Source organism: Ptychodera flava, chromosome 10 (assembly GCF_041260155.1).
Source record: "Ptychodera flava strain L36383 chromosome 10, AS_Pfla_20210202, whole genome shotgun sequence".
In the NCBI taxonomy this organism is placed as follows: domain Eukaryota; kingdom Metazoa; phylum Hemichordata; class Enteropneusta; family Ptychoderidae; genus Ptychodera; species Ptychodera flava.
Genome location: NC_091937.1, coordinates 33034586 through 33099879, shown reverse-complemented (window position 1 = coordinate 33099879; position 65294 = coordinate 33034586). Strand labels below are relative to the sequence as shown.

The 65294-nt window shown below is 37.7% G+C and overlaps 2 protein-coding genes and 1 long non-coding RNA gene across 3 annotated transcripts; all 3 read right to left on the bottom strand.

The window, feature by feature from the left end:
• Positions 1 to 6244: 6244 nt before the first annotated feature.
• LOC139142581 (uncharacterized) lies at positions 6245 to 12664 on the bottom strand. Its single transcript, XR_011554422.1, has 4 exons — positions 12399 to 12664; positions 11206 to 11324; positions 7791 to 8060; positions 6245 to 6524 (listed from the first exon to the last, which is right to left on the bottom strand). It is a non-coding gene; the product is annotated as an uncharacterized lncRNA (long non-coding RNA).
• A 2766-nt stretch (positions 12665 to 15430) lies between these two features.
• On the bottom strand, positions 15431 to 30676 carry LOC139142558 (uncharacterized). Its single transcript, XM_070712528.1, has 12 exons — positions 30484 to 30676; positions 27399 to 27668; positions 26038 to 26288; positions 23223 to 23356; positions 22370 to 22516; positions 21942 to 22076; positions 20100 to 21405; positions 19475 to 19597; positions 18310 to 18465; positions 17721 to 17984; positions 17094 to 17227; positions 15431 to 16621 (listed from the first exon to the last, which is right to left on the bottom strand). The coding sequence occupies exons 3-12, from the start codon at positions 26102 to 26104 to the stop codon at positions 16577 to 16579; spliced, it is 2511 nt and encodes an 836-aa protein (XP_070568629.1). The 5' UTR covers positions 26105 to 26288; positions 27399 to 27668; positions 30484 to 30676; the 3' UTR covers positions 15431 to 16576.
• A 5887-nt stretch (positions 30677 to 36563) lies between these two features.
• LOC139142570 (uncharacterized) lies at positions 36564 to 54716 on the bottom strand. The gene is made up of 9 exons (XM_070712551.1): positions 54568 to 54716; positions 53625 to 53745; positions 49741 to 50008; positions 48482 to 48765; positions 46860 to 48139; positions 46279 to 46413; positions 42964 to 44271; positions 40749 to 40874; positions 36564 to 39911 (listed from the first exon to the last, which is right to left on the bottom strand). The coding sequence occupies exons 5-7, from the start codon at positions 46872 to 46874 to the stop codon at positions 43648 to 43650; spliced, it is 774 nt and encodes a 257-aa protein (XP_070568652.1). The 5' UTR covers positions 46875 to 48139; positions 48482 to 48765; positions 49741 to 50008; positions 53625 to 53745; positions 54568 to 54716; the 3' UTR covers positions 36564 to 39911; positions 40749 to 40874; positions 42964 to 43647.
• Positions 54717 to 65294: the final 10578 nt, after the last annotated feature.

The following is a 65294-nucleotide window of genomic DNA, read 5'->3' as shown; positions in this document are numbered from 1 at the left end:
GTTTCTGAGCCTCTTTGTAATTGCCCTTATCTTGATAAAAGCGACCAAGCTGATGTAACGCTATAAAAAACCAAATAATCAGAAAAGTTTAAATGTAATATCCTAAGGCTCATTTCCCTACAACTTTCATTCCCGTTATTTACCACTAATCTTCTTCCATGTTTTGTGTGAATCCTCTGACATAATTTTTTTATCTCTACATCCCTTATTACATCCCAAATTACTTTAAAAAGCCTTTCACGCCTTTTTCTTTGTCTTCGTCCTCTAGTAGATGAAGGTGGTCTTTGTAATAGTTGTACGAACAACAAGTAATACGTCTATATGGACAAATTGTAAATTGCAATTAGTATGAAAGGCATTTTTCAACTTACCGTTCGCTGTTGCATAATGATAGTTTTTACTTTTTTCACACACCTCCTTCAACTGTTTGAGATTGTCCTGCAAAAAATTCTCGATTTTTTTGCTCTCTTGTGCGTCCTCCATATATCTTGTATTGTTTTGCTTCACTCTTCCGAGTTTTTGCTTCGCTGCATGATAAAATAGACTCTTTGTAAAAATCATGCACTCCCCTTGAAAGCACACGTGTAGTAGTACTTGTTCACATTATGTATTTGGTGGTTGGAAGAGTGACCCTAAATCTCACTAAACGCCGACTATACGTTTTCTGAACACTTACGTTTCGCATTTTTTAGGAATTTATTGGCTGTTGTGATCAAAGTAATATGTTTAAAAAATGTCACAAAAGTCAGTATCATTTAAACTTTTAAAGTGAACGTAAAATATTAGCGTATTTTTAAACATCATAATTTGTTGTTGTTTGCACGCATAATGTCTTTTCATACTGAGCAAAGGACCCTCTGTCCGTCTCTCAGAGTGGAAGCTTGCCATGTACGGTATCCCCCTTTCCAATAGCTCATGGTCCACATGAGAAATCAAGCATTACACGATATGTGTGTGACCGGAAAGTATTTGTCAAAGTTTTCTGTATTTCTTATCCAGCGTAAGAAGTGCGTCTCGCTGTCGGCAACTTAATACGCCCAAAAAACCTCGAACAGTTTGTAAGTTGGATACTGTTTGAGTTTAGCTGACTCTTGAACAAACATTGATTGTAAGGTTTTCCAAAAGTGTTCCATCGTTCTTACTGGTCAAAAAGGAATGTTGTTATTTGCGAGTTTGAAGAGATGTCCATCTTTCTATGGATTTTGCATAGGAAGGCGGAGGAAATTCATTCTATCAGTATAAATGGAATTGACAAGTTATCTGAAAGTAGATAAACACAATTTTGAAAGGTAAAAAAGTCTTCAGTGGTGATATCAAATGAAAAGGATGGTTACATAAGTTGTACTTATAAGGGTGCCATGTCTTACCCATTAGCATGTGTATGCTACCTTCCTTCTGATCTTCCTCCAACAACTTAATGCTTTGTTGGAAACACTTATCTGCTTTATCAAGCAATTTCAGGTCAAAATAAGCCCGGCCAAGGTAGCAAAGATCTGAAGACAAAACGTGATAAATAACAAATTTAAACATTTGAACCTATCTACCTACCTACCTACCTACCTACCGATCTACCTATGCACGCATGCATGCAGATATCAGGTTGGTAGGCAGGCAGGAAGACACGTATGAATATATGTATGCCTTTATGTTTGTTATTACTATCTTATATCTCATTAATTCGATGTAGACGAGTTGTTTTCGACGCAGATATCTTTGTTCACTAAGAGCGTACCGAATGAGGAAAAAAACAGTCGCTGTCTACCTTATGTTTCTGATACATTTTTACATACTTTAGCAAATTCGGTTTTATTGACTGGTTCTCTTAGTCCACTAAGATGTTTCATCACTTTACAAAGCAGTTTTGCATCTTCTGCCCGTCCCAATCGCAGTAGATAGTTGCTGGCAACTCGGAAGAGAGGTGATGTGTTCTTTAGGCCGCCTATTTCATCCTCCTTCAGTGTTCTTATCTTTTGGCAGACCGCATGTGTGTGCAATGCAATGGTAGAATGTCGCTCGTGAACAGCTGTACTTGCACTACCCATGACCAGTACGTCTTTCGGGAAGAGATTTTCGAGTATAGTTACGGCATTATTTAGGGACTGTATCTTTTCTTTCAAGTTGAGAAAATGAACGAACATCACTTGTTGAAGGAGAGGGTGAATCGTTTGTTCTGAGTTCTTGTTAACTTTCGAAGAAGCTGTTGTTGAGTTGCCGACAATCGTCGTGAAAGAATATTCAGTGAGCTTGACAAATAATTCATTCATTCTCCTGCATTTGTGCTTCTCATGGGACATGGAGAGAGTTCGTGAAGAGTTCAGATAGTTTTTCAAAGGGCCTTCATTAAAGTGCTCGGCTCCGTCAGCCAACAGGGCTACACTAATGCGTGTAGCAAGGCATGAGCAGAGGTGAAGAAACTCTTTGACATGTTCCTTTTTCGTGAGTGATTCGTAGTTCATCTTCCAAGTAGTTACTACATTTTCTCTGCTAAGTACTGCCATCTTTGCAAACTCCGAGTAAGGAGTTGCATTTATAGCATTTTGAAGTTCTTGAGCGTCTTCGGGCGACATCCTGTTATTCATCTCTTTCCGATGTACAGCTGATAAATCTTTCAGCATCGTTATGTTCGTGCCGACTATATCGCGAAGGATTTTAACATTTTCCGGTTTTAAGTCGTAGCTCTTAGCCAACACACCAATGGATCACTTCTGATGGAATGTATTACTTCTGCTTGATGATGCAAATAAGTGCGTTTGTAGTCTTTGAATTTAAGGTTGTGTTGACAGACATATTTACTCGCTGTTTAAGCGCTAATGGCAAGCCATGAAGGCCCTTCTCGCCGCACAGCCACATTAGCGCACTGTGTTCTTTACGGTCAACTGATTTCAGTCTTTTCAATTCTCTTTCAGCCTCCTCGTATGACACCAACTTTCCGCGAGTTGACCGTGTTTGACGCAGGAGATATATCGCAGAATCTTCCTCCGAAAAATGCTGGACATGTGTCATGGTGGGTTTGAATTGGTCCATCCATCCCCTCTCAGCTCTTGATGTAATGAGGATGTGTCCTTCGTTTAGGTCTTCTATATGTATCAAAAGCTGCAGAATGAGTTATATCATGTCATAATAATGATTACTGAAAACTCCTGCGGAACTTCTAACACGTGTACCCAGAAAAGGATAAAATAATTTTGTAACTTGTATCTCAAAAGTTGACGGGTTTGCTGAAGTGGTGTAAATTGATTAGTCTGACGAAAAGAATTACGTTTGTCACAATGTCACAATATCATAGTTTGTCAATATGCGCAGTGTTGTCGTAAAACCACACGGTATTAGTAGTCGCGCCAGCGGCTTACTGACTACGCATGCGCAGATTCATAATATACTAGTATACTATGCGAGTAACCGGAAGTGCACCCAACTTTCATGGACGCCGCCATGTTGTTGTTTTTTGAGTGCTCGTAAATAAACAAATGCGAAACGTGCAAAGTGTTATTTTATAACACGCCATTAATATGTATATCTCTATTATAAGCCAGCAAGTATTATTATCCACCATGTCATTGATATAAAATATCGTTACTATCACGCCTAAAAATAAAAAAGAGAGGAAAAAGTGGTGCATGTAAACAAGGACATACGCAAAGAATGGTGGGACTGAATTTTGGAAAATTTCCCTCTTTGTCTATAACTAGCTAAAAATTTAGTTTTCAGACTGAACGCTATAGTTTCATCTTGCAAGTGGAAGTAGGGCAGTGCAGTTTCTGTTGCAACGATAATGATGGCACGATAGTACCTTGTTAAACACAATAGGTAGTTAACAAGGTAAAATTGCCAATTTTTGTGTCCAACCCTGCAGGGTATTGTATCATAAGCTTTTTTCATCAGAGGGTAAACTGGGCATAGTTGTCGCAAGAACGTATATAGCAAGTAACAATTAATTCTACTTTATCATTTTCTATTACTAGTTATGAATCAATACAAGTAACATCTAAATCTAATAACCCCTGGCACAACACCAAGGGCTGAGCCCTATATAATATTAGAAAGGATAGTTGAGGGCACAGCAATGCTTGCAAATTTAATACTTTTTGGTATTTAATTACAAATTGTAGTGCCTTTGATCTCTAGAATGGATGACCAGAATATCGAACCAAAAGACGAAGCTATGAAAATCAAAAATCGACATAGCTACTAACTAATTATGTATGGGAAATGCTGCCGAAGGATGTTAAATTTAACTTGATTTGGACGAGCTCAAAGGGTTCTGACATACAACTTAAGCCTTGAAAATATTGGTTTATTGGTCGAGACACATTTCGAACTAATGCATGGCATGAATCTGGGTTGCAGAAACTACTTTTACATCCGCACCCACGTCATCATCCCCAGCTACAGCCTCTTGAAGGAAAATGAAAAAGGATATTGCTCCTCCTATATTAATTTTTCATGATGAGCGACACCGAGCTGCTGCTATGTGTAGGTAAACTGGAACGATTACCATTACCTGTTGAATTATATCAGGGTCATCTGCGTCATCGATCACAAGGAGCCAGTCTTTCTTCTCGCGCAGCCTCTGAAATACGGACCTTCGTATAGCAGTGGGGCTTCTGTCCTCCTGTCTTACGTCGCTTTTCATTTTCTGAAATCGAGTTTGATACTTTGAATTCGCAGTTGTCGTAAGGACTACGCGCTTTCCCTGGGATAAAATCGGTGTGCTATAAACGCGGTTCATATTCATGATACGATAAATGGGATTAATACTCTGCAAAGATGAGACTATTGGTCTAAAATTCCGCATTTCTTTTTTCACGACGAATAACCATTGCTTTATTTTAGGAGACAATTTGATTCATGTCAACCTGGCACTGACCTTACCGTTTCAACATTCAGAAGTTGCAAGAATATGTGAAGTCAGTCATTTCAGTAGATAAATTACTTGTCTCTGAATAAACAAACAAGAACTGGAAGAGGCAATCAATCTATAATTGCCGTTTCTTACAGTTATTTCCTATGCACTATTCAGCATTCAGTATTGTTACGAGATATCAAGAAGACATATTCTCTTGTAAATTTAAACGAATACCTACCTTCAGAATTTGCATAAATCCATAATCAAGACAGCTATTTGATTTACCATCTAAATTATATACACCTCCCTTATATCGTTTCCAGTTGTTCCAAACGTATGACACATAATTTCAGTCTTTCCGCAGCCACCCAAAACCGTTATAGTACCTGAAAAAGGTGTTTGTAAAACCAACAAAAATGCAGACTGATTGATCATGAAGTATTTAATATGCATACCAAATCAGGTGAAGACTAATTTAATATATACGCAAAGAAGAGTACTTTATTACCAATTAAAAGTTGCACATTCTGTCTTCTGGATATAGAAAATGATATAAGCAAATATACATCGTAGAAATACAAATCCTGTAAACTTGGCAATTTATCGGTTTCGAGCAAACCAGAGTAACGAAATTGAAGTGTAGTGTTTTTGTATAGCAAAAATTCTAGATCGACCACTATAACTTTCATATCTTTTTTGACTTGGCATATACCTATAGTAGTTAAATATCGCCCTCATCATTATCAAGTATTCGCAAAGAGGCTGCAAGACATCCAAATTGATTTGTTTGATAGGTAGATAGACCACTAGTTGACTCTAAGTTCACACACCCACAGAAAAATATAAATGTTTGTTACTCTTCCTGCCATCATTTAAGTATAATTCTACACAATTTCAGTTTACCTCAATAAAGACCTTCCGTTTAGTTTCAGCGGCATTACGATGCTTTGCGAGATGTTTAGATATGTTCTTGAGGCACCGTTTATGAGCTTTGCCGGTGAAAAGACTCGAAGGTCTACGCAAACTCGGTGGGACATCTGAGAAATAAAACATGGGAGAAACATATTATTCATGTTAAGGAGCTACTATACCAAAGGTAATCGGAACTTTGACCTCACACATTTTTGCATTAAAAGAGATGAAGATATAACTTTGGATCTTCACCAGTGAGTGGAAATCTCATCAGTGTCTTCGGATATTTGAAAGTGTACGGGACGAGAAATCAAAGGTTAAGATGCAATTCCGTGAGATGTGTATTAAACAGCATTTCGGAAACTGAAAATTCTGTGGTCGATATTTGTGTACTTGTTCTACTCATAACATATTCCATTCAAAGGAAAGTTATAATACGTTAGATATCGATTACCCCTCCCCAAACTTCAAAACAAGCTCACCTGTATTTGAGAAACGATAAAGCAGGAAATAGATGATCAATACTGTGCCATAAAGGGCAGGCAAATATTTCCACTCCATATCCATTGTGAGCTGAACTGCTACCGCGCAGACAAGCACAGCACCGCCACAGATGAATTTTGAAACCGCCCAGCCATTCTGAGAAGATGTACAAGAGTCAAGGTCAGATTCTGTCATAGACGTTGTGTGGAGACTTTTCTGTCTCGTGGTTGTGGTTTTGGCATTTTGCTGTTTTGTCGTCGAGGTGTTCGACATTCCGTATTTTCTGTGAATGACGGAAATTGTGAAATCATAAGCAAGATGGAATATTGCGTTGTTTGCGCAAATCAACTTAGTCTTTCCATATTCCCCTGTGTACAGGTTCGGTAATAACTTATGAATTTCTTGTTCACTGTCAGATAAGATTTTCTTTAAATGACCAGATTTGAACTGAAAATGCTCACGTCTTCCATTATATATTGCAGTTATGTGTAAATTTGACCTTTGCCACATGTTTGCAACTTCATCGAAAGTATTATGATCAACATAATGAACAATATTCACAACAGGTTAATTCTAAAAGGTCATGAAGAATACAAATATGTAATTAGCTGAAATAAAAATACTAAATTTCTTTGAACTTTCCTAATTAGGGATATATATCTGAGTTGACTCTATTAAAATTGACGAATCTTGGTAGTTTATTGGAAATACTATGATTTAACATTCTCGTAAGTCATTAAGCATTTTCACTTCAGCCAATTCCTACTTTGCATATTTAATGAACTCTCTTAATTTGGGATATATCTGAATTGATTTGACTACGGTTGACGAAACTTGCTACAAATATTGAAGACACAATGATACAACATTCTTGAAAGTCATTAAGCATTTTTGCGTCAACCAATTTATAATTTGCTTATTTGATTAACTTTACTATTCAGGGATGTATCTCTGATCATGAATTGACTTGACCAAAGTTGACTTGACTTGATACATTAAAGGTACTATAACACAATATTAATGGTAGTCATTAAACATTTTGTTTCAGACATTCCTTATTGGCATATTTAATGAATTTTCCTGATTAGGTATATAAATTGGGATTGATTTTAGCAAATTTGGCAAATATGCTATTGATGATACCAGGTTGAAACAATGTAAAAAGTCATTTTGCCTTTTTATATCAGCTAATTTACAATTTGCATATCTAATGAGCTTTCACAGTTTGGCACATATAGGTTGAAGGGCTTGGCCAAAGTTAATTACACTTGCTATATAAAGTGGTGAAAACAATGACAGCTGTGCGAAGAATGAAGTACTTTTAACTTATTGCACATTTGTATACTTAACGACCTTTAGAATTAATCTGTGGTTAATATTGTATATGATGTTGATCATCATAAATGTATGAATGAAGTTGCAAACATGCGGCAAAAGTTTAACGTTACATACAATTGCAATAGATAATGAAAACACGCGAACATTTTCAGTTCATATCTGGTTATTATATTGAAGATGGTATTGGCCTATTTACGGATAGATTACGCACCTGTAAAAATATCGTCAGCTTCACAGTTCAATCCCAAGGAACGCAAAGCGTCCGCAAATGATTCATCCGTAGACTTGTCTCCCTCGATCCATTTCTTCAGAATCCTATGACGAATTTCGTCCGGGTTGTTTCCTTCTTCAGAGTAGATATCATCAATATCGTTATCCTTGATCTTCATTTTCGGGCAAAGCGTTTGATTCTTTTGTTTGGCACATTCTTAAGGTGCCTCCTCATACTTGGTAAACTTTGCATCGTCTAAATCGATGGATTCTGGGTATGAAAGCAATGCACGTACAAGAATTGATTATGTCTATCGCTGTTATTTTGATATTTAATTAAAAATAGTGACAAGTCCCAAAAAGGATCTTGACGTATTTTAATCTTTTTAACATTTTTGGCTTGTCATGTCTCGTTCTGTGTTTGGGCGACGTTATGTGTGTCCGTTACTATATCTTTCTTACACTCACTCGTAAATCTAAATGTCTATGGCTTTAGTTAATGAATGACGCAATACTTATACCATAGGTAACGTTGAGGGTGTGGTGTTACCGTGTAACGATCATTATCAATCGTATATTAACGACACCTTTCTATCATTGTATGACCCCAACTTACGGAGCATTTCCACAGAAACAAAGGCTTTCACTCCCGTTTACACTGAATTTTTAAATTCCACAACTTCTAAGGATGGTGACAAAACGTTTCTGAACTGGCATAGCAATTCAATCACGTCAAAATAACTTGAACAATCAACATCATCGTCATCATAGTGAAGTGAGGACACTTTTTTTCAGAAAAGACCAAGTTAATTGTTTATCAATCTGACTATAAAAATCCGTTATTGACGTTGAGCTCGGACTATTCATGGAGCTTTAGCTCCATGGACTATTCGAACTCGTTAAATATGACATTCGTACTTAAGGTTTGGTGCGCCTTTTATTTCTCACCAATAGATTTCAATTAAAATTTCTGGAAGTACCAGGAACCCCATATAGAATAATATTGTCAAAAAAAATTAGGGTGTCACCATGACAAGTTTTGAGATATCCAATCATTAAAATTTATGATTTTCATATTTATGTATAGAAAAACAATGGACTGAATAATTAAGAAATAAACATGGCAGAATTTAGTATTTCCCGCCAATAGATTTTGATGAAACTTCCTCAATCGAGGGATAAGTGACCAAAAAGTATATCAATAGAAAAAAAAATGGGGGTAACCACCTTAGTTGTTTAGATATACCCAAAAGTTATAAAACCCGGAGACTTTGTTGTTGAAGGGCGCCCTCTGGAGGCAAAGATGAGAGATTATGTTTCATAATTTATGGCAATATTTACATCATGATATACTCTTAAATTGTGAAATTCTTGACAACTTACAACGATAAAATATGTGATATAACAAGTAAATGCATCAATGAAGCCTTTAGGCCTAAATCAATTTTACTTCAGCTTTTGAATGTTACTCTACCGTGACAATCATGCATACAATGTTTTTTTTTTCTATCAGTGCTGTGAAATTGCTGTAAAATTATTTGGACTGAATAATGACGAGATGTAGGTATCACTTTGCTTGAATATGTCGAACGGAAACATGATTAAATACAATGGAACATTAGTAATAGTGAGGGTGTTTCCTATCTTGAACTCAAAAACTCCTAGACAACATTGTAAGACTGAATTACCATCAGTGTATAGGTGAATGAATGAAATTTTATTCATTTTGAAAACTAAACTACTAGACAAGTCTATAATATGTAAGAAAAAGCTCTCTTTATTCAAATACACTGTTATCATATTAAGTACCACTGAAGTGATCAAACGATGAATCAATATTTTTTTTTGCTGGGCCATGGCCATTGACTGTTGCTAGTAGCACGACGTTTTGGCTGGGCCATGGCCATTGACTGTGGCTAGTAGCACGCGACGTCGTAGTTGTATTCGCGGTACATGTTTACATTTTTCAAATGGATTAGAATTAAATAATGTTTCTTGAATACACGAAACAGGTCAGCTTTGAGGCATATAGAATTTCCTAAATTCACTTACATTATTTGGGAATCAATATTATTAGTGGGATTTTAGATTTGGCATCAAATTTGTTCATGTTTATCATAACATACATATGCTAAATCTCAAACTGTAATAAACGATGTTGTGCTGCCACTGACAAGAAACAAAGTACCTGTACGCCATTGAATTCGTAACAAAAAAGAAACATGAACGGGATAAAGTTCATTATGTACCTTGTTCAATTCTTCCAATTTTTTTAGCTTGACTTCGCCTATTATATTATTGATTTCCCGGTAACAAATTTTCCCTGCCGCCGCGGACGCGGACTGTTGCATAACGCTGCCATTTTGACTGGCTTCTATAGTGCGCAGAATACGTTGCGCACTAGAAAGGGCGCACCAAACCTTAAAGTTCAACATACATTGACAGAGCCATAATTGATGTTAAAAATAAAATTTAAGCTTGCTAAGACTTCGAACATACTGACTGTAGTTAGATAAAGACTGAATAATAACTTTACACTGATCATATGCATGATACCAGTGTCGTGTTTACATTGCAGTAAATTATTAATAACCTAGTGTGCAAATTGGACGTCGACCTTTTGTAACCTCTACAAGATCTATCAACTTGAATTTGAATGGGGCGTATCCGGAACCACCTCCACGTACTACGTTGAAGCCTTGTTAAAAATTTAACTCGGTTTCAATGTTCGAAGCATAAATATACGATATACATGATTCCCATATACTAGTACCGGCATACGCAGATGAATTCATTGCCCAGCTGGAGCTAAAACCAACACCTACGTCCATAGTCTGCTCACACGTGTTGGAGGCCTAAATGCTGTGATGTTACTGTAATAATCGTGCTCCCTAGAATGACGGCGCTGTTTGAACTGTCTGAGTCCGATGATATATTACCGATGATAATAATGCCGGCTAACTAACGCATTTTAGTCTACGTAATATATATGCACAATGCCGGTTCGCAGTTCATTGTGTAAATACATTTAAGTAGCATACATATCGCTATGGTATCACTACCCTTATGGCCCCATATACGTGTACGTCTCATTCAAAGGTGGAATTAATTGTATAGAGGATCCGTTTACGATTAGGTATAGTACAACCCCTGGTAACATATGGTAATTTCTTCGTTAGGTCTGTCCACAGAGCCGACATATACGTCGATCAACCAGTGTCCTATCGTTGCCACAGTGAATTTGGCGAAGGGATTCCAAAGGGAAACTTTGTAATGTGCATTGACTTCTCCCTCGTTAAAAGGGAATGAAATAGTCCGTACGCCTCTTATTTGTTAAGTTTCATTTCCACATTATTGGATATTTAACAATGATCTCTCGCTATGAAATGACTGAGATAAATTTATCCTATACTCACCTTTTGTCGAGTCATCTTCTATCGACTCTGTCTGATTTTGAGTCGTTGAGTTGGAAGTGGTTTTGTGCGAGTCTACTCTATCGACTGTTGCTGGACTTTTATAGCCATGTTGTTTCAGTCTACAAAGCGAAAGAGGCAAGTCTGAAGAGATGTATGCCCGTTCGATGTATGAAATTTGCATACAGATAACCATCACATTCTACAGTAGTTGTCAACGTAGGTGGGTTGTACCATGGAGGTAGTACCACCTCCATGGTTGTAAGTAGCAGCACATGAGTGTCAAAAGACTGAATTCACCAGCTATGTAACTCCTCTCTCTTATACTAGCAGTCGTTATTTTGACAACGTTAACACAAATTGGTCAATATTTCCAAATGAAAATTATACTCTCCAATTACTGGTCCCCAAAAGGTCACATGGTATGGCGTGGATGATAAAGATATCCGCATGGCTGGCGAATGTTTTTGCGTTTGGCGTTACGTACCATCCTTCACATAAGCAAATGTTTGGCAATGCGACAATCTGACAACGGCATTGTGATTTGAACTTTTTACAAGAACGCAACAAAATTATATAAAAAAACTACAAAGCGGAACTATAATTCAGAGGTGAGGTGTAAACATCAAGAGAGCTATGAATATTTTTTGTGACCCCGTTTCTGTGCGTTCTCGTGGGCCAGAGCTCTTTCAGCTCAACGAACTTCCGCAAAAATCAAGCGCCATACTATGGCTGACACGGCCGTAAAGAGGCCAAGGGTTTACGACAATGTTTATGTGGTGCGGAAAACGACCCCAAACAAGCTGTGCTTACGTTGCTATGACTACTGCTACTACTACCAACGTTTGACATATATGTAATGCCGTCACTATTCAACAGTGCCGTTGCTCTGCAGTCAATACATTAAAACGCAAAAATATATATGTGCGATTCACAATCAAGTTAGTCTAACCCGGTTACAGTTGAAAGAGTAATTTTTAAGTATGAAATTCCTTCAACAGAAATTGAAATGTAGCGATAAAGGTGGAGTTCGAGGCCAATTTATGAGGTCATTTCAGGATAACAGGAAGCCTGAGGTAACTAGCGCTTAAGTTAGTGAGTATTGTTCCTCGGCTATGTCGAACAATAGGGCCTACAATAGAAGTAAAACAAGCGAACAAAAAATACCACGATTTGTACATTAAACCTGCACTGACCTTGCCTGTTGTTAGCTCCTGTCGATGCCGTTCGATTTATCGCTGGACTGGAAGCTTAGCGGATGTCTTGATTGTGTCTGCATTGTCGACCATTGTCGACCTTTTACGTGAAATTTGGTAGCCATGGTACATGTTCAGACACGAATACAGAGCTTATCAGTTCAAAGGATACAATTTGCATAATTATGGTCATGAATTCTAAAGCAGCGAGCGCGTCAGGGTGCAGTGAGTCTGCGCCTTACACCGAAACGAGGTAGAACCTATGCAGCATGCTGCCTTTGCCCAAGCACGGTTCCTCGTAGCTGTGATATAGCAGCTGTCGTTGCTGTGGCTTAGCGCCCCTCCAAAAATGCCCTGGAAAATTACAATTTTTTCATGGAAAATCCTGGAAAATTGATCTGATAAAGATTGTTTAGCAATAAATGTTGTCACCATAGCGAAGCAAGAACGTGTTGTGTAAGAATAGTTGACACTTCTGTAAAATGATATTTTTCACAACAAATACTTCTGGAAAATTGCCTACAATATTCCCCAAAAGTCATGGAAATCACTCCACTTACCATAATTTGTCTCAAACGTGTACACCATGATTGACCGTAGATCGGAAATCCCCGAATATTCAAGAAATTAACTATTGGCGTGACTTGTGTAAGTTTGAAATACAGATTGTGGGTTTGAAGTGGTGCCCTGGAGTGTCGTATCGTGTAAAGTATAGCACAGAGCAACGCTACTAACTAAACGATTTTATTTACAATCAAATTGAAATTTTTGAGAACGGCAAGGCAATTTGTTTGAATTATCTATCATTTCTGACAATAAGCGATGGCCCGGCAGTGTACCATGCACATTCTTCTCCTGCCCTGTACTGACCATGATCAGCTTGGGTGCATGCGTACGCTACACCTTGACGCCCAAGGGTAGTGCAACGCACGGCGGCCTGCTAAAATTCGAATTTTGATAAATCGGAAAGTTTTTTCGTGAGAAGAAATCAGGTCATTGCCTTGGAAAACAGTTTAAATCCACGTAACAACCTTTCTATTGTTCCTTAGTACGCATCAAAAACACGAGATAGTAGAGCAAAGCTTGACCTTGCGACCGCTTCTTAGGAAAACGTCATTATTTACGGCCCGGGGGTCGAAGGAATCCGAGGGGGAGGGTCACTCAAAAAATGGAAAGCTACAAGGTGGGGGGGGGGGGTGCTCAAAATGTAGAGAGAAAGAAGGGGGGTACTCAATTTTTCGTGCAAAATGAATTGAAAGACATCTTAGATTGTACCATTACACATATCGATTTCTAAAAAATTTCGATGCGAGACAGGGACACCCCCTATCGTGCTCTCCACTTTGGGTGTTCTAACAGTTTTACTTAGTTAAAATACAAACAGAAAAACTCACGGATAGCACCAGACTGGACCATTGCACACATCAATTTCTCAAAATTTCCCATGCAAAAGAAGGACAACCTCCTCTGACACTTTCGTCCTCAGCCTCTTGTGAGTTCTCCCCCTGTACTTTCAAATTCTGCCCTGTCAGATATCTTAGTGAAATCCTGTCATAATACCCATCCAAAGTAAACGATATAGGCCTATATGGTTGGATACCGGTTATAGAGTAAGCTTTTATATCTTTTTGTTGCGACTTTGAATTTCATTTTATTGTTTTCATCTTTTTTCAACCGTCATGAGATAACCGATGATAATCTAGCAGGGTACACCAGGATTTGAAAGGTCTTTACTATTGCTGTATTTTTGTAAATTTTACAAATACATGTATTAGTATCATACTTTCTATGTGGAGGTGGGGATCAGTCAAAATTTCTATAAAATTCATCAGATTGGCGGGGGGGGGGGGTACTCGAAATTTCCGAGTTTTCCGATGAAATTCGTCCAACCCCATGCGATAAATAATGACAGCCCCCTTACTGTTTAATCTGCCATTTTGAATGGAGTTTTTGAGGGTGGGCAGGAGCAGCAGATTTCCTTCACTGCTTTGAGTTACCTGATATCCATTATTTAAAACCTACTGCTAGCATTGTACCCAGGACGTGTCATTGACAATGACCTCTTTATAGTTTTTCATAGCAGGCTCTCCACCGTAACATCATTGACGAGGATTGTCCATTGCCATTTTCAACATATCGTATCGAGTTAATAACAAGTTGATAATATTATATAGGGCTCAGCCCTTGGTGTCGCGCCAGTGGTTAAGATTGGCAATGTTATTTGTATTGATTCATGATAAAATAGAATTAATTGTTACTTCATATATACGTTTGTATGACAACTATGCCAGTTTCCCCTGATGAAAGCAGTTCACGTACATACACGGTACATACACAACGTCAAACCTGCAGCAGTGCAGGTATAGATTTTCTGTAACGTGTAAAAATTTTGGACAAAATTGTCAATTTTTACAATGATAACAGCCTATTACGTTAAACAAGTGACGTATTACGCAATCATTATCATTGCAATGGTAACCGCACTGCCGACGTTCCACTTGCAAGCTGAAAACTATGGCGTTCCGTCTAAAATCTGGCAATTTTTGAATATAATTATTGACACAGGGGGCGCTTTTCTAAAATTCAATCCCAGCATTCTTTGCGTATGCCCCCATTCATATGCACGACAGTTTTCTCCCATTATCTATATTAACGATATTTTGTATCAGCGACAAGGTGCATAATAACATTTACTGGCTAAAAAAAGAGGTATATTTTATAAATGGCATGTTAGATAATTGTTATTTGTTTCGTATTTGTTTATTTACGAGTACTCAAAAAAAACAAAACATGGCGGTGCCCATGAAAGAAGGGTACACTTCCGGTTGCTCGCATAGTATATTATGAATATGCGCATGCGTAGTCAGTAAGCCGCTGGCGCGACTATTAAAATTAATAACACATATTTTCGCTCTTCCTCTTCACAGACTTCTACGAGAATGATCGCTGAGAAATTGTATTCACTGAATATGAAATAAAAATACAGAACATCCACTAATATGAAAAATAATAAAGTAACAACAGCATACAACACTCTAAATACCATTTTCTCTGATTTATTTTGTAAAAAATGCCTTGAGGATTTTTAAAATATTACAGAAAAATGATTACCATGTATATTTTCACCTTTTTCTCTTGACAGATTTCTGCTTGGGTGATTACTGACATAGCTTATTCAGTCAACACAAGTTACAGAATTGACACAAAGTGTTATAAAGTAACTACAACATGACTACGATTATCTGTGCTTTTTTAGTAAAATAGTATCAAAACCTTTGAAAAGATTTGTTAACCTAACATAAAAACCAAACTGTAGAGTCCCCATTGTTACTGATTTACCATAATCAGTGAATATTTGTCGAAATTACATGACACATGAATTCACAACATTAATGTGAGAAAGTACAATTATTTGTAAGTTATTTGTGTCTAAAATTATTTTAGAATCTATTGAGCATGAGCCAATTCCAAACGATTGTCTGAGAATGTCTGTGGTGTCAGCTAGTGTCGAAAGATTAGTAGAGAATTGTTTTACATTAGCTGTTGTCTAAAGAGCACCAGTAAGTTATCTGGAACAAGTCAGTGTCTGACGATAACCTGAGAAATGTGACACCAGTCAGTGTTCTTAAAGTTCAGTGTCTCAGAATTAGCAGGCCAGTATCTCAATAAAAGTCGAGAATATTTTACTGTCAGGAAACAGTATCATGAGGAACGTAACAAATCGAACAATTTCAAACATTGCAAACACGGTTGTAAGTGCAGCAGGAAAGAGATTTTAAGCAGCGTAAACATCCCCAGCAACACTAACAGATGCCCCTTCAAGTTTACCTCACAGTATTGTTTACGATTGATTATCACTACATACAGATACACGCTCCTTACACTGTCAAACTACCCAACTTAATTTTTTCTATAAAAATCGGTGTTTACTTCATTGATCATAGTCTATACTTGTGTGGACAACCTAAGTTTGACTTTGATTGTTCTTACAGATTTGATTTTGCTTTTCAAAATATACACTTTGAATATTTAGGTTTAGCAGTGACCGACTATTTCATTTCTCTTGTATCTTGCTATTCACTAATATATCCTGGTTTTCATCATTCACTAATATATCCTGGTTTTCATCATTTCTGATACCAGAATGAAATATAAGTAGGGTGATTTTTCCGTGATTGTTAGTCATTCGGGACTATGCAGCCATAGTTTCTCAGGACGCAACACTGTAAACGTAAATAGAGAAAGTTAAAGTTAAATTTGTCACTTCCGGACGTGAGTGTAGCAGTGCGAGAGATCATTGTTCGGAGGCATCAAAAACAAATCAACAAAAAATATCTGATATTATGATATCACAATTTAGTGAGGCTAAGTGAGTCTTAGCTATTTCGCTGTAAATTAAGAATATTTTTGAAACCAATGTCATCTTGAGATCTATCGAAATAAACCGTTCTATTTTGTAAAAGATTCGTCTTGCTGTCAAACTGTGCGACATCCTGGAAGTTTATACTTTGTAGAAAGTTTTATTTGAATTCATGACATGTAAGAGAGAAATTCGTTCTGCATGAAGACTATATTTTTCACATATATATGTATTCATCTTCATGTTTACTGTAATCGCTTTAAACGACAACACAACATGCATACTCTTGTAGGTTAATTGTCAAAAACAAAGATCGTTTCGCAATGTCTCCCTACCTTTGCCATGTCACATTCATTCTGGTATTGTTCGAAGTCTTTTTGGTAGCTGTCTAACACGAGGAGATCCTGATGGGATTTCATTTCAGTCGTATCTCCACGCATCCGATAGAATACTGCCAAGTAATACAAACCTGCGAACGAAGGACACGATGATGTATTCGGCATTACCAGTGTTCGGTAAAAGCTGTGTTGGACTAGGATGGAAAATGTGTTTAAACAATATCAGACATCAACTCCCAAAATATCACACAAACATCGCAAAATGAATTAGTTAATTGCCAACTACGCCTAAGCAAACATGACTGACGGACTGACTGTCTGACTGTCTGTCTGTCTGTCTGTCTGTCTGTCTGTCTGTCTGTATGTATGTATGTATGTATGTATGTATGTATGTATGTGTGTGTGTGTGTATATATATATACACAAAGGCACGTACGTATGTACGTACGCATGCATGCACGAATGTATTCATATATATACACACACACACACATATATATATATATATATATATATATATATATATATATATATATATATATATATATATATATATATATATATATATATAAAACGGTGTGACGGACGGGCATACTTGCACGTATTTGAATTAGTTTTATTTACCTAATTGGTAGGATTCATTTTTGGTAGACATGAATTTCCTCTTGATCTCCAGAGAATCGATGAGCAGCTTTTCAACCTCCTTATTGTTGCATTCGCCCTTCAGTATTTGATTACGAGCAAGATTAATCATTCCAATGGCGATATTTTCTTCATCGTCATATCGTTCTGCATACCTTTTTCTGATCTCCAGTGCTTCTTCTAGGTGTCTGTGGGACTGTTCATAGTTGCGCGTGTCTTGGTAGAATCGACCAAGCTGGTGATAGGCTGAACATACACAGAAAATGTTATAAATTACTATTTTTTACAACGCTTTTAATACTTTACTCAAGTGAAGTCCCATTATGCATATGTACCTTACTTTACATGTACGTATAAGATTTTTCGACTTCCTAATTGGTTTTTATTTCGCTATACTCTCGTTTCCTGAGTTTCCTTCTTTTCACTTTATTCAACTTTCCATATTCTGTTTATTCACTTCATACTCGTGCTTTTTAGTATAATCTTGACGCTTATATCGGATGTTCAATTGGCAAGAAGCATATTAAGAGACTTAACGTTGATTTTAATTATAAGGACTGTATGTCATTACCGTTTGCCAATGCATAATGATAGTCTTCCTGATTTTCGCACAGCTTCTTCAGCTCCACAAGATTTTCCTGCAAAAATGTTTCGATTTTCTTGCTCTCTTCATCGTCTTCCATGTATTTTATGTTATTCTGCTTGACTCTTGCAAGTTTCTGCTTCGCTGTATTGGATAATGGACATGCGTAATGACATGCGTGTACTACTTTATGGCATATATGGCAAGTGTACTAGTTTTTCTCAGTCAATGTAATAGGCAATTAAGGAGGAACAATGCAACTGCCAGCGCATCTGATCGGGCTCACTGATGTTTACCGGGGGCTCATGTCACGCTATCCTAACATGCGATTCTGTCGAGAACGTTCGCTTGCCTAGGACATTGGGCAATTAAGGTAAGAAACGTAACATGTTACCAAACCATTATAACTACCATTCAAGGGTACCTGATGGATCAGTGTTCACTACTGTTTGTAACATAAGTGCCAATAATTACCCCATACTATGTCAAAGGCACAAGCATAAATTTAATAATCTGTCTTTATAAACAAATGGTGCTAGGCTCTTTAGCTGCATAGGTCTTCTTCAATCGCTTTAAAATGTTATTCAGTTTTTGAACGTCGTTTCACGATTCTTGTTGAGCTAAGTGTTATGGCTTGCAGAATCAAAAAAGTGATATCTACATCTTAGAATTTTTATATCCGATTAACAAACTGACGTGGATCTTTGGACTGGACGCTAAAGCTTATGGTTGTTATGTGGCTTCTTCGAATCAGGACTTGCAATCCAGATTGCAACATTGGAAATACTCGTTAATTAAGTGTGCGTTCTACGTCAATGTACCATTGGCTTTCTTGGTGAATAATTTGTGATTTCATTTTACGTCGTGAGATACCTCAATACAGCTCAATAAAAATCCACCTAATGTATAGAAGAAAAGTTCAGGAGAAGCGGTAATGCATTGGCGAACATAACTTCGGTGTGACATTCTATGGAAATGGTATGAAAATAGTAGGTGAGTCAATAGTCGGACAATTATAGGCACCTTCGATAAAAGATGATTGGTCAATGCAGGATTAACAGCAACGTTCAACGTTAATGAATTTTCCCACACGGTTATGATATGCCTTGAAGATAATTTACTTTGCTATCGGTATGTATTGAATATATCATACCCATAAGAATATGTATGCCAGCTCTGTTTTCTTCCACCATAAATTTCAAGCTTTCCTCGTAAGAGATCTCTGCTTCGTCGAACAATTTTAAGTTAAAATATGCTCTGCCAAGGTAAGCTAGATCTGAAGTTAAGATAATAAAATATATGACAAAAGTTCGATTGGGCAAGTTTTTAAAAGCGTGTGCAATGTAAAGGTATATCAGAGGCAACAGATATATCCATATCAGAAAATTGCTTTGTTTTATGACAGGTTCCCCATTGAAATGTAGAGTGGATTTTAAAATAGAAGCTAGTGAGAAAAATCACACAACTACATCAAGTGTCTCTACACTGCAAATTTTGGGGCTTGAAAAAGTGAGCCATGTAGGATTCATTTTACAAGCCCTAAAATTTTGCAGTGTAGAGACACTCAGATATAGTTGTGTGATTTTTCTTATATATAATCAGATACATGTATACTAACACCATGTAATTGAAACCTATACGCTGATAGATAGACACAAATATGTACGTACGTATGTGTGTCTGTTTATCTGTCTGTGTGTATGTGTATGTGTGTGTTTTCTTTGTAGACTTTCTCAAAATCATGTCAGTATTTGATGAAGTTGAAAAAAGATCAATACCTTTTGCCAACTCAGTTTGATTGTTCGGCTTTCTTAGTCTACTCAGGTCTGTCATCACTTTACACAGAATCTTAGCATCTTCTGCTCGCCCTAGTCGTAGCAGGTAGTTGCTGACAGCTCGAAAAAGGGGTGATATATTCACGAGACCATCAATTTCGTCTTTCTTCAAAGTCCTTATCTGTTGACATACAGCGAGTGTGTGCAGGGTAATCACGGAATGGCGGTCGTAAACGGTTGCACTAGCGCTTCCAGTGACCTCTCTATGCTTCGGGAAGAGATTTTTGAGCATGCGTATAGCGTTATTCAGCGACTCTATCTTCTCTTCTCGACTGAGAAAATGTACAAACATAACTTGTTGGAGAAGATGGTGAATTGTGTGCTTGGAATACCGATTGTCAGTTGAGGTTGAGTTTCCTGACCGGCCGACAATCGTGGTGAAAGAGTGTTCTGTCATCTTGAGAAATAAATCATTAATTCTCCTGTGCGCTTCGGCTTCAGGAGACGAAGAAATCGTACCTATCGATGTGAGATGATTTTGTAGGGGACCTTGATTGAGGTGCTCGACGCCATCAATTAACAGGGCAACGCTGATATGTGTGCCGAGGCATGCGCAGAGATGTAGAAACTGTTTTACATGTTCCTCTTTAGCAAGAGATTCATAGTTCATCTTCCAGGTGGTAACCACATTTTTTCGGCTAAGTACATTCATTTGCACGAATTCAACGTAAGGAGTTTCCTTGATGGCCTTTTGCAGCATTGTGAAATCTTCAGATGGTATTGTTTTGCTGATTTCTTGCCATTGCTCTCTTGACAGATCTGGGAGATTGGTTGTGTTTTTCCCGGCCACCTGTTGCACGCTCTTAGCGTATTCTGCTTTCAAGCCGTGACCTTTGAACCAACACAGCAATGGATCGCCTCTATCCCAAGATTGAATGACATGAGGTTGATTTTCTATGTAAGCTCTTTTATAGACGTTGAATGTTATGGAATGTTGACAGACATATTTACTCGCTTGTTTAAGTGCCAGTGGCAATCCATGCAGACCTTCTTCACCGCCGAGCCACATGAGAGCTTCGTATTCGCTTTGATCCTCTGATTTCAGCCTTTTCAATTGTTGAGTAGCCTCTTCGAATGACATCAGCTTCCCTTCGTCCGACATTTTGTGACGCAGCAGATAAATTGCCGAATCTTCATTTGAAAAGAGAGGCACGGGTGTCATTGTAGGTTTTACTTCGTCAAGCCATCCTCTCTCGGCTCTTGATGTGATGACAATGTGGCCATCCAGATCATACATGTTAATCAACAGCTGCAAAATAATGTTCATCCCGGCTCAATACTGAGTATTATATATTAGTAAAGACCAGGATTTATCTAAAGCACACCATTAATTGTTTGGTTTAAAATGAGATGATAAATTTATTTTCTGTAAGGTCTAGTGATAATTTAACTCGTGTTAATATATTGACGTCTTCAGGTTTGCACAAATGACCTATTGTGATTCAGCTAAAGACACATTTTATTGATACGACTGATTTAAGTAAAGTAATTGTGCCAAATAGAGAGTAGCGATTCATCGTGGTTGCTTAAATGTTGACAAAGGGATTAGTGATAGAACATTTTCATTTTAAGACCCTTTGTGATTCATATTTTACTAATTTCCAAGACATTGCAAAGCGAGAAGCAAAATTTCTGCTCTTTCTTGAACCTGAAATTACGCCTAGGTAATTACTTCAGCTCCGATCCACCCTCCATTCTTTTCTTGCATTTCTTACAATAACGTGTAAAGGCCTAAATATCTGAAATAAAGAATACATTCTAGGGAAACGAGACTATTAGAATCACCTGTTGAATTAGGTCGGGATCGTCTGCGTCATCGATCACCAGGAGCCAGTCTTTCTTTTCTCGCAGTTTGTTAAATACAGTCCATCGGATTAAAGTAGGATTTTTTTCCTCCTCAAGTACCTCAAGTCGCATTTTCTGAAAAACAATTTAAATATCTGTTACTCTTTATCGTGACAGTTAGCGAGGTGTATCACGAGAATACTTTATTTTCGATACACGGTAAAGACATTGTATACTGTAAATATTAAACAAGTGCTCTAACATTTCTTATAGATCTGTAATTACTTTACATTAGAAGTTTACATTAGCGTTCCAATCAAGTTCATCATTTGATTAGTTACGAATATAATGTTTCAACAAAAAAGGAAATCAGGCATTTGTATGATAGTTTCATGAAGTCTCGTGGTTTTAGGACAATGAAAACTTACCTTGAGAATTTGCATGAATCCATAATCAAGACAGCTGTTCGATTTACCGTCTAGAAAATACACACCTCCTTTGTATCTTTTCCAGTTCTCCCAAACATACGAACACATAATTTCAGTCTTTCCGCACCCACCTAAACCATGGAGTACCTACATTAAAGCGTTGGTAAAATGGAAGTTATTATTTCAAAGTTATTGTGAGAGTATGTGAACACGAAGTACCCGTTGAACAGGTGGCGATCAACAAATAGCCCGGCCTTACTCTTCAAAGCGATTTTCACTTTGCAATTATACACCAGCCGTTGAAACAAAAAGCCAGGAAACATTGCATATTGTTTGGTTAGAATCTGCTGCTCTGCCACTCCGGTAATAGGTTAACCTACAGCTAAGAGCCTTCGGACCTTTCTGACCTCACAATATTATGCAAAACGAAAGCAATCATTTCTTATGAAAATATCCTCTGCACACCTATTTCGAAATGTTACCATCCGGATACGTCTCTGGTACTATTCTGTTCCAAATGTTCTAAGGTGCAATGAAGCAAAAGATTTCCATCAATAGCCATCAAGAGATTCAACCTCTGAAATATCGCTATTTTATTATAGGGTTATTCACAAAATACGGCCCTGTATGGACGAGGGCTCAGTGAGTGACGTATTGGACGAGTCGAAGGCGAGTCCAAACTCCCATAGGTTACGGCAGTAGGTTTATAATAATACTTTGTACAGGTTCACTGTCTTTATGAGACTTTAATTCTTTATTGTGCCACATTTGTGTTTTTATGTTGTATTCTTAATTCCATGAGCTCTATAATAATTAATCTTTGAGACAATTAACTTTGGATTGCCTTCATTACCTCTACAAAAACTTTCCTTTGAGCTGCTGTTGTTTTCCGATGGTTGTTGAAATGTTGAGAAATTGCCTTGAGGCACTCTGTATGTTCTTTGCCGGTAAAAAAACTGGACGGTTTACGCACACTTGGTGGGGCATCTAAAAAGGTAAACAAGAAACACATAAATTATTGTTCATGAAGGATATAAACGTTTTCCCCGGTCTACTGGCCAAAAATGTTTCTTTTCAGCGAGTTAGTTTATTCCACAGATAAGTTAACATTTGACACAGAACAGTAAATACGGAATTACGGGGCAATCTTTGATTGAAACGTTAAAATCCATCTCATTTGCATCTACCTTTAGCAATCAAAATTCCGTAAAGAGACTTAGCAGACCATAGGGACAAGTTCTCAAGTGCAAATTATCAAGGTCACAGGCCCTGTAGATTTTGAAGATTTTCGAAATATTTTTTTCAGGATTTTCTATTGCAGCTGAGCAATGGGCATATGTCACTATGGCCTGTATAAGAGATTAAGGAGACTGATATGGTCTGGTATCATTTGAACAATGACCAGTATGGGACCAAGTTGCATATGTAAATTTCGGTGTAGCCCCTGACCTTCGCCCCCTGACATCAACCTGTATCTTTTTTATGCACACATCTAATTCTGGTCAGGCCCATAGAGCTAGAGGTCATATTTTTGGTACACAGACACAGACACAGGGATAAGTATGGGAGCAAGGTTTTTTTACAGAAGATCTCGTGACCAGAATTACCTTGGACCTCGATTTCACAAATAGGCCAATAATTTAGTAACCACAAGTGCTCCATTCGGGAGGATGAGGTAACCTATAGTGCCACACTCTGCATCTCATTAATTATGCAATTACGACCATACTTAATTCAAGGCTGGCCAATGCTAGAGCTACTAGACCTGATATTTCGTACACAGGGAAAGTTTTTTTGACAAAATGTCTCCTTACCAGATGACCGTTGACCTCAATTTCACAAATAGGCCTATAAATCAGTGATCACAAGTGCTGCACCCTTCATATCTGGTAGGGTAGGGGACCTTATATCGCCACATTCTGTACCTCATCAATTATTCACACATATAAAGGGAGGGGAGGGGGGTCGTCGGAACTCTGCTTAAAAGTTGCCAGTGACCCCTACGACCGATGTAAACACTGTATCTGGGTACCTTGGCGATTGATGAAAGTTAAAACATGTTTATTAACTCTGACTATCGTAAAATGTTACTACTGCAGCTATGTTGACGTTATGAATCTAGATATCATTCATAAAATACATTGTCTGTAAACAAGAAAGTCGTACATGCGCAGTTCAGATGACCCTCCCTTTAATTTGGCTAACAAGTAGTGCTAGAGGTATGACTTTATGTACACAGGGATATTGGAGAAAAGTTTTTTGACAAAATGTCACATGACCAGAATAACCTTTGACCTCAATTCCGCAAATAGGTTTATAAATCAGCTACCAAAAGTGCTATACCCTTCCTTTTTGTAGGATGGGGCCTTATGGTGCCATATCGTGTACCTCTTTAATTACGCACATTTCTAATTCTGGGCTTGCTAATAGAGCTAGAGGTCAGATTTTAGGTACATAGGGATATGTTTCGGAGTTAATTTTTTGACAAATATATCATGTCACCAGGAAGACATTTGACCTCGATTTAACAAATATACCAATAAATCAGTAAATTCAAGTGCCACGGCCTCATCTTTTCGGGAATGAGTCTTCAAACAGTGTTTCATCCCGGACATCATGAATTACAGCATGCTAATTTATTTCAAATTGTTTTTATGACTTTCTATGACCTTTATCCTACTTCAGTGTGACTCAGCAATACGTAGATAGGAAATGTCATTTTTGTCCCTTTAGCCAATGTATGAAAGTGCTTCGGGCCCGTGAAGTTGCTTCTGGCTTTCACCTTTCTTGTTTTTAAAAGAGAGTGATTAAAAGAATGCTTGAGGAAAGTTTGAGCAGGAGTTTAATTCTTTCATTTTGAAATTTTGTATATCAATCGAAGGATTACTGTGCCACTTTTCACTATCATTGGTTCAGAATTGAGAAATTTGAACGAGCGAAAATTGTGCAGTCTGTTCGGTACAATAAACAACATTGTTTTCTATGGGAAATCGAGCTGATGCGCCTCATAGTAAAATATAAAAATACATCTGAAAAAAACCTGTTGGTATAACTTTTCATTTCGCTGGGTTTCTTTTACAATGTTTGATATTACACATCTCATGAAGGTTAATTAAAACTCTATTGTTTTATTTTTTGAGTTTCCTCTTATTTTTATGAAATGACGAGTTAACGATCGTTTGGCTGTTGGCTGTGTTTTCACCTATTTTTGCATATGACTATTATCGCTGAGGTATTTCGGAATTCTTCCGTGAAATTCTTGCCAAAATACTTATAATGGAAAGGGAAGCATATAAGAGAAATGGAAATGTAACTCTTTCATCAATATTTAGCTGTGCAGCAAGGAAATTCGGCGAAATTTTCAACATGACGTGGACGGTGAATTGACTCTCTGTGTACACGTACTCGACGTATGTGTGGCGAAAAGTTGGGACGCTATTATTGTACAAAATCGGGTGCCTTTGGGCCGTAGTGTATTGAGACACTACAGATGACGTTAGTTAAATGTGCACATTTGGCCGTAGCCTAAGTGAAAGTTGATGTAACATTGTGTAAGGTGTTTCTAGTAAATGGATAAAGTTTATAAAATAACTGAGAAAAGTCCACCAGCGTTTGATGTGAACTATTTACAGAGATAGCCAGCTCATGGCCATATTAGGAGAACTTACCTATGTTATTAGAGGAATAATAATAAGTGCAAGCAGCAAATGCCGCTATCGCGCCGAGGGAGAACATACATGCGGACCTTCCATCCAAGTATTTCAGGCTACAGCAATTGCAAGGCAGATGACTGCTGCTATTAAAAATAACGTTGGAAGAGCCAAGCCAGTCTGGTAAGACGTTCCCGTATCACGTTCTGATGCTGATCCCAATGAGAAGAATTTACTTCGTTGATGTTGTGGCAAAGAACATGTACTTTCTGTAAAAGATGGTTTACTAAATTTTATAGTGCATCCGTTAGAATTTAACTGAAAACTGTAGACGGTGCCACTGAACTGATCGTGTTCCTTTATTAGAATGATAACGCAGGTAAAAAAAAAAATTAAAATTAGACCTATTTCACAAATGAGGTCCAAGTAGTTTCTGACTGAAAGTGGAATCATAGAAATGATGGAAGACATGTACAACAACACATGCGCTGCAGGTTAGTATTATCACAGTGACGTCAAATCAGCGGCCTTCGGTGCCTACTGCACTTTTAGGAAAGATGTGTAACATCCCTAAAATGTAGGGCCAATGTCCTTGTAGCTACTATAGACATGGATGGTACATGTACAGAGGACGTAAATAGCATAGTACAGATATAGTAAGCGCAGAGGTCCTTATGCCGGCCGGCCGGCCGACCGACCGACCTCCCGGTCGGTCGGTCGGTCGGTCGGTCGGTCGGTCGGTCGGTCGGTCAACCAACCAACCAACCAACCAACCAATCAATCAATCAATCAATCAATCAATCAATCAATCAATCAATCAATCAATCAATCAATCAATCAGTCAATCAATCAATCAATCAATCAATCAATCAATCAATCAATGACCTGGCAGCCGTGTACGTTTTGATTTGATACAAAGATTGGTACTAACACAAATATAGTATTCACAGTAAGGTGTTTCTTGCCATATTGCATTCTTGTGGATCAAAATTTCTTATCAGTGTTTGTTTCCTCCATGAAATGTTTGTTAGACTATAGTCTATAGTGGCTAACAACGTAACTCCGTATATTGCATATTTTGCAATTGATTTTCAAATCTTTTGCAAAAGAGAACTTTTTAACGATCTTGTGATTTCGAAAATTAGTAATGTCACTTTCTGTACTTGTCACCACTCAATTTAAACATCGAAACTTCATAATTTACAATGTAAAACAGATAGCTTTCTGGCGATTTTTGCTATGGCCCAAATGTTCTCTTTTGAGATTGCAAGAGACCGGTTGAAACTGTCTTTGAACAATCAGGGAGCAAAAGTTACTGAGCTCATATCGAGATGTTTATAACGTCTGGATGATGACCCTGTTTCATAAAATCCACTCACCTTTGAAAATGTCTGCAACACTGTTCAGTCGCTCAGCACGCAAAGCGCGTACAAATACCTTTTCCGTTGCTTCGTCACCTTCTCCCTCAATCCATTTCTTTACAATGCTGTGCCTAATTTCATTCACATATTTTTCTTCATGATATATATCCTCGATATCTCTATGAGTGATCTTCAACTGTCTGGCAAATGATTTGATCTTTTCAGGGGGAACGTGCTGCATGGCCTCCTCGTACTTCGTCGGCACAGTTTCATCCACTTTAATCGATTCTGTCCATGAAATATAAACACAAAATACATGACAGCCTTGCAGCAAACCTGTCTTCTGCGATGAGATTGCAAAGAAGAAATATAAAAACAGTTTTTCTATTGGGATTTCTTGTATGAAAACACTAAATTAATTGCATCTTGAAATATACTCCAGCTTCTATTTCTCGTTTTAAATATCGATGAATGATTTTCAAATAGCATAATGGAGCGTCCAGGAAACATAAAGTGGCCAGACATTCTGTTAATAATTGATAAGGTTTACATTCACACAAAATAGAAAACAGGGGCTTTGTTTGATTTGCTACAGATGTGCGTAGTTTAACCAAGAGACCAAAGGACCCTTCGCCTAGTAATTGTTGCAGTAAGAGCTACGTACTGAAACAATCATCCTATGGATGAACTCGACTTGTGCGCCATATTTTGCGGTTGACAAAAAGTTTTAAAAGACAGCCTGACGTTAAAAAATCAAAACAAGCTAAACAAAACAAAACAAAAAGTACAAAATGAGAACAAAAAGCAAGAAACTCCGTGCGTAAACCAACCGGATCCCTTGAAGAACGGTATTGCTATACTTATTACCATGTATAGAACCAAACCCAAACGCATTGTCAGGCCTTAAGGCCAACGGGCGTATCGTCATAAATTGGGCAATATAACTCTTAAAATTATTATTTTGCGGGATTTTATATACTTCCTATGGGCAGCTCAGGGATTGTGTACCTAGGGGAATATAGACTGTGCACAAACATACGATAACACTAAAACGTAAGCTGATACCGGTTCACCATGACCTCTTTGTAAATTAAACCACAAATAAAATTTGCAGCCACTGTGGTTCTGATTACATAAAGAAGCTGTTGTTTTTAATTTTATCGCAGCCTTTCTAAGTTGGGGGCTGTGAAAGTAGAACGAGTTTCAATTATGCCGGTATGCACTTTTGACACAAGTCGCACAGGCACGATATTGTATTGTTTTCAACACTTATGAGGTTCCCGGATATCAATGGTGGGTCTTGTATAACTGAAATAATTTCACGAAAATATTGGTCCTGGAGGATGGACTGTGACACTGTCTGGGGAATGTATACAAACAAGGAAAGCATGTAATGTGGATAAAGTCTCCCTAAACAAAATATTAGAGTTTATCTGTTCTCACCATATAGTGCCAGAAAGTGCCAGTACCAGAAAGAAATGTCAGATATCGTAGATCAAGTGTGAATCACAATAAAGATCGTTTTGTTCTTATCAAAAATGACTAAATGTTAACTTAACTATCAGCATACTATCCTAATGATGTATAAATGTGCAGTTTTATGGAAACATTTCACCACGGTCAACCTTAACCAACCTTGCTGATAAATTCCACATATGCGGAATCTCAAGGACAAATATATCCTCGTTTCGTTCACACATAACCATGCACACTTTATTTCACTTTCGTTTTCTTATTCTTTTAAATCTGCGAATTGCCTGTTAACCTACGTGACTTCTTTAAACAGCGACTCCTCAAAACAGACGCATTAGAACCATACAACATTCCATTTAAAAGCTGATGGAAACCCCAACTGTCATTTGTATAGATTAGTCATGGCGGTCTTTAATTTGTAAATACACACTTTGCATGGCACCCATCCCTAAAACTGTTAAGTCTAGATAGATTAAACTCACTATTATGGGGTTCACATCTAGGCCCAGGGCCGGCCAGAACTAATCCGGCAGAATGTGAGAAGATAAGCTAATCTTTTGTCCGCGTTCACATTACGTTCAACGCTGTCCTAGCCTAGATCATTTGGTAGCGTCTAGCCGACCGTTGACCTTATACAGGTCAAAATACATTCATCAGATACATTCCAGTTCCTACATAGAAAATCATGTCATCCAAAATCAACCTTCAAGGGCCTAATCAAAGGCGAAACATTAAGGTACATGTTAAAAATTAAGGTTTTCGCCTGTAATGCAAGCCCTGAACAGATAACACCAATTCAAAGTACCCGCCTGCGATATCGTTGCTAAGGGAACCATTAGACAACTCTAATTTCCAGATATTTCTGAACGCACTATGCGGCATTGCTAAATCACTAATTAGACTTGCTACAAGTCTGTGGGCATACTAGATATCAAAACAGAATAAACTGAAGGACTAAACTTCAGCAGACATTGCACTATAGTAGGCTGTTGTATGGATCGTCGGGTGAACGCCTCGGCCCACAGAGAAAAGCCAGGCGACTGGGCCAGTCCACTCCACTATGTGAGCCAGTCATTTTAATAAACACTGTAGGGCAACCGTAACATTTGAGCATCGGAAAGTTTGATTTGTATTTAAACGTCAGGATTGTGTCAATTATGGGGTCCTGTTTGACAAGTGTTTTACAGAGCGACCGTATTGAGACCCACTTCCGTACGCAGAGAATCGATTGTCCGTACACGTAAAAACACCGTGCCAACTGAGCTTAGGTTCTACCTATTGGACATGGGTTATAAATATTTTAAACGCTTGCAGTTGCCAACGAGGTATACGCAGGTTATGTTAGCCAACCCTCCACGCGACTGTTTTGAAAAGCGCATGATGTGGACTACTGTTGAGTAAAATGCGTTCACTACTACGGTCGAGTTTTCCCCTGAAGTCGCCATGCAAGGCACGTCAAAGGAGTCCTCAGTATGATGCCCCAAGTTGGATCTTAACCTTAGGGACAGTGTAGAATTCTCTACATTGAATAAAAGGTTACTGAATAAACAGATTTCCCTTCCTCTTTGTTGAATGAATGTTGCACATTTTTTCTCCTCATAATGATCCTGATAAAGCATCTTATACTCACCTTGCATATTGTCGTAATCTTTCAACGATTTTTCATTGGTAGCTGCTTTTGAAGCGCTGCTGGTCGAGTCCGTTCGGACGACTCTTGAGGGACTTTTAATAGCCATGGTAAATCAGGCGACAGGCGAGAGACACAGATCTCAATATGGCCGCTCCGTGTCCTTCAATTACCACAGAATTCCTATTAGTTGTCGATGTAACTAACATGGCATCGCCCGAGAGTGCGCACTGGCTGAAGAGAGGCAAGCCACAACACGCCGATGCTTTATGTAAGTAAGCCTTTATTGAAATCGTATCCCAGTTGGGATCTTGATCATAAAGTACAATAAAGGTTTTGCAAAAACAACAATGAAAGAGTATATATAATATATATATAAATATAAATATCTATACATGAGGTCAACATATTAAAGGTTCATAAATAGTTTACTTTGCCTTTTTCATTTTGTCTTGTCTAAGTTTAAAACATGTATGTATGTATTTTCCCAATTCACATAGTGATGCTTTATCTGTCCTTGAAAAGATGCTTACAAGGTCTTGTGTGCCTCTGAATGCGTTTTTACAAAGTTTAGTTTACTGAAAAAATCATGTCTAATGTCTGTGTATCCTTTGCAATGAAAAAGAAAATGTATCTCATCTTCTACTTGTTTGTTTTGGCAAATTGGCATGCTCTGTCTATGACATCAAGGTTTCTATATCTACCTGTTTCTATGTGTAGTATGTGTGCACTAATGCGTAACTTGCACAGGGCTGATCTGTGATCTGGGTTTTTTATAACATGAAGGTAGCTTTCGAGAGCTTTTTCAACTCTCTGTATGTGCGAAGTTTATTTTTATGGTGCCCTTGTCTGGTATCATCATGAATCAATTCAAATGCACATTTTTCAAATAGCTGTTTAACTTTTACATTGAAATTAGTTTTAAAGTGTTTGTCATTTTCCATCTTTACATTCATGGCATCTCCAATATTTACGAGCAGCAACGATTGTTTAATTCCTGACACCCAATTATCTGTATGTGCATTGTCCAGTTGACAACCCAGATCATAAGCCTCACGAGTCAGTGTTGTATCAGATTTCTTACTTATTTTTAACCAATATTTGACCATTTGTGTTATGCTTGAAACAATTAGAGGATATCTACCCAGTTCCATTAGACATGCTATGTTGGATGCTTTGTTATTCACTTTAAGTATGTGCTTGCAAAATTTAATGTGCAACTTTTCAATTGTGTTTGTTAAGTTTGTGAGTATGGTTTTTGCATTTGTGCATATGTCTGCAGTCCATACTTCTGTACAGTATAGCAGAATAGGTTTTATCATGGCATCAAACATTTGTAAATGGACCTTAATTGGAATATTTAACTCTGCAAAGAGTAACTGTCTCAATTTAAAACATGCCTTCATAGCTCTGTTTTTCAAATCAATTTGTGCTCTGTTTAGTTTTCCTGTAATATTTAACTTTATGCCAAGGTAAGTGTATGTTGACACATTTTCCAACTCATTACCATGTATAGTAAATTTAAATTTGTTGAAAATTTTCCCCGATTTGTTGAAAACCATGATTTTTGATTTGAGAATGTTTATGCCTAAATGCCATTTTTCACAATAATGCCCTATTGAATTTATAGCATTCTGTAGCCCCGTAGGTGTCTCAGATAGTAGAAGTAAGTCATCTGCATAAAGTAGACATGATAAAGTACTCCGTAATAAAGTTGGTGGGTCATTGCTGACACAATTAAGCGAATCTTTTATGTCATTAATGTATAGGTTAAAAAGCAGTGGGCTTAAGCCGTCACCTTGCCTTATTCCTCTCTCAATGGGAAACTGTTCAGTGAGTCCCTCTTTCACCCTAATGCAACCCTTCGAATTTAAATAAATTGACTTAATGATGTTATAAAATTTCCCTGTGATACCATACTTTATTAATTTGTGTAGAAGCCCCACATGCCAAATTGAATCAAAGGCTTTCTGAAAGTCTATGAAACAGCCAAAAATATATTTCCCCTTACTCAGATACTTTGTAAGTAATTGTTTTAAAACAAATATAGATCACATGTACTAAACTCTGGCATAAAGCCAATTTGTTCCCTAATTATAAGGTTTTCATTTTTAATATGAGTAATTAGTCTTTGTTTTAGAACTGAAGTAAAAAGTTTACTAATTGTACTTAGCAATGTTATCCCTAACATTTATGTGTTTATGTGTTTCGCGACATATTGTATGACGGTTGGGATGAGTGGTTAATACTATTTGATTACAGAAATCCTACTTGGAAGGTGAACTTTTGACTTTATACTGGTTATATATACATGTAACGAGCCAGGTCATTTGCGACTTGAAAAACCAACGCTCCGTGTAATGTAGCTCTACGAGTATGTCGGGAGCATAGTCGCCTGTCTTCTCTATTCCGCTCCGCACATGCGCACATTCACAGACGTATCTATCATATGCACAGACGGGTGAATGCATATACACACGTCTGTGGGACGCGTAGGCGCAGAGCGGAGAACAGTTGCCAGCGATTGAAGTATTAACGGCGGCCTGACTCTAGACATCATGCACGTAGAGGCACCGTCACTTGTGGTTCGATAGACGACTTTTACCATAGCACAGCGGCCATCGCTGTGTATCGATCCACAGGCAACTGTGCGTAGAGCAAAGTGTTGTAACCTCCACAAATGTAATATCAACCACAATTGTAATAAAATGCACCCATAAATGTAATATCACCCATAAATGTAACAAAAATCAACCACAAATATAATAAAAACACCAACCACAAATGTAATAAATGGTAACCATAAATGTAATAAAAAAACACCATAAATGTAATACTTATCAACCATAAATGTAATAAATCTATTTGTCGTTGCAATTGAGGAATTAGCCCTTAAATATTGATCTATGTAATAAGGAAAGCAACTCCACACATTATTCATTTCTTTATTGGTTGCGTTTAGTGTGTTTTGCATATTTGAAAGTGTATTTTACGTTTCTCTGTTTTGTGTACAGAACTGATTGGCCATGGCTAGACGTTAGCTGTAATGCGAATGTCAGTGCAGTCTCTACTCCAGAGTGGGGAAGACTGTATAACACTACGATCCTTTAACGCCGCTTTTTCGAAAATTGCCGTACTTTCTTAATCAATTGCCTCAAATTCGTCTTCAGTGGATAAATTGTGTGGAATAATCGATAGATTGTCTGTATTCCTATGTTGTCCCACTTGAAGTTTGTTCCTTCACTGGGGATGCCAGGATGTCTAATTTTGTTCTACTGTGTTCAAGGTATTGTTCGTATTGTTTTTACTTGATGAAATATATATGTTCTCGTCAACATGTTTTGTGTCGTAAGTTCCTGTTATAAGGTTTTATATTTCTCTGTTATTTGTTCTGAGTCATCTGTCATAAACTTTGTGTGGTATCAGTGGTTGGCGAGTTATTTTGACGCTTCCTTATTATGCAAATTATCAGTGTCTAGAACTGCTGTTCCACTTCCATTATCTAATGGTTTGATCAGTACTTCGCCGTTTTCTAATAGCGTTCTCAAAGTATTCTATTCTGTGTTCGGAAAGGAAACCCAGTTTCAGGAAAGTATGCAATAACATTACACTAGTCTTATTAAAGTTATTATTTACTCAGGGCATTGATAAACAAATGATCACATATGCAGGTTCAAGTTTATTACATTTATGGTTTATTTTTCTTACATTTATGGTTAATTTGTTTATTACATTTGTGGTTGCGGGTTGTTACATTAATGGTTGACTATTTTGTTACAATTGTGGTTGATATTACATTTGTGGAGATTATTACATTTGTGGAGGTTACAAGTGTTACGAAGGTACGCCCATACAACCAAACGTAAAATAACTCTTTGGGTCTTGAAGTTAGCTTACGTCACTGCCTTGTATTGCGTACCGCCCCCTTTGCCAAGATAAAAGGCAAGCAAGTTACGTCAAACGGTTCTACTTTACGGACAAATCATCATAATTGTAATAATTACAATAATTTCAATATACTGTCCACTTTGTGTACAATGTGAGTTTCACTCATACTTCCATCGATAAAGAAGTAATATTCTGTTCAGGAAATTCGTTCAAATATTGAGTGTGTGATGTTAAGCAGTCAGGCATAACGTTGTAGCATGGTTTCCTGAGATTTAGGTTATTTATTACAACGCAGGAACTTCTCCGAATAAATGTAAAATTTGTAGATCGTGTAATCCGTTTCGAGGAGGATGCCGTGACCCGAGTAACCGTGAAATCCCTTTCAAGGTTTGCGGCTGATTTCATGCCGTGGACTTTGGCCTTTATCAGTGTATCTCTAATGTTTGCATTTCTTTTGTAAGCAATGATCAGTTGGTTGGGGAATAAATTTGTTGATGTTTCGTCCTTTCTGTATGTTCCAAGTTTCCACACAGTGCTTATAGTCTATATTTTGTTGTGAACACTAGTGAGTGATTTGTCAATTCGTTTGCTCGCTGGTGTTCTAGTTGCTAACTTCATTGATGATGTGATGAATAGCTTTCCTGTAATATCTCACGTATGCACAGTGTTGTGTTATAAATATTCATACGCCCTAATGCATATTCATGATAACGTTTGACGCCCATGCCTTAACCTACTTGCGTAAAAAAGAAAAGCAGATGAACTTATGCTTGCAGATTAAACAGACATAACTTCACCATCAAATTATCCCAAATTAGTTCCAATCGTGTTAGAAGTAATATATTTATTATGTTATTAAGATGATTTGCTTGTTCATCAGGAAAGTTTTCAAACACTGAATACAAGATTCATAAAAAATAGAATTAAAGCACGGCTCGTTATGTACCATTTAGAAGGAAAAGAACCTTTGTATGTGAAAGCAACATTGAACGAATATTAAAGGGAGAAAAGACATCTGATGAAATACGTTGTCGCATGGAACTGAAGATGGACCTGTAGATATTAAAATGCTAATTGCCGGAAACAGAGAGATAGAAATTTTACAAAAATAGCTTTTGCGAGCACGTCGGATGCAAACAGTGCTGATTTGTCTATTGTCCATCCAATTTTATGATCAATTTTTACTTTCTTTTCGTTCCCTTTCCCATTGGCAAGCTTGCAAAATGTTATCGCATGTATACCAAGTTCATTGTGTTTCTGTAACTTAACTTGACGTGACTGTGTTCTGCTCCAGTAAACCAAAGAAAGTGCAAGGGTTTTTCTTTTAGTGAAGAATATTCCGCGAAATTACCTACTGCAAAACTATAAATGGAGCCTGGTGTTTGGAAGCGTTGAGGTGGAGACAATACAACATTTTGCTTTTGCTTATCTTGACTTTTCTTCGGATTTTAACCGGTTCGTTGTAACACTAGGTGCAGTCATGGTAATACCGAGTGAGTCGTTGAGAACTGCATTATTTACAATGGCCTGTTAATGCAACAGTTGTAACCGTACTTACAGATAATTTATACATCCCTGACTTCGTACGAGGCCAGCTTTAACTTGGTAGTGATCAGAAGTTGTGTTCTTTATATCGCCACAACAGACAAGGTAACAGTGACGTTTGACTTCAGTGAATAGAAATGATACTTTTAATAATATTTGTAAAGTCATTACACGTAGAACAACTTGTTGTCATGTAGACATCTATAATTTTCGAGTATTTTCAATTCTTGCACGCCTGGATAACTATAAAAATATAAGTTCAGAATAATACGAATAAGATTTACTCCAAGTCTGTGGGCACATTAAATATCAAAATAGAAGATATCAATGGACTAAACTTCAGTGGACTGTCGCACTTGTGATAGGTTGTTGCGTAGATCCTGGGGTGAACGCCTTGCCAGCCAGTAACTCAGCTGTCATATAAAGCCAGGCGACTTTGGGCCAGTGTAGATATACGAAAGTCAAAAATATGCCACCTTGGTCACTTTGCATGTTAAAGATAAAGACTATAACTATCGACTGTGAAAAGGGAAATGTTGTCATTCGGCACCAACTAAATGCTGCTATTTCCTGAGGACATGCACAAATTGTATGTTAAGAGAAAAAAGAAAGCAATATAGATACATTATGCTAATTTGACAAACAATTATAAAAAACAAACATTTATTCCTTTATTGGGGTATTAATCATTAGATGTCGGTGAATGATAGGAATGCTGACATACAACCATACAACGTTGTTATAATATTCCATAATAGAACATATTTTTATGATTTCGTTAGGCATCATACCTGTCCCCCAATTTCCGAGCCTTTTAAGAGCCGAACTCTAAGTGAATGTTTGTTTACTATGGGGCACAGTGGTAACGATTTTTTGAGGAATTTTTGCTTTACACACCTTTCCTACATTTGAACCCACCGAAGGAGAATCGGTCGACCCTTTTATAATTATACTTTACAGCAAGAAAAATAAAGAATAAGTACAACATTGCTTTTAAACAGAAAATTTTATCAACCATTCTGTGAAAAGGATATTTAAGATATAACAATGCAATTCTAGAAACAACAGGTTTTGCTTTTCAAATTTACATGTAAGACTTAAAATATTACTTTCACAAAGCAAAATATTCTGAAAAGTGAAAGGCAAAGCAGAGGCAAAGCAAAGCTAAGCAACAATATCATGGCTTAGTGTTTGATATTTGACCATCACTTTAGCTAGAATTTACACAATTGATTATCAATTTATATCGTCCAAGGATCAGAAGCCAGCACTAACTCGTTAAAGTCTGAATGCCTTGTCACAGTCACGCATTTAAATTATAAAAAATGATAACACTTGTTATAGATAGAATAAGAAAAATTAAAAATACAAAGAAAACGTAAAATAATAATATTACAACAGAGAAAAATTTTGTCGATGATTAAGGCTCCCAGGTAAGTCATGTCGGTGGTTCAAAATTTTACTCGGGGAATTTGTATCAGAAACTTGGTTATAAAACAGAACATTAAAATCCTAGTGGTATAAGATGTTACTGCGCCATAAAAAGTAAGAGTCTCTGTCAACTGAAAATAGAACATTCAAACCCTCGTGATTCTGAGATGTTACTGCTCTGTCAATAATAAGTAACTTGCCAGGGTAAGTATAACATTAAGTTCAACGGATCCTGCACCAACTCGTAAACTTACTATAGCTACTTCCTAAATTTGCAGTCTTGAAATATTATAAGGGTCATCATTTGTCGTATGTGATCGCTCTTTTAATTGTATAGGCATATATGCCACTTTGGCCTTCAAAGATACCAATAGGTGAATTTAATTCATTTATTTATTCATTTATTCATTCTGACATCCAACAGGCGTAGTCCAATAACTGGATGCAAAAGAGAAAAATTAAAACATGAAAAATACAAATTACAAACATGCAGAAACTAATTAAAAAAGACACTAAACAAGTAACAACAGAGACTGACAAACATCAAAAGCTCTTGGTAGTAAAATGACTATCAGCAAGAGATAATAAAGCAGATGACGCTTGGGTTTTAAAAGCACTAAGACTTGTAAACAAATCAATATCAAAACGATAGACACTATTTAAAAGTGACATTGCCCGAGATGGATATCAACTAACTGAGGCTTGGGAAACAAAGAGATTGTTTGGTACAAGTGTATTAATGTTACCTTCAATGTGTAAAATACATTGACTTTATGTTGCATTTCGGGGCACCTAATTCGAAACTATACTTCAAAGATTGGTCATCTTGATATTGTGATCATTTCGCCTAAATGACAATTTTCTTTTGAAACGAGTTCTGGAGCTGCCATTGCAAAATGCATGTAATACCATATTTTGTGGCAAACGTCACCTGATCTGAAAGGCATCGATATAGATGAAATGTTTGAATTGTCATTAAGTTCGGTGCGGAATATTAGATGTATGGATTATTAGTTTTGAACTTTCTCTTCTGTATTTGGTTTATTTAAGTAACTGTGCACAAGATCGATCAACGGTTTTTTGTCTATTACTTCTATGATTTTGATCAGTAACTCGGGCTTCTTCATTGATATTAGTCCCTTCTGCTCAAGAGCGATAAATATTTCGAATGCGGTTTTCATTTTCTTGGCCTCATCGGTTGAGATTTGGTGATCCGCTAGTAGGCAAAGGATTTTAGTGACATCTTCGTCAGTCACGTTTTTCCGAAAGTTTCAAATAGAGTATACGTAAGGGATTCAACTCTAAAATAAAGTAAAAAAAATGACCGTGTTTCCATGATATCAGTGTGTACTGTAACATTTTCACTACAAACAAATGTGTACTGCACTTATTCAAATATAAAAGCGACAAAGTACTTGCCTTATGTCAATGACAATTGCTTAGCGGTGTATGTATTTAGTGTTGTTGTCTTACACATTTCTGTTGATTTCATTCATTATGATCCTGGCAAAACTTAACCCTACCTTGCATCATTGTGCTCCAATGCTAGTATTTTTCGTTTCTTGACCTGTTCTTGCTATATGCTGACGTTCTGAAAAATGAGTACCTGATAACACAGATATTCTATTGTCTTTCGATTTCACATTTGTTTAAATTCCCCAATCATCTATAAATATAATTATGAATAATGACATGTACATGTATGTTGCAGCAGAAAAAGGCTAGCTTTGCCGATGTGATCAGTGAGCCATGGCAATTTCATTTACAAATAAATAAAATTCTTCTCTGGCAAAGTTCTAGCCTGGGGAGTGATTTGCATGATTTATAAAGTTATACTTCCTTGCGTTGTAGGAAGGACTCCATGATTTACAACCAAGAAAATGATGCCTATACTGACAACATACAGACAGACAAAAGTGTTGGGGGTCAAGGTCAACAACTTAGTCGAAGTCACATGACCCGACCTTTTCTTCAGCTACTCCATAGTCAGAGCTATTTCTGTCACTAAACGACAAATCATACATGTTTAGATTTTTGTGAGACAAAAGAAATGAATGCGCCAAAATGGTTCCAGATATTGTTTAATCATTACTAACATTAGAACAATTGGATGACACATAGAAAATGCAGATACAGAGAAAGACAGTGACTGACAGACAGACAGATACACAAAGACAGAAGACATTTAGACATATGGAAATCTTCTTTGCTGAAGATCACTGTTCTGTTTTATATAGATGGCAAGATTATTCATCCACGAACCTGTAAAGTTCATAATTGACCGTGACAGTTTGACAGACAGTGTGTGTAAAAGAGAGAGTTATTTCCAGAGAGAGAAGGAGAGAGAGACAGACACACAGAGAGAGAGACAGAGAGACAGAGAGACAGAAAGAGAATAAGACAGAGAGAGAAATTTTTCAACTTACCGTACGCTGTTGCATGATGATCATTTTCATGTTTTTCACGTGGTGCCAAGTCAGCCAATTGTCTGTGATAGTCCTGCAAAATGTTCTCGATGTTTTTGCTCGCTTCTGCATCTTTCATATACCTTGGATTGTTTTGCTCCCCTGCACGATATAATGGGAATATTGTAGTAATAATGCACTACCCTTTGAATTACACAGATAGGACTCCTTTTCATTAGGTAATTGATGATTAAAAGGTAAATCTCGCTAAATGTCAACCAGGATTTGCGGAACATTTACGGTTAGCAATTGCTGGGAATTTATTGTTTGTTATGATGAAAATAATGTGTTCAAGAGATGTTAAAGACGATACCATTTACACTTTTAAGTGGATGGTAAAATATTACCGTATTTATTAAAATCATACTTTATGGTTGCTTTCACGCATGATTGTTTATTAAATTATGCAAAGTATCCTCTCCCCTGTCTCGGAGGGGACGCGCTAGATGTGTCTAAGTAAGGTATCCGCACCTTTGTAATAGCTCTTGGTTCACTTGAGGAATCACACGTTATACAAAATGTGCGTGACCTACCATCGGAAAGTATATATCAAACTTTTCTTTCGTATCCTGGGTTAGAAGCTTGTCTAGCTTTTGGTATTTTAATGTGTTCCAAAACCCCAAAAGTTTGTTAGTTTGATACTGTTTGCGTTTGTTGAACAAACGTTGATTTTAAGGTTCCCCGTATCCCTCAGTTCGTGCTGGCAGGAGAGATTGTTAATATTTACGAGTTTGAAGATTGATCAGTCTTTCTATGAATTGTACATGAAGTAGCACTTCTGCCGTCAAACCCAGGATATTTATTCTATCAGTCAAAATAGAATTGACAGGTTATCTGAAAGAAGACAAACGCTATTTCGAACTGTAAAAGTGTTCTGAGGTGATGTCAAATGTTAAGGATAGCAACATCATTTCTACTAATGTGGGGGCCATGTCTTACCCATTAACATGCCTTTCCTATATTCCTTCTGAATTTCCTCCAGCAATTCAATGCTTTCTTCGAAACACTTTTTTCCTTTATCAAACGAATTCAAGTCTAAATAAACCCGGCCAAGGTAGTTTAGATCTGAAAATAATACATGATAAATAACTCATTTAAACATAAATGCATACAATCATATACACATTTACCCACATCAATCCATCCATCCATGCATCCATCTATTCATCCATCCATCCATCCATCCATCCATTCATCCATCCGTCCAATTCGTGCCTGCCAAAATATATGTATTTCGAATAGACATATCAACTTACAGGTTTCTTGCTAAACTGTCATTTTCCTTCATATGAAACATGTCAAAACGACACGCTCTTACAAACTTACAACATGCCATTCGTTTTTTGCCGTACACAATATTCATTTATCCCGTTTTAAGTTGATGAATACGCATATCATTTGGTCCAGACACGTGATTTAAGTTAAGTTGAAATGTGTATCGGTATTTCAGTTTAAAGTGTCGACCAAATAAAACTTAGTGTGACCAGGGAAATGATGGCAACGACTGTGAAAGTCGTAGCTCTCTCACAAGATTACATTTGATTTGTCATAACATGAAGGCTTCTTATATTTTGCCCAAGTAATACCACGGATGCCATGCGTTGGGTCCCCTTTTCCCCCTCCCCCAACTCTGAACGTACATTGACCATTTTGTAATCGTCCTTGCATGCGTATGTAGTACGGTACCGAGGAAACGGCATCGTGCCCGATGAAGGCAGATGACTCGGACATGTAGTAGAGATGCGAAAGGCATGCACAAGTGATAGTAGCAAATTTCATTTTGACGATACGCTACTTTTTCCACATATCTGTCATCATCTGAATGTAATGTTGTTAACATGTGTACAGTGCATCTACGGAGGGTTTCCGATATGAAAATGATGATGATAACATTAGGGAGCGTTCAGTTATTACGGCCGGGGGCGGTTTGGAAATTCTTTCTGCGCATCAGTCAAAATAAGTGATCCCTACCAATTGCACCAAAAAATGATGACCCCCCTTTTGAGATGACAAAAAGTTTATGGAAACCCCCACCCAATTGCTTGATTAAAGTTGCACACACAAACACCTCTGAAGGGGCGATAGAACCCAAAAAAGATTCTCAGATTTTTACAAATGACCACTAAGAAACTAACAATGCGTTTAAATCTCCCTTTCTGACTTGCTATAATTTTGAAATCACCCCACAAAGGGATTGATCAAAAATTACAGGAAGTCGCAAATTTTGTTGCGCAAGCATTTTTCAAAGGTCATGAAATTTTACGCATGCCTTTTTGGGGAGATTCATTACTTTTTATCCAACTATTAGAAGGCAAAGTGTGGCAGATACAGCGCTTCATCCTAAAATATCAAATCTTAATACGTGGGAGTTTATTTGGCAAACTTAACATTTTCCTATAAAAAACGATCTATATCTGTACATTTACATATGTTTTATGATTTATGTAAATGTACTTTGCTTTGCAGTGGCAGGTAAAAAGTGCGTGTGTGTAATTGATAATGTTAATCTACTATACATGGTAGTCTATGAGAAAACTATGTAATACTTTTTCAATACAAACTAGCAATATCTATGCATTTATAGATTTTTGATGATTGACACAATGATTTGAATGGGGTGTTACAACTCGTATGGTTACAAAAATTTTGATTTTCGAATTTCAATTAAATGTTTCTCAACTATACATGCAAGTCTGTGAATAAAACTGTAAATAAATCTTTTCCAATGAAATCTTGCTATACTTGTGCATATATAAATGCTGGATATTTAACATAATTGTACTCGATTAGAATAGGATGGTAAAAACAAGTGCATATTATGTGTGCAAGAAATTTGATTTGGAATTTCACTGAAATGTTGATTCGCTATGCATTTACACTAGATATGTATTTATCTATGTATCTATGCATCAAACTATGTATGTATCTATGCATATATATATATGCATGTATCTATGTATGTATCTATGTATGTTTGAATGCATGTATGTTATTATTACTATCATTTATCTTATTAAAATCATGTTGACCAGTCGTATTTCATGCTTACATCTTTGGTAACTGTTTACGTGCCGAATGAGGAAAAAAACAATATTGTTCACACAATCACTATCTACCTTATGTCTCTGACACATTTCTAAGATTAAATACACACCTTTGGCATATTCAACTTTCTGGATCGGTTCTCGAGCTCTCAGTCCACTGAGTTCTTTCATCACTTTACAAAGCAATTTTGCATCTTCTGCCCGTCCTAATCGCAGCAGATAGTTGCTGGTAGATCGAAAAAGAGGTGATATGTTCTTTAAGCCGCCTATTTCATCCTCTTTCAGTGTTCTGATCTGTTGGCAGACCACAAGTGTGTGCAATGCAATAGTGGAATGTCTCTCATGGACAGCTGTACTTGCACTGCCCGTGACCAGTACGTCTTTCGGAAGAGATTTTCGAGTATAGATACGGCATTATTTAGGGACTGTATCTTCTCTTTCAAGTTAAGAAAATGAACGAACATTACTTGTTGAAGGAGATGATGAATGGTTTGCTCTGAGTCCTTTTTACCTGTGGAGGAAGATGTTGTTGACTGGCCAATAATCGTCGTGAAAGAATATTCAGTGAATTTGAAGAATAATTCATCATTCTACTGCATATTTCTTTCATAGGAGACATGGAGAGAGTCCGTGAAGATTTCAGGTGGTTTTTCAAAGAGCCTTCATTGAGGTGCTCGGCTCCGTCAGCCAACAGGGCTACACTAATGCGTGTAGCAAGGCATGAGCAGAGAGAAGAAACTCTTTGACATGTTCCTTTTTCGTGAGTGATTCGTAGTTCATCTTCCAAGTCGTAACTACATTTTCTCTGCTAAGTACTGCCATTTTGCAAACTCGGGGTAAGGAGTTTCTCGCACAGCATTCTGCAGCTTTTGAGCATCTTCGGGCGACATCCTGCTGTTCATCACTTTCCGATGTTCAGTTGATAAATCTTTAAGCATTGTTATGTTCGTGCCGGCTATGTCTCGAAGAATTTGGACGTTGTCCGGCTTTAAATCGTGGCTCTTTAGCCACCACACAAATGGATCACTTATTATTGAAGGGACCACTTCTTCTTGATAATCCTTATAAGTCCGTTTGTATTCTTTGAAGCCAAGGTTGTGTTGACAGACATAGTTACTCGCTTGTTTGAGTGCCAATGGCAAGCCATGAAGGCCCTTCTCGCCACAAAGCCACATTAGAGCTTTGTATTCTTTAAGGTCCACTGATTTCAGTCTTTCCAATTCTCTTTCAGCCTCCTTGTATGACATCAACTTTCCGCGAGTTGACCGTGTCTGACGTAGGAGATATATCGCAGCATCTTTTTCCGAAAAATGCTGGACATGTGTCATGGTAGGTTTGAATTTGTCCAGCCATCCCCTCTCAGCTCTTGATGTAATGAGGATGTGTCCATCGTTTAGGTCTTCCATATGTATCAAAAGCTGCAGAATAAGTTACATCATGTCACATTAATGAATATTGAAAACTCCTGCAGAACTTCTAGGAAATGTAAGTAGAAAAGGTTAAATTAAATCATTTAGTTACTTGTATTTCCAAATTTAACGGGTTGCTGAAGTTTAGCAAATTTATTAGTCTGACTAAAAGAAAATGATTTTATCACAATTGGTGATCATATCTGTAGTGTTGTCGTAAATACCATAGTAGTAAGGCTAGTTTGGTGCCGAGCAACCCTTGTATGCAACAGAAGGTATCACATTTACTACTCCTTTATGGTACTTAATGACCATTTTAATGCCTCTGAGTCTCTTGGACAGATGACCAGAATATCGAATCAAAAGGCGAGTTAATGGGAATCCAAATCGACGTAGCCACGAAACTATCAGCCTCTTTGAAATGCTATACAAGGAATTTGGATCCAAATGCTATTTCAGTACCCTTGTGTGTCCGCATATTTGAACGAGTTAAGAGAAGTAATAAAATTGATGGAATAGTGTGCAATATTTTTATAAGAAGAATAGGAAAATGTTATGTTAATAACACTGTGCTCCCATTTTACAGAAATACACATGACATTGCATTCCTATAGAATGATTAATGATAAACTGCAAATGCAAATCAATCTTATACCCCACCAATATGCAATGCTCCACCTCATGATAACATTTGCACCTACTTTGAAAGTGATGGGATAAACTGTTTCAAAGAAGAGATTTTAACTAAAAATGGCAAAACTTGTCCAAAAGTACAAATTTGCAAATTCACTATGATTTCCATAGATCCTTTTTTGTCGTTCTAAGGAACCTCTAACTAAATTTTAAAGCAATAAGACCATTGGCTTTAAGTAACCATTTATAAAAATTGGCAAAAAATAGAGAAACGAAATCATTAAAAATATAAAACAGCCGACAATTGGCGTCAAATCAATACAGCTAAACGTGCGGCCTAAGGCACTCGAAAACAAAGTATGACAATGATCAGATGAGCAGTTCCTGGGGTCTTGATTTTTGACATTTTCAAATTTGTTGTACTTCATGTTTACGTTGCTGACATGTTCATTTACCAACGGCACATCTACAACATATATGGCACCACTACACCAAAAATCAGCTTGAACCCTGCAGCTTTTCTCGAGTTTTTGCTGTGAGTGAAAGGACGGCATGCTTACGTACATACATACATACATACATACATACATACATACATACATACATACATACATACATACATAACATACATACAGACAGACAGACAGACAGACAGACAGACAGACAGACAGACAGATAGACAGACATGCATAATTTCAATGAATCCTATTTTTGTCATCCAAGAGACCTGCTAACCAAATTTTAAAGCAATCGGACCATTTATATCAGAGAAGATGATTTTTTACTAAATTTGCAAAAAATACACAATAAAAATCCATTAGAAATAAAAGGCAGCCAATATTGATATCAAATCAATATTGCGAAATGAGTGTGGCTAAGGTATCTAATATGACAATTATCAGATGACTAGCTCCTGAGTTTTTTTCGCCTTTTTTCTACCTCATTTTGATATTTATGGGACTGACAGGTTTATTGAACAACAGCATCTCTACATCACCTATGGCATTACCACACCAAAAATCAGCTAAACCTGTGCAGCGGTACGTAAGTTTTTGATATGGACGGACAGACATATTACATACAGACCTTTTCCACAATATAACATCCCAATTGCGATATATGTATTGCAAATGGGAGGTAAAAACGACTTCGGTATGAACATAATTTATCGCTTGAAACACATTGTCTATTGACCCAGACAAATTTTGGCCTTCTGACTAGCATCGGGGTGACAGACACTAGTGCAACATTTGTACCCACTTACTCAACCTTAACCTCTTAAAGGTAAATGAAAAAGAGTTTTGCTCCGTCATTTAAATGTTTTTATGAAGGGTTGCATCGAGGTGCTGCTAAGTGTAAGTCAAATGGAACGATTAGTATCACCTGTTGAATTAAATCAGGGTCATCTGCGTCATCGATCACAAGAAGCCAGTTTTTCTTCTTGCCCAGCTCCTGAAATACGGACCATCTTATTGCAGTAGGGCTTTTGTCCTTCTGTCGTAAGTCGATTTTCATTTTCTGAAATCAAGTATGATACCTTGAATTCGCATTTGTCGCAAGGTCTATGTGCTATCACTCTGATGCAATAGGTGTACTATAAACGCGGTCCATAGTCAATGTACGATAAAAGCGACAATTTTCTGCAGTGATGAAAACATTGCTCTCATTCGTTCGGCATGTTTTTCATGACGAACCAGCATTGCAGTTTTTACGACACAATTTGATGCATGTCAACCAGCACTGACGTTACTGGATCAACAGTAAAGCTCCAAAAATATTTGAAATGAAGCATTTCAGTAGATAATTACTTGTCTCTAAATAAATAAACAATGACAGGATGAGACAATCCATCCGTCCATAAAAGCCGTTTAGCACAGTAATTAGATAGGGACTATTCAGCACTTAGTACTGTCACAAGAAATCCATAATGGCATCGTCTCTTGTAACTTCAAACGAGCACTTACCTCCAGAATTCGCATGAATCCATAATCAAGACAGCTATTTGATTTACCGTCTAAAAGTATACACCTCCTTATATCGTTTCCAATTGTTCCAAACGTATGAACACATAATTTCAGTCTTTCCCATCCAGCCAAACCGTATAGAACCTGGAAAAGGATATTTGTAAAAAATCAACAAAATTCTCATGGATTAATCAAGAAGTAATTATATATACCAAATTATACAAAGTGAAGACCAGGTTAACATCTAGAGAAGTGTGGTCATTTCCTTAAAACGTGCACAGTCTGTCTCCTGGACATTGGCCCAAATAAGAAAAGTGTATTAAATAGGCAAATTTTAGATTAAATATGCAGGTTAAAGCCAACTTAGTCAGTTTGTATTTGCAATTAAACTATTCTTTTTGGTTGCGTAAATGTTTATGTTTAATTCAAGTGTTTCACATACCTGGCAGTAGCCGGTGCATGATTATATTTTTAACGCTCAAGTCGAATTCATTTTGTTGAAACGTACTACTTGCCGAACTGTAAAACATGTGGAACTCTTTAAATTCATTTCACTTGTATCTTATAAGGGCAGTCCTGTAAAGGTATTGGTCATTATTATATTCATTCATGTAGGTGGTGAATATCAAGGGGCCAAGTCTGAGATTTCAGTGTCATGTTCTCTGAAGACTGTTGCTATGCTCAGTTTAAAGCTGTCAAGACGTTAGATTGTCGTATGTCTATTTCAGGTTTCTGACCAGTATTTAAAACTCTTCAGTCATTCGAAATTTGGTAGGATGCAAATGTACATCTTAGAAATTATCGTATTAACTTGGCAATTCATCGCTTTTGAGCGAATCAGAGTAACAGAATTGGTGAAAGGCGTTCAGTGTTTTTTGTACAGCAAACATCCTAGATCGACGACTGTATACGTAACTTTCATTAATCTTTTTTGACTCGGCGTTGTCCTATAATAGTAAGAAATTTTCGTCGTCATTATTGAATATTCGCAAGAAGATTGCACGACATTCGACTTGATTTGTTTGATAGGTAGATAGACCACAAGTCGACGTCGACTCTAAGTTCTCACACCAACAGGAAAATATACAAATTTTTGTTCTGCTTTAAGTCATAATTTTAGTATAATTCGACACCATTTCAGTTTACCTCAATGAAGACTTTCCTTTTAGTTTTAGCGGCTTTACGATACTTTACAAGATGTTCAGAGATGTTCTTTAGGCACTGTTTATGGGCTTTGCCAGTGAAAAGACCCGAAGGTATCCGCAAGTGCGGTGGGACATCTGAGAAATTAAACATAGGAGAAACATTGTTATTCATGTTCGGGAGCTACTATACCACAGGTAATAGGAATTCTGATTTCACACATTTATGCATAAAAAGATAAAGATATGACTTTGAATCATTAATCTCATTAAAAGTCTCTTCAGATGTTTGAACAAGTATAGATTTAGAATGGCTACGAAGTCTCTACAATAAGGAAAAATTATTTCAAACATAGTCAGCGGACGCCATCTTTTAAGGCTGAAAAATACGTTTTATTAGTTTTTACAACCCATAAGTTGAGATATAGTTCCGTGAGATTTGATGTGGATTGCCCCACCCCAAATTTAGAAGCAGCTCACCTGTATTAGAGAACCAATAAAACAGCTGAGGATAAAAGAGATTGTTGCAATGCCACAAAGGGCAAGAACATATTTCCACTCCGTACCAATTATAAGCTGAACTGCTACCGCACAGACAAGAAGAACACCAAAGACGAATTTTGAACCCGCCAGGCCATTCTGGAAATATGTATACCAATCAAGGTCAGGTTCCGTCATAGAGATCTGTGTGAAGACTTTTCTGTCTCGTCTTTTTGGTGTTGAGATGCTGCCTTGTCGTCGAGGTGTTTGCCATTCCGTATTTTCTTTGAAAGACGGAAAGTGTAAAATCATAAGCAAGATAGGATATTTGTAAAACTACAGGTCCTGGTAACTGACAAAGTTGTTTTACCTAAATTAACTGTGGATTTTGAAGATCTTTTTATGTGTTTGCTCAATTTGCCAGTGTGCAAGCACTTAATTCCTGGCGATGTGACGTGACCTACATGTTTTAGCTGTTCCGAGTAAAGTAAAACTAGAAAATTGATTTCTACAGGTGCCTATGATTAATTGCGGCAATTTGATCCGAAGAATTATATGCATCTGTTATATCACAATGTCGTCACATCAGTGATGTTCTGCGTATATAAATAAGTGCAATTTGCCCTTTAGAAAAGCAAAATGTATTAGGGAGAGATTCTTCCTACACTAACATCATATATTGAATTTTTTTCAAAATCATTTTTGTAAAAGTTCCCTGGTTAAACTTTGTTTCATGGGCGTTCAATATAATACACTGCTTGCCATGGGGAATCCTATGAAGAGTAAGTTATTTGAATACTCTTTTGTAGCACTTACTCTGATTATTTGCAAAAATGTTACATGGCTGAATTCAAGAAATATCAGTCTTTTAAAACGCATAGCACACTTTCTGATTTGGTACATCAAATGTTCGTCACCTTCAACATTTGATGTGGTACATCAATTGTTGAGGTGACGAACATGCAGCCACGGACGAAGGGCATTTGCTTCATTCTATACAGAAGTCAGCTGTAAATTGTGTAAAAGTGTGTACAGGCCACTTCGGTTTTTAAACCTCTGAATATCGCGTTCACAGTCAGATAAGAGTTTCTTTATGGAATTCGTTAAGGAACAGGTACAGATAATTGATGTTTTTGTATGTATATGAAAAGAGAATTGAATTTTCCAGCAGCGTAATAAAGGAAAAGTTTGAAACATTATTTTCGCAATGTTTATTTTATTTAAGATAACATCGCCTTATTTGATGATATATTACACACCTTTAAAAATGTCGTCCGCTTCTTTGTCAAGTCCAGGAACGCAAAGCGCCCGCAAATAATTCCGCCGTAGCTTCGTCTCCCTCGCTCCACTTCTTCAAAATCCTATAACGAATTTCCACCATATTGTTTCCTTCTTCATACCAGATGTCATCGATAACGTGATCCTTGATCTTCAGTTCTCTGGCAAATTGTTTGATTCTGTTGTTCGGCACCTTCCTAAATGCCTCCTCATACTTGCTTAACTTAACCTCGTCTAAATTGATGGATTCTGGGTAATGAAAGCAATGCACGTACCAGTGATGATTATGTTTATTGCTGTCCTTTTTTATTAAAGCTCCATAAGCTGTAACTTTTGACATTTTCTCTTATTTTTGTTTTCAATGATGACTTACTTATGTTAATTGTCCTATCAAAACAAGCAGAATCACACATTAGTTTGGATCACAACACGTACAGTAGGCCAACAACGAGCGAATTTATGTTGCCAATTTCCATTCGGGTTCGGACTGGAATACAACATTGTTGACATCTGGCGCTTGGCGCGGCTAATTTTTTAGCGGCTTGTGCATCGGCTTGGGAGGTAATTTACGATTTCTTTTTACGGAAATACATCATTTTGGAAGAACTGAACATATTTATTGACTTTTAAACATGTTTACTGAATATAGAAAATAGGTAAAAATAGGTACAAGTTAGAGCTTATGGAGCTTTGAATTTAAAAAAGATTGCGACAATATCTCAAAGACGTATCAATATTTTAATCTTTTTGACAATTTGGCCTTGTTATAGCTCGCACTATGTTTGTTCGTCGTTATGTGTGTCCGTGACTAAATATTTCTTTCATCTGTAAATCTTAATTTCCATGGCTTTAATAATGGAAATTTGTGTGTCGGCATATTTATAGAAAGATCCAGCATCCATTGTTAGATTTTGGGGCCTGGTAAAGTTCAGACTAAAGGACATAATTAAAGTTTTCACGTCACACAAGCAATCTCACATATTACCACATCAAGCTTGATATGACTTTGAAACTATATTATGATGATGACTTTGAAACTATACTTATGACGCAATACTATATATATATATATATATATATATATATATATATATATATATATATATATATATATATATATATATATATATATATGTATATATAAATAAACAGATTACTTCAAGTACAAAGTAATGAAATCTATTACTTAAGTTTCTTTGTACTTGAAGTAATCTGTTTATTTATAACGCTCTGCTTTTGCATTGAGCACTGTAATTTCCCTCGAGGACATCTGTATACTTCAATATATATAATATATTATATATAATATATATATATATATATATATATATATATATATATATTATATATATATATATATATATATATATATATATGAGAGTGTGGTATAACGATCATTAGCTAATTTGCATATCAACGGCACTTGTCTATCACTAGATGACATTATATCGGGCATTTCCATATAAACGAGAGCTTTGACTTCAGCTTAAATTGATTTTACATTCCACAACTTCTAGTAAGGATGGTGACAAAATATTTCTAACCTTGCATGGCTGTTCAATTATGTCAAATTAGCAATCAGCATCCAACCTTATTATAGTTAAGGTGAAGTACTATGAATTACGTCAAAATTAAGTTGTGGTGTCATTTTCTTGAAACTTTGCACAAATATCTTGGAAGTTGTGCAAGTGCAAAAAATAAAATAAAAAATGGGGTCACCACGCTCGTTTCCATGGAAACGGACGTTAAAATGGCGTCGTTAGAAATAAATAAAAATGATATAATTCACTTAAACTAAAGAAAGCAATTATAAAAAGCTTAGCAAATGAGTTAATTTTAATAAATACCAAGACTTAAGATCCATATCTATCGAATGTATAGTTTTCATGATGTTTGTAAAGAAATTTTTACATAAGTATCGATTACAAAATGACGACTATCGAAATTATATCACTACATAATTTTCGGACTTTCTTCCTGTCGCTTTGAAGGTGTTTTTTTTGACCAAACTTGGCGAATAAAATCCTGACATAATACCATTTAGTTTACACTTTTATAAAAGGGTGTCACCACGCTACTTTTTACAATATCTCCAGTGTGAATGGGTAATATGCGCCATGTAAATGGAAGAGAAATGTTAATTTTTCGCTCATATTGAATAAAAACCAGCTTCCTAGGGGGTCAAAATATGACAAGGTTATAGGTCACATGTATTTTTAAGAGACTGGGATCAAAAAAATTAGGTAAAGCGCAATTTCAACAATGACAGGTGATGTTAAATACATTCGCTACAAAGTACCCATTTGCGACAGGCTGGAGTTAAATCTGCGCAGAAACTTTCTAAAGCGTGTGCGCGTCCGAATTCGTCGCCCTTTATCTTATTAAGGGTATACTGTCACCTGTTCCATATTTTGCAACAGTTACCATGAAAAGAGAAAATCTAACCATCACAGATTTTAGGCGGGTGGCCGCTTTTTAAAAACAGCGCCTTCACATGGCATTTTGAATACCAAGGAACGCTCCTTTGACCATATATGGGCGTATCTATATCTAGATTACGGGTGACTGTATACCTTAAGTGATGGCACATTCTTTTAGAAAGTGTTGAATTAAACATTAAGCAATCTGACTTATTGAAATAGGTTATGGACGTTGAGCTTAGGCTATTCGAGCTCGTTACATATGTCATTCGTGCATAAAGTTCAACCACAGTCCATCCTATGCATCGACATACGCTAATTTAGACAACATTTCACTGGGCGCTACTAAAATTGAAAAATCTTTAACAAGCCTTGTTAACAATAAGATCAAAGCTTGCTAATACTTCGTAAATCTACTTGCAGTTAGACAAAAAACGTGAATGACAACTTTATAACTGATCACATCATGATATTAGTGACGTGTTTACACTGCAGTGAATTATTAATACTGGTAGTGTGAAAATACACGTCAACCTTTTGTAACCTCTACAAGGCCCGTCAGATTTAAGTGGGCGTCTCCTTTACCACCGCCATGTAATACGTTGAAGTCTTGTATACATTTAACTCAGTTACATGGGAATCGCTGAAGCAAAGCTACACGTATTGAATGATTTACCAAATGATTCCACTCTACCAGTACTGACATATGCAGATAAAGTCACAGTCCCAGTGGAGCTAAAATCACAAATTGGCCTACACCCAAGGTTCCGCGCTCGCATTTAGGAGGCCTTAAAAAGCAACTTAACGATTTACGATGTTGTCTACAATTGTAGCAGCTATAATAATAATGTATTTATCGTGCTCCCTATAATGACGGTTCTGTATGAATGGGATAATAATACTGCCGGCTAACTCATTTACAATTATATATGTGCGTTAAAACAAACAGTCATAGATATATGCCGGTTCGCAGTTCATCGTGTAAATATATTAAAGTAGCGTGACACATGTCGCCATGTCGTCGTATTACAACCCTTATGGCGCCGCTTACATGTACCTTTATTTCTCTTTTTTAAAGTCTGTTTATTTGTAATCAACAATGAAAATAACTGTATCAAGGGTCCATGCAAAAAATGACGATGCTGTGAAATATAACGACTGGGGTCAAAATTTGGTAATTTCTTGGTCAGGTCTGTCTATGGAGCCGCCATATACGTCGAGCAACCAGTGTGCTATCGAAGTATTATAGTGAACTTGACGAAGGGATCCCCGAAAGTGAGGCTTTTAATGTGCACAATTGCTCTTTCGCTCGGTTAGAATGAGTAAAATGGTTCGTATGCCCCTCCTTTGTTTTAGTTTCATTTCCGTATTGATCAGATGTTTGACAGTTATCTCTACCAGGTCCTGTATGAAATGATTGAGATTATATTTAACCTTATACTCACCTTTTGTTGGATCACATTCTGTTGACTCTGTTTGATTTTGACTTTCTGAGTTGGAAGTGGTTTTGGGCGAGTCTGCTCTATCGACTGTTGCTGGACTTTTTATCGCCATGTTGCTTCATGTCTACAATTCAAGAGACAAGTCTTTAGATATATATGACTGATCGATGTATGGAATTTGAACAGAGATAAAAATCAACATAGGTGGGTTGTACATGAGTGTCGACAGATTGAATTCATGGGCTGTGTAACCCCCTCTCTTATACCAGCTGTTGTTTTGACAACTTTAACACAAATTGGTCAATATTTCCATTTGAAAATTATACTTTCCAATTATTGTCACCCCAAATGTCACATGGTACGGTGTGGATGATAAAGATATCCGCATGACTAACGAATCTTTTTACGTTTGGCGTTACGTCTCATCCTTCACATAAGCAAATGTTTGGCAATGCGAAAACTTGACAACGGCATTTTGATTGGAACTTTTTACAAGAACGCAACAAGTGGTGAAGTTTTTTTCTCCAAGTTTTAAACGTCCGATAACCTTTGAATAATATGTTAATCAAACCGGTTACGGTTGAGAAGGGTAATTTTTAAAGTATAACATTCCTTCAACAGTAATTGAAATGTGGCGACAAAGGTGGTATTCGAGGCGAATTTAGAATGTCATTTCAGGATATCAGGAAGTCTGAGGTAACTAGCGCCTGAACTTTAAACATTGTTCCTCGGCTCTGTCGAGCACTATTTCTGTCTATCCTCAAAGGAATGGTTCAGGCTTCAGATTGTCTTGCCAGGAAATTTACCCACTAGATTACAATTTCAATGGAAAACAAAAGGCTATGACACCTTCACAATCCTCTTACAGGCTTGAACCAACTCGATCCCTGGGAAGAAATAAAACAAGCGAAAAATATCACAATTTCTACGTTTACTCTGCACTGACCTTGTCTGTTGTTAGCTCCTTTCGACGCTGTTTGATTTAAGTCGCTCGACTGAAAGCTTAGTGGATGTTCTTGATTGGGTCTGCTCTGCCGACCATTGTCAACCTTTAAAGTGAAATTTGGTAGCCATGGTACGTGTTCAGACACGAATACAGGATAAATTTGCATAAGTATGGTATTTGCATAAGTATGATACCTCAGACTTCCTGTTATCCTGAAATGACATTCTAAATTCGCCTCGAATTCTACCTCTTCTCAACCGTAATCGAGTTTGATTAACTTAGCAAGAATTATACGGGATCAATTTGCATAAGTATGGTCATAAATTCTAAAGAAGAGGGCGCTGTGTTAAATATATGTCAGGGTACGGGGAGTTTGCACATTTTACCGAAACGAGCTAGAACCTATGTAGACTCTCTCACACAGCCCCTCGCCGGCTTCACGTCCATGCTTCACCTCAGACCATAATACGCCCTCAGAAGGTGAGCCGAGCTCGGCTCAGCGAGCCGGCGTTCCGCTACGTTATAACCCTGATAACCCGGCTGGCTCGGTGAGCCTCGCTTGCTAGAAGACCGTTGAGGGCGCATCACCATATGGTTGAGGATAGATCGGCGTAGCGGATTAGCGGCTGTGAGAGAGTCTAGAACCTATGCTGCCTTTGCCCAAGTACGGTCCGCAGCCGTGATATCGCAGCGGTGCTGTGGCTTATCGATCGCACTCGGGTCAAGGGTCATCGCCACCGTGGGGATGACGTTTGTTACAAATGCGATCTGTAAGCCACAGCATGCAGTACCGCTGCGATATCAGTACCGCTGCGATATCACACCCAGCTAGATTTCTCGCTGTAATAATTGTAGCCACGGGCCGTACGCTTGTTTTTTTCTGTCATGTCGGATCACAGGCGCCCGTGGTTGATTAGTTTGCTAAATCGATCGATTTTCTGTTCGATCTGTCGATCCTGTGCTCGATCTGCCCGCCACTGCAACCCAAAGCTCCCGAGATCGTTAGATCGAGCAGAAAATCGATCGATTTCAGGGCTCCCATAGAGAGCTAAGCCGAGCATGTGAACACCCTACATGAGCAAAAAAACCTTAGGCTGAGCGTGAAACACCCTACATGAGCAAAAAACCCTTACGCTGAACGTGAAAACACCCTACATGAGGCAAAAAACATGTTGCACGTGGGTATTTTAAGATGGCAGCTGCCATGACCACAGGTCGATTAGGCATAATTTGTGATGATTTTTCCTATTATTATCATAAAAATAATTATGAATATTAATAAATTATTAATATGATTGTTACAGAATATTAAAACTTTTTTACAAACCGTGTCGTCTACTTTGTGTAAATGCTGTCTGGAAACGCCATTGTTGTGATAATTATGATTATTAATAATTATGAATATGATTAATAAAATCATATTTTAAACATCGTAATGTGCTTATGTGAACAACCCTCTGGAAACCCTTATATAGTTTCACAATGTATGCCAAATTACACAAGTGACACAATTGCCAAGGTTCAGTCTACGGCGAGAGTTACCATTGCCCAGGTTCAGTCTACGGCGAGAGTTACTACACAGTGTATATAAAGAGAAGGTAGCCAGCTCCACTCGACAGTAAACTGACATACCCATGAATTACCTCCGTTTTCTTCACTTCTGCATGTTGATTCTCAAAATTTCTCCCGGTGTTGGCAAGTCCATAAATCAGCCATCAAATCTACCCAGTTTTGACCACTTAGATGCAACATTTGTGAAGTTTGGGGCTGCAAGAAAGTATTTATCGCAAAATGAAATGATGCTGTCTTAGCGGAATCGACAGCATCCGGGATCTTTTAGGGCCGTTTGCAAAATTTGAATGTAGCCGCCAAGCGGGGCCGAGGGCGGAGCCATGATTTAACGTTATTAGATACGCTGACATAATTGATCGTACGGCCAATGAACGCTCGTGACCTTTTTTACACATGAAAATTACACTTACACTGTACGATTACTTCATGGTCTGTCCAAGGATGGAGGTGCTCAATCAACGGTCCAAGCTATGTATGTGTGATTACAAACGGATGACGGGTTGCAGATGCGTTTGTTTATGATAGATACCCGGTTGACCTTGTGAAAATATGTCAAGTTCAGCGACTTGGCGAGGAGACCTCAAAACAGCGTACGAACGTACAAACACTCAGTCACCTTCCAATTGAACTTGTGATTTTCAGAGATTTACAATGAAAATACAGGCAGCGTTGACTGTCGTCTATTTTGCCGCCCAACAAAATATTAAAAACGCAGTCACGGACGTGTTGCACAGACAAAGCACAGACTATGTACCTTGAAATCGTTTTTTTTTTTTTTGAATAGGCGTACGCGTGCTGGCGTTACGAGAACCCGTTACTTTTTTATGAATATGTTAGACAAATATATCCATTTCTTGCAAAAAATACTGAGAAAAAGTTAAATTTTAATAATATTATCAACAGTTTTATTACAGAGCTTCCGTTAACGCAAAATCCGGCGTATTTCAAGCATATTATTACAGTAACTTTGAAGTACGCAAAAAGTAAAATGACGTCTGCATAATCCGATACGCATTAAAAAGCGCAGTCTCTGTAACAAAGACATGAGCACACGTAGTTTCCCTCCAATGTGAAGTTTATCCAGGACTAAAAATAAATTGTTTGCTGATAAAAATCTTTATAATTTAGCAATATTTTGTCCTACATCCTGTCAATCACGTTTTCCTTCAAGTCTGTACCAATAAAAATGTAACAAGTTCAATAGAGTTCTCGTCGTTATTGCAAAAAAATGTTTTTTTTTCTGCTGCGCCAATGCATACTTGTAAACGCTGAAGATCTCCTGGTCGAATATCAAGTTTAAGTTAATGCTACGCGGACTTAAAAATAATAGTTTTATGCCGGTCTGCAAACTTATTCCAGAATATTGCAAAATTGGCCATAATTGCAGCCGTGATTCCAGTCTCATCTGTCCCGTGTGAGCGCGTGGGTTCAGTACCCAAAATAGGATGACAACATCGAAACGTAGTTGTCTGAGTGACGATGCCATTAATGATCTGATGGTGATAACCATGGAAGGCCCGAGACTATAAGTGAATTTGACTAAAGAGCACGCAGCGATGATAGGTCAGGCAGCGAAGGCAATAGTGGGAAGTTGTAGTCTAAATAATTAGTAAGAAATGAAAATCGTCGACAGAAAATAGAACAGAACAAATTGTGAAACTAATATCAAAAAAAACATTGCCACTGATGTTGTTTATTGAACACTTTAGGCCTATTCATTGACTTTTGAACCGGTTTTCGATATCGCGTAGACAGCTGTTATATATAGGTACTTACATGTAGTCATGTTGTACGCATTTTTGGTACATTTTACGCAAATAGAAAACCAATTTGCGAACAGCCTTACGCAGCGAGGACTTTCTGTGTCTTTGGGAAAAACAATTGACGCTACACACGGATGCAGTAGGGTCTATGGAAAAACACACTAAAATTTTGAAACGAGAACGGGCAAGAGTAGTAAGAAATATTTGGCCTTTGGGATGAATCTTGTTTTTTCTACAAACATCTTGTTTTCTACAAAACATCTTGTTTTTTAACACAGGGAACTCCCTCTTACGCACATGCGCGTAAAGAGGGAGTTCCTGAGTCAGCGCTAGCTATGACTGCACCTAACATCAATATATACTATTCTATAAAAGAAAAACCCAGAACTGCTCCAATATGCGGTAACCCCCGGAGACGGAACGGGCTACCTATCGGTGCGAACTTGTTCACCCGATAGATAAAATTTTAGTAATTTCCTCTGAACTTAAAATATGTCGGAAGACCATTACTTCAAATAATATGAGACGTTTCAGATGAATGGTACTGATATCTAAAGTGTTCACTCTTTTATCTCTACGTACAAATGTAGTTCCTAAGTCGTTCTCTACTCTATTCCCACCAACAAAACATTCAATACTCATTTCATTGCGATCTTTATCAATACTTATGATAATATCACAAGTTGTTCTGTTATCTGTTTTCATAGCATAATATCCAACCAAATCGTCAAATTCATCTCCCGTAGCTAACTTTACACATCTAATGAGAACTGTACCATGTTGAAGTATTTTCATATTATCAGTCATCTGTTGATTGACTGTCTGTAAAGTGAGAACAGCTGCCTCATCACCGACACTTTTAAGACCCAGTTTCTTTAAAGTTGTGTCCCAAAATAATCTAACTGGAACTCCGCTAGCTGTATACAGAGCAATAATTCTCCCCCTCGTTTATCCACCTTCTTAGTGTATTATCTGCCTTCATTATTGTATTAAGAGGACTAATTTTAAGGTGAATCGGTATACCAAGAAGTGCAATGTATGGATTCGTAGGAGTAAGCCAACTACGAAAATCTAGCAACTTGTACTTTGTTAACATTGCTATCGAAATAAATAACATTTGGAGTTCCTGGCAGTTCAGCAACTCCACCACTAATTTCACTATCCAATATATCTAAGATGTTACGTGGTACGTTATAAGGCATGAATTTCTGACTAGCCGAATTCCATGTCAGTGCAAAAGGAGTAGGATCGTTCGAAGCCTTTGTGGCGTCAATTACGGTTTCATCAATGTCTGTAAGTTCAGAAAATTCTACAGCATGCTCGTGGGGCGCCGCGGCTAAAACGAAATATTTCTCGCGGTCCTTGTAACGAAGGACATAATCCTTATTATGATTAGTAGCTATCTTAGTATTATTGTTCACTTTAACATCACTTAAATCTTCAAGCTCAAGATTTTGTACACGAATTACACCTAGACCGGAGTTACTTGGACCAGACATGATTAACCTATATACAGTGAAAAATAAATAATACCTTGTAATAATATACAACATACAACGATGATCATTGAGATTGAAAGCAAAACAGGCAAACCGGTTACTATGTATTTTAACCCTTGCATTGACATATCACAGTTTACGAAGATAAGGCTGCTAGAGTGTGGACTGTACAATTCATGGCATAACATAACATCGACGAATAATGTATTAAATACCAAGAAGGTGACCAAGCGAAGAAGACTAAATCAATACGTCCAGGTAACTACAATATCGATACGTTAAACAAAGCAATCGGGTTGAAGCAAAAAATAATTTTGAAAAACATCTGCCGACAGGCCACGTTCTTCTAACTTTGGCGAAAGATATTAAAGTCTATTTCAATGCCACAGGTAGCTTCGCCAACGTCGTCGGCTTTTCAGATAAACCTGAGAACAACCCCGTGACAAAAAGTACTATGAGTCCAGGTCGAGCAGATTTCTTAACAGTCACTAAATACATAGTTCATTCAGATGTTGTTGATTTTACTGGAAGTTATGTTGGCTTGGGCTCTGACGAATACATACAGGGAGTATTATCAGACTCTTTAAAAACACTTCCCATTCAGGATACAAAAGAAATAGGTGAAAAGGTCACCTATAATTTTAAAAACTGGGGCTCAATTTCCATGCCATTGAGAAAAGGTTCAGACCATATGAGTTCAATGCGTATCTGGATAACAGATCAGGATGGAAACATAGTTAATTTCAATAACTGGCCAACTAGCTTTTGTATTGAATTATTGTAGTCGTTCCGCCTACCGGTGTAACCCTATCGGAAGATAAACCATCCCACGACCAATCCTCCAGCAATATAGATCATCTCATATTTTTTTTGCTCTTGACTTGGCTGATAATAATCTGAGAATTGAACTGCTTTGCTTTGCACCGCTTTTGCTTCTTCCAAGATTTCTGCATCTGTATCTCTTAATTCTGCCGCAGCATGTGCATCCTTTGCCTGATTTTCTCTTTCCCAGTCAGCCTGTAGTAATCTTTTTTCTGACCAGACGTTGCGATCATGTTCAAATTTTTCTAATGCTTTATCATGTCGGACCTTTTCTTCAATAAGAGCCTCACCATTCCCAGAAAGCTTTTGTCCGATAATATTTCCTCCTGTGAATGCCGTTGCATTTAATACAGCACCGAGAACTGTCATTCCTATAGCTGAAGCCATAGCTAACTGTATATTATTACAAAGTATAAGGTTCTGCAGGAATAATATTTTTCTGTTCAAGGAGATCTTTGGTCGCAACCGCGGCAGCAGTCGCACCGCCTAATTTTGCCAAGCGAGTTAAATTTGGTCGACTTGGATCGCCCATATCCATCTTCAAAAATTTGCTGGAGATCATAAGATATCCCATCGCAAGTCCTGCGATTACAATACCATCGTACATTGTGTTTACAACTGTTTTATATCCATGATTGCTGACTAGTATATAAAATAGAAAAATAATAAAAAATATGGGAGTTAATCCATCTCATACAATGTAGAGGAGCTGGGTCCCCCCTCCCCCTCTCCTCCCCTCGGAACCCTGTCGGAACTGTTCTGGAGGGAGCTGCTACGGGCTCTGTTTTTTTCGCTTTCTGGGGAGATCTTTCCGAACGGGACAATTATGTCGAGCACGCCCCCAATATAGCCCTAATGCAGTCAATGAAACTCCCACAATTCCTAAAACAAGATAACATTTATTATACCATTTATTATCACACTGTTCTTTCATTGTAGGCGGTAGGTCTATACAGTTTGCTCCGCTACCGCATCGCTATCATTAATCATTGCTTGGCGTTTCTTCTCCCTGTTTTGCCTGTTCCATTCCGCTACTCGCTTGCCCGCAGCAACTCTCCCTGGATGCTTCGTCGGTAACGTAATTTTCTCTATGTTGCGCTGTGGCGTAGGGAAGGTCGTCGTTTCCGTTTGCGGTGTGGGCCCCGTCGTCGTTTCCGTTTGCTGAGTCGGAACCGTTTGCGAAGTTGAATCCATTTATTTCAGGTACTATATTAAACCCGATTTTTTTAAAATTTAAATGTTTACCCGTAATTAAACCGGTGGAAATTAGAGCAATCAGGGGCCCCCATGTGTAGGCTATCCGTCCTGATAATCGTTTTATTTCACTGTTTAGAATAAAATCCTTTTTAAGATCAGTGGCATAGTTATCTCGATCATCGATTGGAACTACCTGACTTATTGCACGGGCTCCTAGATCTATGAAACTTGAGTGATGGTATCACTTATAAGAGAACTGTATTTCGCTTCATAAGACTTTAAAGGCTCGTGTTATGAATTCATCGTTCCACCTTTCCACTTCTCTAACTGTAAACTCCTTACCAAAAAATAACTTACTTTGACCACTTGCGATGACACAGAGTATTTTTTCACGTTTTGTCTCTATTATGGATTGAGCGTCCGACGCTGAGGTTGGCCCTTCAGACCGTTCAGATGGGCTGTCGTATTTGCCGCTGCCGATGACTTTATTAAATTCTCCATTGTTTGCAGTATGTTATCTATTCTTAGTAAAAAATAAAAAATTCGTTTAAACCTGAATCCGAAATAAAGTATTAACATAGTCTGGAATGTTAGTATGATTCCGACAGGGATTCCGGGAAAATTCTCCTCCATTTAAATCTATATGTATATAGAAACACAAATAATGAGTACAGACCTATTCCCAGTTGCTTTTCAATTGAATAAGACGAGCGTACCGACAGTACAGCATGCTGATATTCCTACCAAACCGAATGGAGGAATAAAACCTATTCTCATGGACTTAGAAATATATGTAACGCCGACAGATAAATTTACTTTTCATCCTCGGGATGTGTTCAAAGATAACGTAATCACTCATCGATCAGCTAAAGAAAGTAATGTCTGGCTGGGCAGCCCAAAGATGAAATACTGGGACCAGCAACTGAATTTCGCCGTATGGTGCAGCACTACTGGTTGTGGTATATCATTCGCCCATCTCTTCGATAAGAAATTTCCTCCGCAAATACGATCATTCTGCCGTTTCCATGTATATTTTACAATACGTAGGATCCTTCATGAAATGGGTGTTGCACTTCCAGACGATACCCCCACCTTCAAAGCGGGCGACAATCCGTACAATCTCGTCCAATATGAACTTCTATGTACAGAATTTGGAAATATAAGCCCAACGAAGTCCGACTTTCGTTATCGAAAAGGTCAAAATAAGGGTCTTGGCTATGGTTATGAATATTACACTAATCGTGGGCCCGTTCGACAGCCTGCCGCTGTATACAACGGTCATGACTTTTTCCTCTCCGCCGACGGAGGCGTTTTCTATACACATACCATTTTTGGAAAGAAAAAACATGTACTGTCCGACAAAGACCGACCACACTACTATTTCTTCCGAAATGATGGATCGGAGGGACAATACAATAGTTTCATTCCTCTGAAGGGAGACTCGGGACTAACAAAGGCCGGTCTCGCTCGCCTCAATGAAAGCCTTGAAGCCTACGTATATTGCATACTCGGCGCACAAGCAAATATTCGCAGTACCATAGTGGGTGATACTGGCAGTGCAGAGCAAGTAAGAAAAGAATTCGGCGTTCTCCTCGAAGATGAAATTCGTAATACTGACAAAGTAATAGTTATAGGCGATATCAAGACACAATAATGAATACTGGTGTCAAACTTGATATGGCAGTCTCACCAATTTACTTCTCTTACCGTCTGAGATGGTCATTCTTTCGGGCCGGCAATCTCAGGTTATAATAATGAATTGCAATACGCAACTGAATCTATGTCCTTCGGGGTGAACGGTGATATAAACACGGAAGTTCGAGAAAGTGCTATACATGAGATGGAAGGAGGGGGTCGGATCCTGTGAAGTGGCAGGACGAGCCCGGCGAGTCACGGCTCACAATGACACGACTCGGATCCCCTCCCCTCCCCTCCCCCCGGAACGGGCAGCATCTACGACCAGCGCAGACCCTATTCACGAATATGCAAAATTGGTTTGTTATCTTTAGCAATATTTATTACTATTGTAGGTACTGGAATAAAGTCACTAAATATATAGTTCATTCAGATGCTGTCGATGTGACTGGAAATTATGTTTCATCTAACTCGAGCCAGTACCTAAAAGAACTAGAAGAGAGAATCAGTTCATTAATTTACAGTATATAGATCCAGAGGAAATGTCAATATACGCTACCCCCCATTCAACATGATTATAACTGGACCGACAGATTCTGGCAAAACAGAATATGTATGGATCTCCTCACTGGTCCGTACTTAAGGAAATTCGAATATGTGATATTCATTTGCCCAACATTCATGATTAATAAAACGTATAATAGAAGATTCATTTTCACCGATGACAACGTATTCGTGTTTCCGGTCGGACCCGATGCTGTGAGTGATACACTAGCATACGTGCGGGACGAATGGGCCGGCACGAACACTTTAATAGTACTCGACGACTGCGCCTGGTCCAAAGATATGAAGAAGCGCAGTGATGTTTTAGTCCAACTTGGTTTCAGCGCAAGACACTACGGACTATCTGTCTGGGTTCTGACTCAGCAATATACTAGTATTAGTAAACCATTCAGGGAAAACATAAAGATGTTAGTACTATTTTACACACCGAACAAGATAGACAACAAAACTATTATAAAAGAATATGGAATGGAGGTGTCAGAACGGGAAGCCATGGGCCTAATCAAGCAATTGAAAAGGATACCATTCAGTAAACTAGTATTTCGTTTACGGCATCCGTACGACATAAAATTATTCGTATAATATAGCAATTATGGAAGCTGAAGGCAATACCGAAGGCACTCTTAGAGAATTATATTACAACCCGAAAACTGGATTTGGAGGTGTACAAAAATTATATGACGCAGCACGCGCCAGCGGACTCCACGTCACTAAGAAAGAGGTGCAGGACTGGTTAAAAACTCAGCTAACTTATAATCTACATAAACCGGTACCTCGTACTCGTGGCGCCTTCCGGAGGGGCCGGCGCGTTTTCGTAACATCGGTGGACGAGTTTTGGCAGGCTGACCTCGTGGAATTCCCTCCCCCGTTCGCAAAAGAGAACCGTAACATTCGATACATGCTAACAGTAATCGATGTGCTCAGTAAATACGCATGGGCCAGGCCGATACAGTCAAAAACGGCTGATGATACGTTACAGGCGCTACAAGACGTGATTAAGAAATCCGGGAGAAGGCCCGACAAACTTCAGACAGATGAGGGCGGGAATTACTAACGGAAAATGCAGGGGGGTTACGACGAGCAGGGTGGCTCCAGGAGTCAGGCATTCATTGGTTTCACACCTACAGTGACAAAAAAGCTAGCGTTGTTGAACGTTTTAATCGGACTCTTAAGACGATGATGTGGAAATACTTTACATATAAACAGACACGTTCCTGGCTCCCCATTCTACCAGAACTTCTTGAGAATTACAATAACACCGTTCACGGAAGTATCAAAATGAAACCCAGGGACGTAACAGAGGAGAACGATTGGCAGGCATTTTATACACTATTCGGTCCTGAGTTGGCAGCCGGGGGAGTTAACCCTGAATTAAGCCGGGAGAACGGGTTCGAATTACAAAATACAAGACCACTTTTAAGAAAGGATATTTACCAAATTGGACAGAGGAGATTTTCGTGGTTTCAAAAGTGGTGTATGCAGCTGGACTGGGAACGCCGCCAGTTTACAAAATAAAAGATCTGAATGGAGAGGAAATACTTGGCACTTTCTACTCCGATGAACTTCAGAGCGCCCTTTCGGAACGGGGAGCCGACGAGCTGTACAGAGTAGAACGAATTTTGAAGACGAAAAAAATTAGAGGAAAGAAATATTATCTGATAAAATGGCGCGGCTA

Bases quoted from the DNA above. Each gene is read 5' to 3' on its own strand.
- LOC139142570 (XM_070712551.1), bottom strand. The intron at 44,272-46,278 runs GTGATACTAATC...CTTATTCTGCAG, and splicing joins ACCCTGATTTAATTCAACAG to CTTTTGATACATATGGAAGA.
- LOC139142558 (XM_070712528.1), bottom strand. From the start codon at position 26,104: ATGTTCTCCCTCGGCGCGATAGCGGCATTTGCTGCTTGCACTTATTAT. The intron at 22,077-22,369 runs GTAAGTTTTCAT...ATTGTTTTTCAG, and splicing joins GATTCATGCAAATTCTCAAG to AAAATGCGACTTGAGGTACT. The intron at 21,406-21,941 runs GTGATTCTAATA...ATTATTTTGCAG, and splicing joins ATCCCGACCTAATTCAACAG to CTGTTGATTAACATGTATGA.